The 72089-nt window shown below is 32.1% G+C and overlaps 5 protein-coding genes across 7 annotated transcripts; 4 read left to right on the top strand and 1 right to left on the bottom strand.

The window, feature by feature from the left end:
• The first annotated feature begins 16051 nt into the window (after positions 1–16051).
• LOC131626433 (histone-lysine N-methyltransferase ASHH2-like) lies at positions 16052–29013 on the top strand. Of its 2 annotated transcripts, none has more exons than XM_058897244.1 (18): positions 16052–16274; positions 16513–19266; positions 19465–19678; positions 20359–20525; positions 20757–20836; positions 21680–21811; positions 21901–22017; positions 22955–23047; positions 23163–23240; positions 23567–23623; positions 24402–25122; positions 25200–25255; positions 25543–25622; positions 25767–25849; positions 25961–26040; positions 27167–27246; positions 27579–27624; positions 27787–29013. In XM_058897244.1, exons 2-18 carry the CDS (start codon positions 16611–16613, stop codon positions 28858–28860), a joined length of 5814 nt encoding a protein of 1937 aa, XP_058753227.1. In that variant the 5' UTR covers positions 16052–16274; positions 16513–16610; the 3' UTR covers positions 28861–29013. The 2 variants fall into 2 exon arrangements, with proteins under 2 accessions (XP_058753227.1, XP_058753228.1); XM_058897245.1 differs by having other exon boundaries at positions 16053–16274; positions 19468–19678.
• Positions 29014–30508: 1495 nt separating this feature from the next.
• Positions 30509–32388, bottom strand: LOC131626434 (glutathione S-transferase TCHQD-like). Of its 2 annotated transcripts, none has more exons than XM_058897247.1 (3): positions 32177–32388; positions 31580–31871; positions 30509–31429 (listed from the first exon to the last, which is right to left on the bottom strand). In XM_058897247.1, exons 2-3 carry the CDS (start codon positions 31786–31788, stop codon positions 30835–30837), a joined length of 804 nt encoding a protein of 267 aa, XP_058753230.1. In that variant the 5' UTR covers positions 31789–31871; positions 32177–32388; the 3' UTR covers positions 30509–30834. The 2 variants fall into 2 exon arrangements, with proteins under 2 accessions (XP_058753230.1, XP_058753229.1); XM_058897246.1 differs by having other exon boundaries at positions 32173–32387.
• A 9561-nt stretch (positions 32389–41949) lies between these two features.
• Positions 41950–42333, top strand: LOC131626445 (uncharacterized mitochondrial protein AtMg00310-like). The gene has a single exon (XM_058897264.1). The coding sequence runs from the start codon at positions 41950–41952 to the stop codon at positions 42331–42333; it is 384 nt and encodes a 127-aa protein (XP_058753247.1).
• Positions 42334–51702: 9369 nt separating this feature from the next.
• LOC131626422 (protein kinase STUNTED-like) lies at positions 51703–55274 on the top strand. Its single transcript, XM_058897232.1, has 9 exons — positions 51703–52077; positions 52156–52253; positions 52326–52578; positions 52675–53376; positions 53465–53877; positions 53970–54049; positions 54131–54278; positions 54364–54513; positions 54629–55274. Exons 1-9 carry the CDS (start codon positions 51921–51923, stop codon positions 54872–54874), a joined length of 2247 nt encoding a protein of 748 aa, XP_058753215.1. The 5' UTR covers positions 51703–51920; the 3' UTR covers positions 54875–55274.
• Positions 55275–63551: 8277 nt separating this feature from the next.
• Positions 63552–64676, top strand: LOC131626421 (NAD(P)H-quinone oxidoreductase subunit M, chloroplastic-like). The gene is made up of 2 exons (XM_058897231.1): positions 63552–64164; positions 64259–64676. The coding sequence occupies exons 1-2, from the start codon at positions 63703–63705 to the stop codon at positions 64439–64441; spliced, it is 645 nt and encodes a 214-aa protein (XP_058753214.1). The 5' UTR covers positions 63552–63702; the 3' UTR covers positions 64442–64676.
• Positions 64677–72089: the final 7413 nt, after the last annotated feature.

Genomic DNA, 72089 nt, shown 5'->3' with positions numbered 1-72089 from the left:
CTCGTGGGATCCGGGCAGTCCAGAGGAAACCATCATGGCTACTCCCCTCTCGAGAATTCATACATCCCTTATTAGTATTATAGTATATGGACAACTATCTCTCAAGCACAGGTTTAGGATTGGCCTCAATGGAAAAATAAAAACGGAGCACCTAACAACGTATCTTCACAAACCAAGAACTACGAGATCATCCCTTTTATTCTTGGGTAACGGCGGGATCGTACCATTCTCTTGACTCAAAATAGGAGCGGGTTTGAAAAAGGATCTTAGAGTGGTCTCACAGAACCGTTGTTTTTGATCGTGAAGAAAAAACCAATAAATGCAATAAATTTAGAAAATATGAAAATGAAATATTTGGGAAATAAATGGGGAGATTTGTTAGGAAAGACATGTGACTTATTTTGGGATCAGAAAAGGGACGTGGCTTAATATGGGATCAGAAAAATGTATTCTTTTATTATATTATAGATATTTGATGATGAGATATTGAATTAAAAATTACACTATTTTGATTCTTTTGATAAGACACTATTGCTATTTTTGAAACATCAGTTTTTTTAGTTTTTAATTTTGATTATTTTAAATTTAAAAGTGCCTTCCTCAGAGCTTTACAATTTTTAACAACACCAATTTACCCTTTAACATCAATAACAACTTTCACTTTTCCTAATACACATGATAATTATTTATTGACCACTATTCAATATTCTTTCAAATAGTAATGTTAATGCTAACTTTCCTTTCAAAACTTTAATAAAACTCTATAGAATTAACTATTATCCACATTATGGGTTTCTCTCTATGTATTGTTACCGCCACCCTTTAACTATTATCCACATTATGAGTTTCTCTAATTGCATCATGCTATGTACTGCTTTCTCATTACATATTGTTTTGAACTAGTCAAATTGTTCAAATTGGCCCAATCCGCTCATAGGTATAAACAACCTAATAAGCATTGGCCCAATCTATAGAACCGGCAGGAGGCAATCTCCCCTTCTACTGGGCATGGCTAATCTCTAGATCTTTCATGACTAAGGATTATTCGAGCACGTCGGGCATTCGTCCTCAGCAATGGCTAGTTCCTTACGCTCAGCTAGTCAAGACCTAGTCGACTATTTCCTATATTTTGGGTCTTGGAATTATGCCCATGTCTACAAATATAGCACGACCCAATCTACACCGAAGAGAACATAATAAATAGCCCTCTACCTCTAAAAGGCAAGGTAATCCAAACTTTGCCCAAAAACTCCATACTTTCTATTGTACTTTTGTTCTCTTTCTTACTTTGGCATCGAAGTGCTTTGCAGGTACAACCGCCTTTTTTTTCTCTCATCCATCACCGAAGATCAAGCTGTTTGTTGTCGGCCATCCATTCTATACCAACCGAACACATATCATTTTCTATTACAATGGATTACTTGAAAATACAATGAAAAATGGACAATGGTGATTGAAGAGAAATCAACTACACTCCGTAGAGAGAACTTGATGCTAAGGATTCAATGAATAAATGAAAGTTTATAAAGTCACAACTCTATAATATTGGTCACCAATTCTATAATATTGAATTCTCTATATTTATCTTGCTATCTCTTTGCTTTTGTATTGTCATAATATATAATTGGTGCTATATATCTTCCTCTTCAACACATATGATGAGTTACCTGGAACACAAATTACCCGCAACATAATGCAAATAAACATTCATGTATACAAAATCAACAAAATTAATAGAACTCTTAGTATATTTATGATGCATAAGAACATTATTACTTTAAGAAAGTAATATCAAAGGCACTCTTAGTATTATGAATATTGAGTTACAATATTGAAATGCAACAGCAAGAGATTAAAGTGCAGCACTATAAGACTGTCAATTTTGCATTCAAATGTTCACAATTCTCTAAACATTTAAGACAAATTATTTCCCCAATCAAAACAAATAGAGAAATGTAAAATATATACTTGTTTTACTCAAGGCTGTTTATATTATATTTAACTTCTACTTGCAATAGAACACACCATCAGACACAATCCTAATTTCTCTCCTGTAATACCCACACATTAAATAAAAGTTAAAATGAATTAAGAAAAGTATTCGATGAGCTTCAAACAAAGAAATGCATTCATAAACCAAACACAATTCAAATTGTTAACACCTCAAAGTACTCACAAACTCAAAGGACGATCCAAGGAAGTCAAACATCAGCAGTACACCCAAGTTCAAAAATCCAACAATTTTCAACAGTATGCATAACAGATGAGCACTGCCATCAACCACACACTACAGTTGCAATAATCATTACCTTGAAGAAGCAATTTCTTCTTTGATCTGCCTGCCCTTCCTTTTTGGCTTGTTATCTATCTCTACTTTTGCAACCTGCAGATTATTAGATAATTTAGAATAAAATAGAGAACAAAATCATGAGTATTCGATTATCTAAGTGACAAGTTATGTACCTTCTTGACCTTCCCCTTAATCCCGCTGACTGTTCGAATAGTCGCACCTTCAAATTGAATATCTTGCATGGATAACTAACCATTTTGATTTTCATCACTATCCCGACAGCATGATTAAACTCAACGACAACTACACTTGCAGTAATCCTAAAGTTTTCCTGAAATCATATACAACCTTTCAGTCATTAAGCAAAACAAAAATAGGAAAAGAAAAGAAAACAACAAAACCATAGAAATACAAAAATGCAAGATATCATCTATCATCGATAAATAGTCGTGCTAAGTCGTAGAACATCATCGATCATCAGCTATTTCTCCAGTCAAACTCACGTTGATTTCAAGATATCTTGTAATCGTAGCAATAAAAAAAACACAATTATTCTTTTTCCACCCTGTTGTACCCTAAAATTTGCCGACACTTTTCAAAAATTTGAAACTATATCAAAAATTGGGTTTTATAAAAGTCTTGAGTTCATTTACAGTGATATCCTGAATTTTATAAATACTCAATTTAAAGTCTATTTTAAAATATAATGGTTTACTCTTAAATTATTTATATTTTAATAAATAGCAAAATGTTGGTCGATGCTTCATACACTTTCAATTAGCTTTTTTGTTTCGAACAAATAATGTAGCATAATTGGTAAGGAAGTAAGGTTTGCAGGTGCAGAGTCCTGGGTTCAAATCCCACTTCTAACATTTTCCCATTTATTTGCTTTTTACTTTAGTTTTAATTTTATTTCCTTTTATTCAAAAAAAATTTGCAAAAATTGCTTTTTTTTTACTATTTAAATTTAATTTTCGTATTAATTAAATATGCATTTTTAAAATAGTCGATTATTCATTTTTATGCACTTTTTATTCAAAAAAAAAAACAAAAATAGCATTAAAAATAAATAAGGTAATTTTTTATTTAACTTTTGCAACAAGACAGTTCTCTTGAACTTTTTAATTTGATTCTAGCAAAAATTAAAACAAAATATTCAAGATAATAATTTTGTTAAATAAGGTTTGATATGAAATTATTTTATTCCTGTTGTAGTTAACCTAATTTGACTTGTATAAATAGTGACACTTTCTTCAATTTTAGGGGAGACCAATACACACACGTACAGTAGGGGCAATTCTAACAACTAACCTTTTTCTCATCAACAATTTCTCACTTTTTTTTTCACTTACAAACACTCCCCTACACCAATTTCTATTAGTCAACCCACATCTTGTACATATTATTCGTTCACAAATTACACTTTGACTACCTAACCTTCCCTTTCACCACACATGTGAAACAAAACCAGACACCTTACTTTTCATATATACACGAACTTCACAAAAACTCACCATCACTAACCTTACTAACATTAACCATAAACCAAAATTTTCCCATTGAAAATCTTTTTATGTCTTAGTAAAACATTTTTTGCACAGAAATTAAACCTTTTTCAGCAATCAATTTTTTAATCCAAACACATGAAACATTCAGTCAAGAATCACAGAACCACCACCCTTCATTCATAACCAATTATTCACCAATAATCGTTACCTTCATAAAAATCGCAACGACTAACATCAATACAATCATTACGAAGTTTGTTTTGCAGGACAATAGCAGGGAGGAGAAGATGTGATGAACAACACTGTGCATCCACCGATTCAGCCATCATCAGCACCACACCGATCGATGACGAACCGCATGATATTTGAGTTTGTTGATGATTAACTATAAAATGGCTTTGTAGAATTTGATTGCAATTTCACTTGATTTCAATTTGTGATTAAAAGAAAAAAAAGGAGAAATAGATCCATGAAGGGAGAAATTGGAAACTGAAAGAAAAACGGTAAATATGAGAGAAATAATCTCTCCCATCCTATTATGCGTGGTCTATACGTGGCGGCTCACAATTGGTCGGTGGACCAAATCCACTAGAGAGTCGTCGCTACCCTCTTTCCAGGTTCTATCATCACGTTTTTTCTTCTTGTGTTAGTTTTTTTTAGTTAAGTTATTTTTTTTTATTTTTTATTTTTGGAAATCTTGGTATCCGGCCTTGCGACCGACTAATCCAAGAGGGACCAATCCCACCGTCCACTAGCGGGGGCCCCGTTTAAAGCCAGAACTTTGTTCTGTATGGACTGGCCCACACAAGAATTGATAGCACCTAGCAGGATTCGAACTCAGGACCTTGAGAGGAGCACACTCTCAAGACCCAAGCCTCCACCGCTAGGCCAACCCTTAGGGTTTTTTTAGTTAAGTTATTACTTCAATGTTTGCTAACTATTATTATCTATCTATAATATAAGAAAATTAATGGTTGTGGAAAAGTCAAAAATACCCTTAGTTGATTTTTTGACACCACATTAAAATTGTGGTTTTTTGGTCTTTGCACCATAAAGTTCATAATTTTATTATTAAAATAATACAACTCTTATATTTTGTCAAACTTATCAAATCTCTCTCCATTCTCTATTTTTTTTCTCTTTCATCACTTTCTCACGTCTTTCTTCCACAAAAAAATCTATTATTGATATTTTTTTTATATACGAAAAATGATATTTATGATCGAAATATTTTTTAGTTGAAAATGAGATACGGGAAAAATTTATTCAAAAAATATATTATTGATCTAAATATTTTTATATACGAAAATTTAATATTAATCCAAATATTTTTGTAAATGATACCTAAATAAAAATAATATTTGTATACAAAAATGAGATACGGGAAAAAATCTACTATTGATCTAAATATTTTTATATACGAAATTTACTATTTATCCAAATATTTTTGTAAATGATACCTAAAAAAAATGAAGTTTGTATATGAAAAAGAATCTTTTATTGATCTAAATATTTTTATATACGGAAAATGTTATTTATAATCCAAATATTTTTTATTCAAAAACAGAATAGGCCAAAAAATCTATTATTGATCTAAATAATTTTATATACGAAAATTTGATGTTGATCCAAATATTTTTGTAAATGACACCTAAACAAAAATAATATTTGTATGTAGAAAAAAATCTATTATTTACGAAAAATGGTATTTATGATCCAAATATTTTTATTCCAAAATGGTATGCGGAAAAATAATCTACTATTGATCTAAATATTTTTATATACGAAATTTACTATTGATCCAAATATTTTTGTAAATGATACCTAAACAAAAATGAGGTATGTATACAGAAAAAAATCTATTATTGATCTAAATATTTTTATATGCGAAAAATGGTATTTATGATTAAATATTTTTAATTCAAAAATGATATACGGGAAAAAATCTATTAATGATCTAAATATTTTTATATACGAAATAATCAATTATTTATCTAATTCTTTTTTTAACATTTTGATTTAAAATAAATGATGTATCCAAATTCGCGTAACCGAACAGAACCCGTGCGTATGCACGGGTTTGTTACTAGTTATAAAACAAAACAAATATAAAGAAAACATGGATTATTTGTATTGTTTTTTTGTTGGGTTAAATATACAAACCACCCCTGTTATATTAGCGAGATTTGTTTTAATCCCATATAAAATATATATTTTTTTAAAATCCCCTTCGTAATATCCAGATTCCGTCAATGAGGCCCCTGAACTCACTATTTCATTCAAGATTCTTTTTTTCCTACGTGGCATGTCTACGTGTCATTTAATTTAAATTTTTAAAATCCACGTGGACTTTTTTTAATTTTTAATTTTTTTACTTTTAATAAATAAATATTTTTAATAACTGTAACTAATTTTTTTTATGGCAAATTATTTATAAATTAAATATTAAAATATTTCATTTTAGCTTTAAGCCCATGTTGTTATGAGGAGCAGCCCAACATATTATGATTCATAACAATTGTGTAGGTTTATAAACACTTCTATTTGTTTGTAAAATTTCGATGTGGGACTACTTTATGAGTGACAAGCATGTTAACATGGCCATGGTGTGAAATCTCCACCAAAACAGTATCATGCATGCATCAGTTCCGGTGAAATCTCTACAAAGTGTGCTATCTAGTCTAGTTCTAACATTGATAGTTCCCTGAATTTGGAATTGTTGGATGCATTTTACTACTCCAAACTTGTTTGGATCACTTGCGGCAGTAGTTAAGTACCTCTTGGACAAACCAAACTTCAGCACTGTGTTTTTCGAGTCAAAGAAGAATGTAGACGTTAATGGAAACCGTTGTTAGTCTTGCATTATTTGATTATGAAAATCCCAACGCTAGGCTATGTTTTTCTATCAAAATGGTGACAGCGACATTATATTTCTTCGGTTTTTAATGAAACTGTCACGGCGGTGTGTGGTGGCAGATCAACGACGAGAGTTGAAGAAGGAACCGCAGAGGCAACTTTGTTACGTGGAAAACATTGATATCAAATGGGAGTTAAGGGTATAAACTAAAAATAACACAAAGGAGAAGGAGAGGAAGTAATTTTTCTCAACACTCTTTCATATATATTTTTTGATAATTAATAATCACTATTACATGTACAAGCATGCCTTTTATAGGCTTTTTATCCTTAACAACTAAGTTACTATTCTTATGCTTTAAGTAAAGCCATCACGTGCATTTGGCGGTTAGCATTTGGCGGTTTGTATTTTGGTCCAATAAAGTATATCCTTAATGGTGAAGAATGGAAACAACTAATACTTTGTCATCAAAATTCATATTTGTAATTGATATTTGTAGAGGAATATCACCACAAAATTCATTTGATCTCAATTGCAAAACTTTAACATCTTTTGCAATCCATTTTGGTATATTTCCAGAAAACTTATTTCCACAAATATTCATAATAACAAGTTTTTGCCAATTTTTCAATTGTGCTGGTATCTTTCCGTGCAACTTATTACATCATTCATACATAAATAAACATTTAGAATTTGAACTAGCAATAAAATCATCATAGTAACAACTACTCAGGCAAACTCAACCATATGTTCATTTGTCATATAACTTGAATCTGCATGTTATATAGCCGTGAAGCCATCAGATACTATGCAACTAACAGGAAGGGTGCCATGATGTGAGAGAGAAGAAACTAGTGGATAGAATAGGTAGGAAGATGCTTTTGAAACTCGATGAAGGAAATGAGCTACAAAAGCCATTAGCCAAAGCTATGTCAGTAGCACACTTATCACTAAAATATTTGATTTCGGCAGCATGTTTTAAGAAAACATAAAAATTTAGTCCCACATCAAAATCATATAGCAAAATAAAAGTGTTTATAAAGTTCATTTTCATACTGGATTACAAATGTTGAGTTGTTGTGCTGCTGTGTAATGTTACGTGGGCTTTAGGTCCAATATAATACTTTGATGCATTAAAATAATTATTAATAAAAAATAATTAATTTATAAATAGATTTTAAAAATAAATATTAATAAAAATAATTTTAAAAAAATTAATATAAACGTGAAAATATATAATATTTCATAATATAAAAAAATAAATAAAAAATTAATATAAACATGAAAAATATATAATATTTCATAATATAAAAAAATTAAAAAATTAACAAATTCCATGTGGCATTAAAGAATTTCATGTGAATTCTAAAAATTAAATCAAAAATAAAATTAAAATCCAGTTGGACTGCCAAGTCATTTAAAAATGGAATATAGGCTCAACAGGCTCTATAGCTAGAGAATCTGGAAATTGCAAGGGTTTTTTTTTAAAAAAAAAAACTTTACCAGGGGCTAAAAACAAATCTCGCTAATATTACAGGGGGCTTTGTATATTTAACCCTTTTTTGTTTTAGTTTTTTTAAGATTGACATTTGATAGTTTCATCTATATGATAGTTAGACAATATCATTTAGATTAATTCTATAAAAAGTGGACGTTCCGAAAAAAATTAGTGAATTAGTTATTTAGCTCAATTTTATTTGGCTATTTAATTTTAAATCATTATAAAAAATATAAAATTCAAAAATATGTCTTTTATTTATATTAATTAAGTTAGTAATTTATACATAATTTTAGGATTTCTCGATTAAATTGTCAATCATCTTTGTGAATGATTCATTTGTACATAAATTTGCATTATCTCTCCTACATCATTTTTATATGTCCGTACTAACATTTTGTATTCATGCGAGGTACTACCTTGAGCTTGTGGGCTATTGTGGACATTTGCAAGTTACTGATTCTTGTACATTTAATCGCTTTATTTTCTTCTTAATTTTTATTTTGGGTTTGTAATAATTTTCATCCCCGTTTTATTATTTGTACCCTCACTCCTGAAGCCCTATAATAGTCTAGGTTTAAATTCCCCGCATTCCTTATACTTATGTAACTCTCCCGAAGCCATGTACTAATAGCGTAGGAACTTTACATTCTGTGTAACACCCTTCTAAACCCCGCGGAAATTAATAAAATAATTCAGAGTAAAACATGAAAACAAGGGTGCCACAATTCCAATTAAAACAAATTCATCATATGTTCATTGTCATGCTTTCACTAAGGAACAATTCACCATAATACATAAAATCTCATGTTTACACAGCGGAAAATTCATCATACGGATAAGCATAACATCATCTATGCAATATCCCACATAATCTAATACAACAACATATAGAGTATCATCATAAAACTCTAATCTAACGTTCCCCCAGTGTTACAATATCAGAGCATGACACCGACGCTATACTAAACAAACTGACTCATGAGCTAATCCTCACCGAGCCAAAAGCCGCTACTCGCCAATCTGAAATCATCAAAGTAAGGGTGAGTCTCATCACAGTTAACAAATATTATTGCATCTTAAATAACAACACATCATAGTTATATTATTCACCCAATTCATCATATTCAGATTATCAGGAACATTCATCATTTACACACACGTCAACAAAACACATCTTTCAAACAGATAAGCATCCTCAACATTATTTCAACAAAAACACACAACCAACACGTCATCAATATTTATAACACTGGAATACTTCCAATCATGTTATAAACGTATGCATATGTATGAACTGACACTATGCATGTGGTACCAAAATTCGTGAATCATATTCACAGGACTTCTCTCCACGATACTGCCCTTTAATCGCTCACACCCCACATGGGCACACGATTAACCTCATCGCTCACACCCCCATGGGCACACGATGACTGCTTACTAATCTCCGCACAATGGGAATTAGCCACCAACGATCCACTCATCAACGGGATCCATCATCAAATGCATATGAATGAATGCAACATATATAACATACTTATACCCTCGTCTAGTCTAATGAGTAACATCATCAAATACTCATTTCATCATCATCATCAACATCATCATCATCATTAAAGTATGTCTATATACGTTAGCATCATTCAATCCAATCAATCATCATCATCATCATCATTAAAGAACACACAAGTGTCCACATCAATCATCATCAAAATAAGGACACACATGTATTCACATCATTTCAAAGCAAATCAATCAACATCATACAATTCTCAACAATTCATCACATCATAATGTTTCTCAAAACAACATCTTATATTGTTACATTTCATCATATATGTCAACAATATACCATCCAATTAAACAAATCGTCACATGATTAATATTTCCACATAGCATGTATTTTAACATATCTCATCACATATATGTACAATACATCAATCACCAAGAAATAAAATCATATTTAAAAATAATTGGATCCACACCTCAATTTATCATTTAAACACGTAGGTTATCTCATAAGATTCATCATGCTCGAAACGGCACTAAAAACGGACCTACGGTTCGAAAGTTACACATCATTTAACTTTCCCAAGAAAACAACTAACGCTACAGTACGCGGCGCGACCAAGACTACGCGGCGCGACCTGAACCACAAAAACACGTTCGCGGCGCCAACTTATGCACGCGGCGCGATGCGAGGAAAAAGTACGCCTTCGCGGCGCCAACACTAGGACGCGGCGCGAACTGGCGATTTCGCAGACTATCGGGTCTGCGTCAGATCCTGCGATCTGACTCAATCTGAGTCCAAAACTGACTCTAAACATCATATGCAGGCAGTTAATCATCAATTGCATCACTATTCATCATCACACATCAAAACAACACATAATCTATCAATAATTCATGCCATTTTCATCAATTCATAACCTCCCTAAACCTAACATATGATCCAATTGACTCAACAACATCCCCAATCAATATTATTATCTAAGAACACGATAATAGATGATAACCAGAGAGTCCCCCCTTACCTTAGCCAAGAGTGCTCAATCTTTGGTCTCTCCATCTTCAGCTCTCCTTCGGTTCTTCGTGTTCCCCAGAACCTCTGTTCTTTCACGTTCTTTCTTCTTTCTTTTCCCAAATTCCAAAATGTTTTATGAAAATAACATTTTAATTAGTAAAGGGCTTTACCAACATAGCACCCCCCTCTTTACTAACACCACACTTGGCCCAATAGCCCATCTCATAATTCTTTCCAAATAATTCCACCAAAATACCGAATAATTCCAAATAGTAATTTAATTTCCAATTAAATTAAATTTAGAAAATATGGGGTGTTACATTCTGCACTTTATTTTCTGTACATATTTAACTGCTAGCTTAATAGGAGTATGGCAAGATAATAACTAGACATAACTCACTAACTCTAAATAAAATAACTGAATACAACTCACCTTTCACACACACTCACCTTTAGAGTGACCCTCTCTTCCTTGCCTTACGATTACATGGTTAAGTCCCTCGAATGTGAGGATACCTTTAGAAAATGTTGTCTGCAATTCAAATCATCATAGTTCATTCGATATAAAGATCATAGTCCCTCGATGACCCTTCGACGTTGAATACAAAAATGATCTTGTCCGTCGATGACGCTACGATAAAATAATGATAGTCCCTTCGAATTGCTAAGGTATCCATACATGTTGCCTTCTATGACCATTCGATGGATAATACTCTCTCTAAGAAAAGCCTTACGTATGGGAAAGACCTTACAAATTAGGGGTAAGTAACTCTTAAATGCTTGATCACAACAATTCAAATCAAATAATGTTTTTTCACACCTCGTTTTTCAAAACATCTTTCAAGATAACACTTTGTATACATTCATACAATAATCATTACAAAGTCATAGGTTTCTTCAAACCTCATTTTTCAAAACATCTTTCAAGATAATACTTTGTATATATCCGTACAAGGATCATTACAAAGTTAATCTCTTTTACAAACTATTATTATATACACACACTATGCTTTCAAACAAGTCAAACAAAAACAAGTGAGCTAAGCAATTAAAAGCCCATGGATAACCATGGATACAAAGGGTACTAACACCCTTCCTTTGTATAACCTACCCCCGAACTCAAAATCTTTAAAAAGGTCTTTCCTGTTCTTTTTGCCTTTCCTAATTGGAAAAAATAAAAGTCAATAACGACTCTTGCTAACTACAACATGTTTTATGAAATAACAAAACAAAAAGTCAGTTCTCCCACTGTATTACACACCCCTTTGAAAGAACATCTTATTTTACATACGATCAAATCAGCTTTTCTCACATTGAATTGCTTGTACGTAGCATTTGTCTCCAACCATTGTTTGTCCATGACCACAAATGAAACGCAATAAAGTAAATCAAATGCCCATTCATTTTCTGCAATTAGTGACAATGATATAAGAGTGTTAAGAAATCAGTTTTCAAAACTATGCCATAATTCTGATCAATTCAACTTTTATACAGTTTATAATACTTACCTGAAAGCATTTGTAGAAAAACTGTTCTAATGAAAGTCCTGTGTTTAGCTCCAATCAAAGAAACTTGCCAGCGTTAGCAATATTGTGTTCATTTAAGATGAAATTGTCCTAATCAAATTCATTGTCAATTCAAATAGGCATAAAAAAACTTTGGAGCAAAATGCATTGTGACAAATAGGCTCATCCTTGTGACGTATGTGCTACATTAATGCTAAGGAAATAACCAAAATTCAGAATGCATTGTGACGCCAAAAACTAGAATTCTTACTTTGGAGCAAAATGCATTGTGACACCAAAAATTATAATTCACCTTCAATATGAAACAAACACACAAGATTTGTATGAAAACCACAAATGCCAAGGAAATAGTTGAGGTCTAACATTTGCATAATCATCAAAGTAACATTTATGCCAGCAACAACAAAGGGATGATGAGCCAAAATATAACCTAGAATCAGTGGAAGGATCTCTTCACTGCCATCCCATTTCTTTCCATTGATCAGAAACCAAACCTTGGAGCTCGTGACTGGAGAATGAAGCAGGCCAAAGAGTTCTCAAAGCATCATGTCATTGAAAGAATTTCTAAATGAGTGACTCAAAATAAAGGTTAAAAAATACGCGACATATGTTAAAAAAATCAATACTGGTTTAACTCGTGTCTTGATGCTGCTTCAATTTCAATTCCAGCGGTAAAATCTTTGATTGGTAAAACCTCATGTAGTCGAACAACATTTGGATGCTTGATTAACTTCATCGTAGTTGCTTCCTTCTTGATCTACAAAATACATTACAAACATGTGAAATACATTACACATCATAATTCAATTCCTAACTAATCAAAAACCAGAATTCACCTTGAATATGAAACAAACACACAAAATCACTAACTATATGAAACAAGCACACCAAAAACCAGAATTCACCTTCAATATGAACCAAACACACAAGATTTGTATGAAAATCATCAATGCTAAGGAAATAATTAAAGTTCATAAGTTCAAAATCATCATAAATTACTCACAGACATCAAATATCAGTCACCTTCTTTTTCAATATTTTCATACACATGGCCATTGCATATCATTCAATCATCAGCAAAATCAATTTAGTGAAGAAATTTATTTGATGTGCTTCCACCAATGTATGCAAAATATTTATGGACAATTTACATCCAAACCTATCAACATTGAAAGCCCTCCCATATTTATGGGTTGTTAACCTTGTTGTACCATCACAAAAGCTGAATCTCAAGCTACAATGAACAACACATCATTACTCTATTCATTGTAGAACAAATACATCATTACAAGTTGAATCGAAAGCGAAAATAAGAGGAGGAAATAGGGAAGATGAATGGTCTTCAAAGTGAGAGGAAAATATTAGTTGCAAAACAAAGATAAAAATTTTACAAACGCAAAAAAAAAAAATCCAAAGTGAGAGGAAAATGTTAGTTGTAGAACAAAAATAATATTAATTACATACACTCACCGTGAATATAAAACCTTAACCCTCATAGGATCTATTTTCTTAGTCATCGTATCATCCTATACAAAATCCCAAACACGCCAACCTGCAAAAGTTTCAAAACTGAAAATAACAAAAGAAATATGGATTGGAGAAGAGGAGTACACTTCAAATCTCCTGAACTGCAACTCCGACGAGAGGGAAACCGCAAATCTCTCACCCTCCGCCCGACCACGAACCAACAACAATGCTGGCCACCCCGCTCCGAAGTCTCACCATCCCTTAACATCGCCTCACCCCACGTCGAAGAGAGAGGAAGAAGGTATAAAAAATGAGAGAATAAAAAGATAGAGATAAGGTGGAGAAAGATAGCGATTGTGTTAGGGTTTGTTAGGAAAAGAGAGTGACGAGAGAAAATGGGAGAGAGAAAGATTGATATAAGTGTGAGAAAACTTTTAGGAAAAACCAATGAATATTAAGAAACACCCAATAGAAAATATTGAAAGGGGAGTGCCACTTGGAGAAATGAATAAATGTGATTGGTGGGAATAAAATTTTGAATTAGCAAATTACAATAAATGACTTTTCTAAGGATGATTATTTTTCATTAAAGGTAAATTAGGGTGTTTGGTGGTATGTTTTATCATTAGTTAGGTAATTGATTGGACAACATTTAACATAGAAATGTGAACGCGGCAACATGACAAGGATGGACTTTCCAATACATTGAATCTTATTATATTATAAATTTTTGTCCAAGTCTCAATTTCAATAAAATATAAAATATTTATTTTAAAAGTCGGATATTTTACTTTAAAAAAGTTAAAATGTTGTATTATTATTTAATATTAAGTTAATATTTTAAATTTTTTTATTATTAGAATATAAGATAGCACAATCTCATTTAAATAAAATTAAATAATTTTTTATTAATTAAATTGACAATAATAATTATTTTATATTATTTATTTACGTTTGGTTGATAAAATAAATATAAAGATAAGAAAGTGGTAGAAAAAATGACAAAGAATAAAAAATAAAATTAAAATATTGAGAGAAAAAATGTGTATTAGTAAATTAACATAATTTTCTCTAAAAAGAAGATAAGATAATAAATAAAATAAAAAGTTTATTGTAATCAAACTGAAAATAGAAAATAGTTTTTTTCACAACAATAAATTAAAAGTTTAAATTAATAAAAACAAAATTATTAGCATTTGAATATGATAATGAACAAATCGAAGAAGAAAAGTGAAAACCTCATAATAAAACACATTCCTCTTAAATTAAGGAAAAAACAAAAGAGATAATAAATAATTATAAACATTATATTATATCTCAATTTAAGAATAATTAATTGTATCAAATTTAATTAGCATTTTTCTATTTAGTAACTCTATTATTTTAAAATTTATCTATAATATAAATACATATATTTTTCAAAATTTATTTTATATATATATATATATATATATATATATTAAAATTATTAATATATAAATATTAATAACTTGTTATAAGTATACAAAATATTGTCAAATTGAATTAAATTATAGATTCGACGTTTCTAATTATTTAATTCAATTAACATATATTAATTGAATTATCTTACCTAATTAAAATTTATTATATTATATATTTATTATCTTTGGAAACTCAATTCTATGCAATGTATATCGAATAGTATTGGTTAGTTTCTTTTTCGGTGTTATGTTGCTCGATTTTGTATGTTGTTCGATTTTGTTATTTTTACGTGGTTAGAAATAGATTGGTGTAATAACGTCTTGTACTTTAAAAGAATTTTTGTTTGTTTGTAATATATCTTTTACTTTTTTTTTAATTTTTTTATTATTAATTAAATAATATTTCAAATTTATTAAGTTAAATTTTTTGTAATTATTAAAAAGTTTTCTAAAATTTCATGTCTTTCAATTTTGTCGCTATTTAATCAATCTTTGACTTTACATTTTTATTTTCTATTTTATGAAAGTACTAAAAAATAATAATATTATTTTCCTTTTTTCTAAAGTTTCTTTTCTTCTTACTTTTTTTTTTCTATCTTTGTTTCAATAACCATCTAATAAAAAGTGCAAAAAAGTGAAAAATAAATATTCTTAAATTAATATTATGAAAGACTAAATTATGTTTTCTTCTAGAAGCTAAAATAACATTTCATTCAAAACAATGTTATTTGACTTATATGGCAACTATTTAATCAAAGTAATTGATTTAATATTATTTTATTTTTTTTTTATGAATTTTTCATACTTATCCAATTAAACTCTCTTTATAAAAAAAATAAATCAAACTCTAATAATTAAAATTGAAATACAATATAATAAAATAAAAATAAGAATAAATCGCAGAAAGATACACCGGTCTGATACAAATTGTATTCCCTTAATCTGAAACCCTATTTTTCTATTTTCCTGTTTTTGTTTTTCAATAATTTTGTTTTCGTTGAAGTCACCACACCAACCATCCCTCTCTCAAGTAACCCTTTGCGCGCGACGGAGACTCAACTCTCTCCTCGACCAGAGGGAAAACAATATTTTTTTTATTCTATTTTTATTTTTCACAATTTCATTCTTCATTATCCTCAATCTCCTCAATCCTCACCAGGTATATCTTCAAAAATTTCAATCTTCAATTTTCTTACTTCAATTTCAATTTTTATTTATTTTCCCCAAATTATTAGTATTGTTGTCGTCATCGTCGGCATTATTAAATTCTGAAACTAGGGTTTTATTTTTATTTGATTTTTATTTCGATTTCGTCTCTTTCCCTGCTTGCAGAGGTTCTCAGAATGATGATGTTACTTTCTAGGGTTTTCATTATGTGCTATGATTTTTATTTTCAGGTAGTGTTAATTCTTCAAGCTCATGCATTGTGCTACCTCAGGTGGTGATTGTTGTTTTTTGTTAATCAGAGAGTGAAGTAGATTTGTTTGTGATTGGAATGGGCTCATGTGGTGAACCTGCAGTTGTTGGTGATCCTGTTGGTTTGTCTGTAATTGAGCAGCAGCCTTTGAACTCGGGGTTTCCGGAGTCGTGTTCGGAAGATCCTTGTAATGTTTTAGACCTTGATGGTATGGCGGATGGTTTTGTCGGAGAGGGGCATGTGGGTTGTTCTGGAAGCTTTGTTGATGTTACTACTGAGGGGTCTGGAGATGGTTTGAGGAATGAATGTGAGATTGATGATTTGTTACAGTTGGAGATGGGTGCTGAAGATGGTTGTCGGAATAGTTTGGGGGTTTGTTCCGAGGATATTGACGTTTCCGAATTTATAAGTGATGGACTGCTGCACTCGGAGGGAAATTTTCAAGAGGAAGGTAAGGTTGACCTGCCAAATGATTTGCAGAAGGATTGTGGTGAACAGGGTGAGCAGAAGGATGAGAAGAGCGTTGTTTTACCATTGCCAGGAGATGTTTCGGAAGTTGTGGAGGATAAAAACGACAGTGCTGATTTGATAGCAAGGGCTGTTAACTGTGTGCTTGGTGCTGGGCATTCTGACGTTTCCCTTGAGTCGGATTTCATGAGAGATTGGCTAGTTGATTGCATCCAAAAAGATGAGCCAGAGGGGCTTATGAGAAATGCAGAGAGCTTGCCGAAGGTTGAAGAAAATTGTGATTATGATGGTTTAGATGGGATGGAAGCCAATTCTTGCTGGCAGATATCTTCTTCGTTGGATGTGGAAGTGCCGTCAGGTGCTTTATTTGTAGACACAAAACTAGAAAGCACAAGTGATAAGCTGCACGATCAAAAAAATGGCGTGGATTGTGACAGTGCTTGCGAAGAAAAGATAAGAGCCACTGTTGATAAAGAAATCACTGATGATTCACGTGTACAATCATTGCCGTCACCAGATTTTCATAGGACCTCGAGGACTTCACCTGTAGATGATTCACTATGTCAGCCTACCTCGCTGGATCCAGGGAATGAATTGAAGAATGACGTATTGCAAATAGAAGATAATTTCTGTATATTGAAGGATAGTTCTGCAGATGGAACTGGTAACTCTACCATTAGAAAATCATTTTGTCCAGAATCAGGCCAGTCCTCTTCTGTTTTAATCACCAGTAGCTCTCCAAAGGATGTGCCAGAGCTTCTATCCAAGGGTAACGATGTTTCCATTAAGGATACTTGTGCTGAAGACAATCCTGGACAGACAAATAATGATGGACAAGAAGCTGTTGAAGTTGATTATATTACTGAAAGCATATTGTTACCTTCTCAAAGTAACAGTCAAACAACCAAATTTGGTCGTAATACACAAACCAGAAAGGCTTCTAGAAAATCCACAAACAAAGCCAGTGTAACACATCCAAGCGGGGGCATGGAGTTAAATTTAGAGGCTGCTAGGAAGAAAAGAAGTTGTTTATCCAAACCAGCTAGGTCTTCTGCCTGGGGATTGCTGGGGAATGTTGAACAGTTTTTTCAGTATGAAAATGAGCTTGATGTTAGTGAAGCTATGTGCCAGAATGTTGGAAAGGCTAGAAACAACTGTCAAGGTGGGAAAACAACTAAGAATGGTACAAGTTCTAGCTCATTAAATTCAGTTCCAAAGGATAATGTTTCAACTTCAACTACTCGTTTTCGTCTGAAGATCAAGTATGGAAAAGAAAATGATTTAACGGGTTCTGCTTCCTACAAGGGGCCTGATTCAGGTTCTCAGAAAGTAACCAGCAAATCTGCTGATAAACTTTCCGTAGTGTTGGCTTTAAACAGTTTAGAGCCATTCAGAAAAGACCCAGACAAGGATTGTGTGGTTCTAAATGGACACACTGTAAATAGCCAGTTAGAAAATGCTAAAATAACAGAAAAATCAGAAGGGGATGTAGAGGAACCATGTCACGCAGTTCCTCCAGAGAGAGTGGTTGAGGCATTAGTTAAGCCAATTAATAATTCAGCCATAGATCCCGGAACATCACCTGATTCAGAAGTTATTGATTCAATTCCTGAAGTCCAGGCTGGAGAAAGACATGAAGATGTACATCTTTATGTGTTAGGTTCTTCTAATGAGTTAAATTCTAATTTGGATGTTACCTTCCGGAAGAGAGGGAAGAAGAAAGACAACCTTATTGGTTCAGGCAATTGTATCACTGAGGATGGATCGCATGGTCAACCAGGTAATAATGGAGCTATGCATTCAAAAAATCATAGGCATAAGAACTGTAGTGATGTGGTTAGCTCTCTAGAATTGTCTACTTCCACTGAGCTAAGCAAATCTATAAAGAGTAAAGAATTGGCTGCAAAATCATTGCCCCTCTCGGGAGAGACTGTACTCGGAGGTTCTGCCAAGGGTTTGAAAGTTCAAAGTCACGTGACAGTCAAGACAGTTGGCAAAACATCTGGTGATCAAGAAGTTTCTGAATTCAAGGGTTCTGAGGATTTGCCATCTTCTACAAGACCTTTGGGTCGTAAACTACCTAAAAGTCTTGAACCTACTAGTAAATTTAGCAAGGCCAAAACCAACGCTTCTGACTCGACAAGCAGGAAAAAGACTACTACTAGACGCAAGGAGAAACAGAAAGAGCCAGTTAAAAAAAGTGAAGTCAAGGGAAAGGGCCTCTCTCTCAAAGTTACACGTGAAGTGGAAGATTGCCCTCATCCAGGTAATTTTATATGTCAGACAGCCTGCAATAATGTGATATTATTCTTGCATTTGGAATCATCTTTGATATTCCTTTTTAAAAAAAACGTTCGATGATGTTCCTTGATTCCTTTTTGACCGTCTAATTGTTGCTTTCTAGTGTTGTTATTTCTTAAACTCACATGTTGCTTGCAAATAAATGTTTTTCGTGTCATGTCAGCAGATGTAGATGGGAATCATAAGTTGGACGCCGTTGTAAAAATCAATCCCAGTGACAACAGAGTATCAGTCAATGCAGACATCATGCCTGGTTCGGGTTTGGGAGAACAACCTCAGTCACCGCGTAATGCATGGGTGAGTTGTGATGATTGCCATAAGTGGCGGCGGATTCCAGCTCTGCTTGCAGACCGGATTGATGAAACTAACTGCACCTGGTATACAATGTTCCTTTCATATTAGTTATTCATTACCCATTACCAATTTTTTGTAATTCTTGAATAGAAGCTGAAGAGAAAGAATTTGATATAAACATATATTTTTTATGATACAATTAGTTTAAAAACAAATGTTTTTCATGTAACTCTTGCTTCTAACTAATTGACTATGGAACATCAATTGATGTATGGGTTATTGGTTTTATATTGGGCCTAGCTCATCCTTATGAAATCGGCTTGTAAGGTGAGTGAGACAACTCTTTATAAGCTCATTTTATACCTTATTGGTATTTAATGCGGGACTCGGGGGTTTTCCTAATACACCCCTTCACGCTCCTATTGGGGTTTTTGCTTAGATATAAATAATGGGTGGCTTGATCGATTGATTCCAATACCATATTAGGTTTTATATTAGGCCTAACTCATCTTTGCAAAACCAACTTGTAAGGTGGGATGCCACTTTTAATAAACGCATTTTAGTCCTTATCTCTATCCAATGTGGGTCTTGGGATTAATCGCAATATGGGTTACAATTACAATTCTTAATTATATAGGTCTTGTTTGGTATTTGCAGTTAACTTGTTTTTACATAGAGTTACATTTGGTAAATACTTTTTACATAATATTCCCAATTTTTAATTTATTAACTTGTTCTTGTCATGGGTGATTTTCTTTTGAAGGACTTGCAAGGACAGTGGTGATAAAGCGTTTGCTGATTGTGCTATTCCTCAAGAAAAATCAAATGCAGAGATTAATGCAGAATTAGGATTATCATATGCATCTGGTGAAGAAGACGTACGAGACGACTCCAAAAATTATAAGGAATTGGAATCTCGACTACCAATGGGTGTGTGGTATTAGCTAGAAAGTGTTGTTGTTGTTGTTGTTGTTGTTGTTGTTGTTGTTGTTGTTGTTGTTGTTGTTGTTATTATTATTATTATTATTATGATCATCATCATCATCATCATCATCATTATTTTTAACAGAATTAACATTGAAACTAAACTATTCTAGCCTCTTAGAAATGTCATTTAATCTTCCTTGCTGTCTGATACACACTTTGCTTTTTGCATTGCAGTTTCCCAAGGGTCGTCTTTCACCCACATTTCCACCAACGAGTTTCTGCACCGCAATCCGAAAACTCATACTCTTGACGAGGTCCTAGATTGTTCTAACTTTTTGTTTGTTACATGTAATTATCATATTACGTTATTGACCGAGTTCAAAATAGGTTTTAGTATACATATGATCATGCCGATGTACTCTCTCCGGACTCGAATATTAGTAATAGAAGTCATTTTTGATCTCAGATCTACTCAAATTCCTTACTTCATCATATTTAATATTATATCGTTCCAAATATCCTTTAGCTAATGCTCGTAGTTTCAAGAATTCACTTATGTTTTTGATTATACCAATACAATTAAGAGAAGTTAGATTGTTAATTAACTTTCTTAATTAGTATGTAATCAGTTAATTTGCTTATATACGAGTATATAAGTAGATTGCACTTAAATGTCAAAACTGGTCAAGTTGCTTTGCTTCTGAGATGAGCAGATGTTCTTTATTTTTTATTTATATGTGCATTCTTTTTATATTCTTCTCTTCCTTTCTTTCTAATTTCTCTCCTTTTAAAAATAGTTTTAAGTTTCCTCTCTTTTAATAATACAAAGAGCATACACTTTAATATTCCTGAATTCTTTTGGACTCTCGTGTACAATAGGATAATGGATGTGCATTGCAGAGAATGGTATGGATTATTGGCCCTCCATTATATATGAGGAGGAGTTGTATGCTTTGAATAAGTAATTTAATTACTACATATATGGGGCTTTCTTATTTTGCTCTCACATTAGTTGCCGATAGCTTTAATTTTACATTTTGTTTAAGATTTATACATACAGTCATGCAGGATATCTCATTAGTTTCATTTAAGCTTTCTGAATTTGCAAATTTGCATCAATTTTATATCGATTATTGAGTGTACCTCTGAACTTGTAGGTAATGGTTTGCCATTGCGAGCCACCTCCAGAAGGCAAGTTGGGATGTGGGGATGAATGTCTAAACCGGATACTTAACATTGAATGTGTGGAAGGAACTTGCCCATGTGGGGACCGTTGTTCTAATCAGCAGGTTTCTATACTAAACATTTTCCCTCTAAAATATACTTGTATCAGGCCTTGCCAAAGAGCATGATTGTGATTTTAAATGTTCAATTTCAGTTCCAAAAGCGCAAGTATTCCAGACTGAAGTGGTTTAAATGTGGGAAAAAAGGTTATGGACTGAAGGCACTTGAGCGGGTACCGAAAGGCCACTTTATTATTGAATACGTTGGAGAGGTGACTTTGACAATATTATTCTTCCTTTCTGTTATCTCTATACTGATGTAATAATTTTACATAATATTTTATTTTAATGTACCAAATATTGACTTTTAAGGCGGAACCTCATAATCTTATAACTCGTTGGTCATTTGTGGGTTGGTTATATATTTTAGCTGAAAATTTAGGGGAAGGAAGAATTAACATTATCTTTAACAAAGTCATAGGTAAAACTCAAGTTATAACTGTATTGCTTCACTTCCTCATTTCTTTTTTTCCTCCTTCGATACTGTTGTTAATACTCATCCTCCTGAATATTTCTTTTTGGCGCTGGAAAAAATGTGACTTCATGTTGTTGATCAACTGAATCATATTAGGAATTAGTTGGGAGTGTACTAGTTTGGTTTGGGTTGATACTACCGACATTCTTCACTGGGATTAAGAATGGATATTATTGTCTATTTTTTTTTTTTTTTGAGCTATTGAATTTGTTCTTTAAGTAGTGGTGAAGAGCCATTACAAATTTTGGTTGAATAGTGTGGCCAGAGAATATTGTATTGATCCCTACTGCACTCACAGATGTGAAAGGCTTTTGGGCTTGGATTATATACAAATAACACATTTGTATTGAATTTAGTATTAGCAATAAATTAGCTAAGATGGGTTTGATCTACTTAAAATCAGTATAACCTAATCTGATAGCCTGTGTATCGAGGCTAGGGCCAAAGAATAGCTTATGTTTAACTTTGAGTATTTTTCTTGTAAGGAAAGACCGGGAGGGGGTATTCTTTGCTGAATGATTCATGTTTATTTATTTATGATACATTATTATGCCTAATAGAGTTAGCGTTTGTCTTGCTCTTCTACGCAGGGATATCATGCAATAAGTTTATTTATACATGCATTGATGATGCATACCCTTGTATTCATAATATCTGATTCATGTTTCAAACAGGTCCTTGATAATCATGCATATGAGGAGCGTCAAAGAGAGTATGCTTTGAAGGGTCATAGACATTTCTATTTTATGACCTTGAACGGCAGTGAGGTATCACTTTATCCTACATCTGCATACTTAACTTGAAACAACTTCATTTGTTTTTTATCTAAGAAATCTTTAATTTGTTACTTCTATTTTTTAATTCACATCTCTTTATTTACAGGTGATAGATGCAAGTGCAAAAGGAAATTTGGGGCGTTTCATTAATCATAGTTGTGATCCTAACTGTCAGACAGAAAAAGTGAGTATTATTTTCTCTAACTTCTTTGTTGTTTTCTAGGATGAAAAAAATGTCGTATTTGAGAAGCTTAATTCTCTTTGCAGTTTCATTGGAAACTATATTCATGCTATATTAGCGTACAAGTGTATATGAAATTTTAAGACATGCATCGCTGTACTGTGATTACTGTCATCATCTTGGGTTCTTTCCTATCCATAATGGGCAATATCTATTTTTTTTCTTCAGAATATATCCTTAATGTATTTTTGTACAGTGACTGGACCATGAAATTCATAATTCTCTTGTTTACGCATCAATTGACATCGATTTACATCTTTTTTCAACAGTGGGTGGTTAATGGGGAAATCTGTATTGGATTGTTTGCATTGCGGCATATCAAGCAGGTGTGCTTTCAACCTCTGATATTACTTTCATGAATAGTTCTTGGTTAATTCCATTAAATTTTGTAGCTCTGTATTTTTGAATTTTTTTTGCTGTTGTTTTTAAGTTGTTGAGTCTTTGTATTAGTTATGTCAACTTATTTTCCTGTATGCTTGTCTGTTTTGCATCATGATTATTAATCACGCAGGACAATTTGAAAATGTTTACTTTCAGACTAGGAGTCCGAAAACAATTAAATTTTACACCTCTCCTCTACCTGTGAAATAATATGAATGTTTGGTCAGTTGAGCCAAACTTATTCCACAGAAATGCTTAATTGAATTGAGAAAGTCTTTGATCAATGCTTGTTGCACTTTCTCTTTTATGCCTGTAGTTTTATAAAGTCAAGTTGTTTGAACATTCCATTCTTACCAGAAATTTCATGTATATTTTATTTCTTACTTGTCCTGGCCAATGCTATTTAGTACCCTGATTATGCTTTCTCCTTTTTTACTTTTATTTTTTAATTTGCGAGAGTGAGAGAGAGAGAGATAAGTGTCTGCTTCATGCGTAGATTAACCATATTTGTAGATATATGTAAATTTGTTTCCAATCCATAATCATTTGTGAACATTATTAGGTATAAAACAATTCATGCAGTTAATAAAATAGATCTACAAGGGGTTTCTTAGCTTATGAATTTGGAATATGAAACTTAGCTGTTAATTCCTTTCTTTGGCTGTAAGCATGTACGAGAATTATTCTGTGTCAAGCTGATGTTTTTTTGTCGACCTTCCCCAGGATGAAGAATTGACGTTTGATTACAACTATGTAAGGGTTTCTGGTGCTGCTGCTAAAAAATGTTATTGTGGCTCACCTAAATGTCGAGGTTATATAGGTGGTGGTGATTCACTTAAAGATGAGCTTATAGTTCAAGGTGATTCAGATGATGAGTTTCCTGAACCATTGATGCTCACTGAAAATGGTGAAGTTGAGGACTGCACACGTATGCCCAAGTACTATGATAATGTCGATACAGAATCTTCTAGGCGTTCATTTACAGACATGGATGTATTGGACAAGTCTGCAACTGCTATAGATGCAGATGGTTCTCCAGAGAAAGATAGTTCTATGAACCATGCCTCTGCTGTTTCCCTGTTGCACAGTTCGGTTGAAGTGGAAGACTCAAAAGGCAGTTTACCATCTTCTGATCGAATAGAAGAAATTTCCCAACAAATGGAGGATACAACAAGCAAACCCATGCCAGCTGTCAGCAAAGTATTGTCGAATTCTACTGATAGTAGAGAATCAAAGTCTGAAATGGTTGAAGGCGGAAATGGTTTTTCACAAACACATCTGCCTGTGAAAACTCCTCAAAGAAGTGCTTCTGGTAAAAAGGCTAAAGTCATTGCTAATGCTGCAAATGCCCTTACAGCTGAGGTGGCAGCCAATCGATTGCCAGTGTCATCTATCAAACACAAAAAAGTAGTCGAAGGTTCTTCCAATGCACGGTTTGAAGCAGGTTTGTCATCCTTAATTAGTATGGCAACATGGTTATTTAAGCAGGTTATAATGGATAAACCTTTTCCTTAACTGCAGTTCAGGGGAAACTTAATGAGTTGCTGGATGGAAATGGGGGAATAAGCAAAAGAAAAGTAAGTACTTTATGCATGCAGGTTCTGGTGTGCTTTCTTGCAGTTTCATATCTATGTTCTGTAACAAAGCAAGAAACTTCTACCTTACTGCTGTAGTATTTTAATTTTACGTTGGTAGTATAATCAATTATGAGAAATAGTTTGTGTCTTTTGTCATATTCCCTTCAATTTTGTTTCTTGATGCCTTATTAGTGGAGGTATTATTGGACTTGTTACCTTGCCAGTTTTATGGTTTCTCAGTTTGCATCATTAATCATTTGACTCACCCCACCGCTTTCTTGTCACAGGATGCCACCAAAGGCTACTTGAAACTATTGCTTCTCACCGTGGCTTCAGGTGATAGAATTAATGGTGAAGCAATTCAGAGGTCATCTCTTCTCCTTTATCCTCATAATTAGTTTACTCTTCCTTCATTAAGCATATTTATAGTTAAACACACTTATTATAGACTTGTTCAATGTTTAAGGACATATACATGATCGCTAAAAGAAAATAAATCTATTTGTTGCAGCAATCGAGATCTTTCCATGATCCTTGACGCTCTTCTGAAAACAAAATCTAGAGCCGTGCTGAATGATGTAATTAGTAAAAATGGTAATCTATATTTGTTTAGCATTTAATGAAGACTTTTTCCCATATATCAGGAATATGAGACCCATCACACCTTTGGCTGTTTTGTAAATTAACTAAAGTATTGGCTTTCAGGTTTACAGATGTTGCATAAGATCTTGAAGCAGTACAGGCAAGACTTTAAAAAAATTCCAATACTCCGAAAGCTTCTTAAGGTACTTAGATTGGAATCTACTCATATTTTTGTTCCTAAGGGAGAGTGAGGATTATTTTAAATATTTATTGCTTGATTCAAGTTTTGGGAAGTTAGAGGAGGGGAGGGGAGCAATATCTCTCCTGGTCCAAGAGAAGAACCTGCTTAAAATTTTGACTCAAGTGTCCTTTTAGTGTTACTTTTAATATTTGAAAGTTGAAAAAAGTAAATTTACACTTTCCCTCCATTAAAATCTCTCCTTTCACCTCGTTGAACCTAACGTAACACAAATCCCTCCGCTACGCTCTCCTTCCCTCCTCTCTCCTCCCCCTATTGAACCAAACAAACCCCAGTATTACATGTACATCCCATAAACAACCCCTAGGATTACGTGTACATCCTTCCATTTCAAATAATTGCGCTGCACATTGTTGAATCAAAAGTTGTCTATGGTATAACTCTATAGTAAAGTCTGTGTTGTGAATTTGAACTTTTGTCATGTTTTCTATCCTTACATAAGATTTCATAATAGACATTATTTGTATGGGGTCACTTTGGTTCTAAGGTGAGATACAGGGACAATAATACTATACTTTTGTTTCATTAATTTTTTAGAGATAAGTGCTCCATGCAGTGTAGTTTATCTTCTAATTTTATAAACCCTTGTGATGTGTAGTTTTACATCTAATTGGGTGTGTGCCTTTCCTAATGCCTACTAAATTGGGGAGGTTTGCGGAGTGGTTGGAAACAATATTTATGTTGACATTGTCGTTGTCTTTCTGAATATAATTTGTGTTATATTCACTCTTTATGAATTTGTACGATGCTGTTTGAAATGGTCATTTAAAGCTAGCGTGCAATTTGTAACTGTGGTTCAATGCCCATATTTTGATATTTGTGTGATGTTTATGCCATTTTTTTCTATCATTTTAGATGTTAGCTAATCTCCTTAGTCATTCATTTTTAATGTTAAAATATGGTAAATATTCTTTTTGGGGATATATTTGATTTGACCATCATCCTATACTCTTCACTATGTTGATAGCTGGCTGGTAGATCCTAATATTTTTTTTGCTTTCTTCTTTTTTACCTCTAAATGGAGGATTAAGAGATTATAGAGCATGCGCCTAAACAATTTTCTTTTACAGGTCTTAGAGTACCTGGCAGCAGGCAAGGTTTTGACACCGGAACATATCAAGAGTGGCCCTCCTTGTCGTGGAATGGAGAGGTCAGGGAATTTCAAATTTACCCTTCTCAAATTTATTAAAGCTATTCAAAAAATTGCTGAATCAGTTAACAGTTTTAAATTTGACTTTTTCTTCATTGCCTATTTTGTTTGGGCTATATTATGATTGGCACAAACTACAAATACATGTTTTTTAAGTGCTTAGAAGCATGACACGTGTTACTTTAGTGTTTCCTTTTCCATGTTATGAGACAATTTCTAATGATTTCTCCCTGCCAATTCATTACACTATTATCTTTGGTGTAACTCAATTGAAACTATTCTATTTCTCTCTAAGTTTCTATTCTTTTACTAACAATTGGTTTCATGTTCAGTTTTAGGGAATCAATGCTGTCTCTGACAGAGCACGATGACAAACAGGTATCGCCATGACCCACCTATTGTAAATTGATATATTGATTTCAGCTTAGTCGAGTCATGTGTATAATTCCCAAAATATGCTGTTTTTTTATTATTGTTTTTTAGTCAAAATGTATTAATGGGTAGGGGTTTGAATATTTTCACTCTTGTTTGCACATCTAGGTTCATCAAATTGCTCGAAGCTTCCGAGACAGATGGATTCCAAGACATAGCAGAAAACGTGGCTATATGGACAGGGATGATAATAGGGAATCTCACAGAGATTTCAACTGTAACAGATTTTCAGTATCTCATAATCATAGGCAAGAACAGCGAGTAAGACCTAAGGAAGCAATTGATTGTGGTCAGCAGTCAAAGCCTGTGACAACTTCAACTTCAGTAGATGCTGGTGCCCAGGAGAGTTGTTCTACACTGTCTTTGGATGGAGTTGAGATCAAGGGGGAGAAGAAACGCAAGCGCAAGAGCCGATGGGATCAACCGGCCGAACCAAATTCATATTCTGATGCTGTTATTGGCTCTACCAATGAAAGCCTCAATGAAGAAATTCCACCAGGGTTTTCATGTCCAATACGGTCATTAAACAGTGCACTAAACTCTGGTGGTCCTGTTTTGCCAAATGCAAGTCATCCTGGATGGCCCTCTAGTTTGGTTACTGGTCAGCCAAAACAGAAATTTAATTCTCGTTTGCCTGTCTCATATGGAATGCCATGGTATGTTGCCCAGCAATATGGAACTCCTCATGCTGAAATCAAAGGGGGTTGGGTCACTGCTCCTGGTGTGCCTTTCAACCCATTTCCTCCATTACCCCCACATCCTCGGGATATCAAAGACTGTCAGCCTTCTAATACTGATGGCATGGAAGTTGATCAACCTGCTGAAGTTAAGCAACGGGAAACCGATGGTCTGGTTAATTGTTGCTCAGAATCAGATGATACGACTCCCAGCACAACTGGTGCTAAGTTTGAAGACACAAACCTTGAATGCAATAATGATAAACACGACCCCAAGCGATTGAAGGGTGACTCCAATGGTTTGGGAAAGAATGATTTTAGACAGCAAAAATGGAACAATTCAAAAATACATCGAACATGGTTCAAGAGGAATGCAGGAAAATGTAATGGGAACAACTCTAGTGGTGATGTGTGCAGTGTAGATGTAGGAGATGTATTAAAAGAATCAAAAGTTAATAGTTATTCGAAGGATGCAAACTGTAGAGATGAGACAGGTGGGAAATAATATTTATTAGTATTCACAACAGCAAAAACATTACTATTCACAGGAAAAAAAGAAATTGTTTTTTGTTTTCTTTTTTCATCTATATACATTAATGTATGATCAATTCATTTGTTTCTGGATCTATTATTCAATGAAAATTCATTTGTTCCTGGATCCATTATTCAATGAAAATTTCATTCAATTACAGCATTCCTCCTTCACTTTATAGGATGCATTGTATATTTCAAATGAGAATTTTGGTCCATGATGAGCTAATTTTGTGATAAGGCTGATGACTATTGACATGGATTATTCTATTTATAATATATCAATGGTTGTTAGAAACATGTCTGTCTGTGGAGGAAAGCAAACTTGTTTGAACCATACTACTCCCCACATTCTGGACGGTACTTAGAGGCTCCTGCTCTTTTGGATACCGATCTCCCCGAGCCTTCAAGAGGTAGGTGTTTCTATAGACTTGCATAATTCTCTCAAAAAATAGAAAACCTGTGACTCTCCCTTCGCTCATTGACGCTCTTGCTATCAAATACTTCTGTCTGATTTATTATTTGAATTCAAATCATTTATCTCTCTTGTATCAATTTGTATGTATGCAAAAGTTATTCCAAAAGATTCAAAAGTATTGCTGTGAATGTAATTAGGAGGAAGTGTTTCAGCTTCATTATGTTACATTGTTGAAATCTTTTTGGGTTTTGCTTTCTCAACTCTTGTGTTTGGCTGAATTTGATCTGTCCGATTTTAAATGCCAACCCAGGCTAATTGGCGAGGATGTGAATTACAACCTAGAAAGGTGATAGCATTTTTTGAGCTTTGAAGCCCTTTTTCAATTAATATTTTTCCTTTCTTGATTTTTTATTTATCATTTATTGGACACTTGTTAGTAAGACCTGTTTTTGGGGTCTGCTCATTAAATCTGACAAAGTTGATCTTTCCATTGTTTTAAGCAGAGAGAACTCCAGTTATTTGAAGTGGTGTATTATACCCAGTTTTAACCATTTGATAAATCCATCACGTACTTCATTAATGAATTCAACTATTAAAATTATGAGTTTTTCAGTACACTGTACACCATTTTCAAGGGTCACCCTTTATGTACATACATGATACAACACTGGGTTGCATTAGTTGGAAAAGAGTATGAAAAGACCTTGTTTTCAGCTTCCAAAGAAATTTGATAATTGATGCCTTGTTTGCAGATTATTTATGTTTATGTATATACATACAGACTGATTCTGGGATCAGCTTGATATGGAGTAAAACAAACTGATATAAAGACAACGATAGCTTTGCAAATGTCTCAATTATAGATAAGTGTTCATTGATTTGTTATTGCAACCTTCTGTAGTCAATACTATGTCACACAAACTAGGCATTCTATGTCACACACATCCTGTCATTTGATAGACTGACGAGAGAAATAGACAAAAATTTCATGCTACATAGTCATGTGAAATAATATCATCAGTCTTAAGTCATGTGAAATAATATCATCAGTCTTACTTTCTTGATCCATTTGATTTTTACCTTTTAATAGTGTTACACAAACCAAAACTAGCGTCACACATAAAAAGCAGCAATCCTTACAGGAAAGGCATTGTTCTAATATCAATATACATACACATTGCATAGAAATTGCTAATTGATTAAATACACACAAATTTGCCTCTTCTTTTCTTTTGACAATAAAGTAGAATGCAACACTGGATTGTTTTAGTACTGAGTCCAATGAATTTTTGGAGACAAACCACTAACATAACACACTTTGATTTCCCTCTTATCTCATTCTAGAGTAAATGCAAGCACCAAAGGGTAAGGGAGAAAGAAAAATGGACCCCCCCTTCTATTTCAAGAAAAATAAAAAGATAGCTAATGGTTTCTTAGAAACCTGCCTTATCTACAACACAGAAAAAGTACTTTGATGTATTTACTTATTCAACCATTTTTTAACAACCTTGAGTTTATATATGCACCTCACTAGTACCTCTTAAGCAAACTTCTAATACGAACAAAGCACCAAGTTTTGAACAATGTTTTGTGCTTTCTCCAACCATCAAAATGCTTACCAATGACCTTTTTATAACTAGGTCTCTGCTGAACCAAAATCCAATACTCAGCAATGTTTGGCCTCCCAGTTATGTACTCATTCTCTAAATCCAAGAGTTTCAAACGAGCCAAAATCGGAATGAGCATCACATCGGCCATCGTAAACTCTTCACCTGCCAAATAAGGCGTTTCACTCAGTTGTCTTTCGGCTTCATCAAGCAGTCTAACCAAATGCTCCTTGCTCCTTCTCAAAACATCAGGGTCTTTTAATTTTTCGTCGGTTTGATAGGCTTCTCTCAACTTCCTATGATATGCACCTGCTAATTCAGGAGACTCCGACATACGAGCTATCACCACACGCCTTATGAACTTGGAAACATAAACTAGGTGTTTGTCCGGTATATGCGAAAGAGTAAAATATTTAGGATTCCATTCTTGTATCTTCTGCATCCATTCAATCACTTCCTTCCTATTACTACTGATATCCTCAGACCCTGCAGAGACCACAGCAATTCTTTCTATGTACCTGAAAATCCACAGCCCTATAAGTCGTCCGTTTCTAACAGAAACATTTAAAACATGTACTCAAACTCAACATTTGATTCTTAAAGGCTGCTTAAATTGGCTTACAATGCGGCGACGACAAAATAATGAAGAAGGTTTGAAGGGAACATACTGAATTATATCAATAGTCTTGTAAATGATGTGAGACCCGTTTTGGAAAACAGGGAGGCTTCCGCTGGGATTCATCTGGAAGAGCGTCGAATCCAAGTTCTTGCCAGTTACAGGATTGGCATGGAAAGATGTATAATCAATTCCCTTTTCTTCTAATGCAAGTCTCACCTTCTGGCTATCCAAATCAAATGGATGATGATATAACTGCATTTTATGATCACCACCTAGAAAGTTTCTGGTAGATATTTCTTCCAAGAGTTATTTATATCGTCAACGGCACCACCAGAAATCGTCTGCAAAACAATAAACAATATCTAAGTTATCATTAATACTACAAAATCAAAGTCATTACTAAGTAACATTTAAATATAAATGTGACCTAACATTAAAAGTACACTAAGTTCAGAAATAATAATATGGAAAATATGAGAACATGCAATAATAAACTACTTATCAAACCTAGAAAATGGATGATTCATATATTTGATAAATGGAAAGGTACTATGAACCCAATTAAAATAATTTCAATTTCAAAAAAACAAACAGTTAATAATAATTAAAAAAGGGTTTGATAAAGGAGGAAGAGAGAGATACCAACAGAAGCATAGAAGTTGAAAAGGAGATGAAAAGAAGGAAGCTTTTTAGGGATTGAAAGTGGAGTTGTGGAGAGTGAGGAAGGAGAAAAGGGGCAAAAGAAGGTTGTTTTGATTTGACTAGTTTGCAGAAAACTGTGAAACAAATGGCGAGAGAGAGAGAGACAGCGAATAAAAGAGGAAATAACCTACGCTACACAGCACATAAGTAAAGATAATGAGAACGTGTGCTCGACATAACTGTTTCTCGACCCACGTAATTAATTTTTGGTTTAAACGAAATATTCATATGGTAATTTTATTTCTTCTACAAAATGGCAAGAGAGAACAAGTCGAGAATTTTTGTTATCAAAATAATTAAATTTCTCAAGTTTAATCTATAGTAACCAACATTAGGTTGAAATTTGAGTAATTTCGAATCAATTTTGATGAACAAGATTCAATTAATCCGATCGAAATCTTTTGTTCTTCACTTTTCATTTGAGTGATTCAACCAACCTTAGTTGTAAGATGATTCTTGCTTCACAATGACAATGAAAGAAGGAAGAAAGAAGAGATGAATTTGGAAGATAAAGAATTTATGGTTTGAACAAAGAGGTTAAAGGTAGTGTAAAAAAGTTTTACACTGTCAGCCAATAGAAACAAATCGTTTTGCCATGTCATATAAACTTTTTAAAAATTAAAGTATGATTTATCCTGATTCATGGTTGTGATTGGTTGACAGTGTAAAACTTATTTACACTGTCAGTGCATCACCCATTTTCTCTTGAACAAAAAGAGAAGAATATTTTCTATAGAGTTTCTCTCTGTTACCAATAATAAGGGTTACTCCCTCTATTTATAGTTTTGAAATTGTTTTCTTCCTAAGTCAAAACTCAAACTACAAAAGCCCAAAATACCTATTTTGGTATAGGTCAAAATTCCATGTCAAGCAACTTGCTTCGACACTTTGACATCTAATACAACTCGATACGCATTAGACTCTTTTGACACACTCTTGTTTCTATTGAGCAACATGCTACTTCAACACAAGGGATTACAATCTCAACACACCACCTAATTCATTGTGTCTGACCTATCTACATTCATCAAAGATCTTAACTTCTTGAACACTTCGATCTGCACTCTTTTTGACATGATGTCTACAAACTAATTCTCAGTTCTGCAGTGTTTCAAGTTCATCTTCCCTTTTGCTACCTGGTCTCGAAGATAATGGAACTTCATTTCAATGTGCTTGCTTCAACCATGTGCTATCAAATTCTTCGCCAGATTGATAACTGATATGTTGTCGATCTTTAAGGTAATTGCTTCATGATCTTTCCATGTAATCTCTTCTACCAGATTCATCACCGATGTTGCTTGACATGCATAAAGAGAAGCAACTATGTACTCTGCTTCACATGATAATAGTGCTATTACTGGTTCTTTTCAAGAAGTAAAGATTGTCAAGAAAATTGAAGGTTTGCACGAAAAAAGCTTGAAGTTTTCTGAGTTTTTTTTTTGCTGAAGAAGGAAGAGAAAATGGGAGAAAAGAAAAGAAATGGAGAAGAGAGCTATTTATAGATTTAGAAAAAACTTTCCGTTTTCTTTTTCTTCAAGAAAATCAGAAACGTTTTGACAAGTGTACCACGAAGAATGAGAAAAAGGAGGTTGAGATTGTGTGTGGCACACAATCTCATAGGAAATTGGAATCATGATGATTTTCTCTGAATTCACACGTCTCTTAAATACGTTTTAATAAGTAGCCATGATGGTGGTGACGTCAGTGCACAACTTTAAATAGTGTTATAACTTCAAAAACACCACGTGTCTCAAAATAAATAAAAAATGAAATTTTTGGGGGGCAATTTGTTAACCAACAAATTTCATTATGCTAATTCGACAAAAGGAAGTGGTCGAAATTTATGCACAAGCGTAAATCAAGATGTTATACTCTTCGACCAGAGGCAAGTTTAAGACGAAATGTCAATGTTCGACTTACTAAGGCTTTGGTATGATACTTAGTAAAATTTCCAAAAGTTTAGAGATGACTAATTCGATAGATCGAAGGACTCGACTGAGGTAATTTCAAAATCAGACCAAGTAACTGTTTTTTGATCTTATATAAAATCTCCTGAGATACGTGGAGATCGATCAGAGGCAAACACAACATGCAAGAATGACGTGTTGAATGGAAGTTAGTCGAACGTTGAAGACAATTATTTTTACAAGTGCGATAAATAGGGATTCTAGTGTTAGAATTCGAGGGTGGCAAAATCATTGTAAACTTCAATACATACTCAAAGTATCCATACATAAGCGAGAAATGAGTCTCTAAAGGAAATGTATAAAACTGCCAACCAATTTTACTTATGCAAATAAAGTTTTTCCATTCTTTCTAAGTTTGTTCGTTTGTTTCTGTTCAAATTGTAAAATCGACTCAGTCGAATTGTTGTTTCCTTTAAACTTTTAATTGTACTTTTACTTAACCCTTTTTCAACACAATTGATATTAATTTCACAACAAATTTAATGTACGATTTTCCTAGAAAAATAAATAATCTGCCCCAAAATTTACTAGTTTGATCCGCCAAACAATAAATTTAAAACTAAATAATTGTTTATCAAAATCACCGGTGAACAATAACATTGATTCGATGATACTAAGTGTTGACTTGACATACTTATATATATATATATATATATATATATATATATATATATATATATATATATATATATATATATATATATATATATATATATATATATATATAAAAGAAATGCTAACTAGTGCCCTCAGGGCAATGGTTAAACATTCCAAAATAATAAATTTATTTCGGTAATCTGCGTATTTAATGTCTTGAAAATTAAAATATTAAATTTTTTATAAATTTTTTTAGACGCTTAACCATTATCCTGAGGACACTAGTTAGCAAGACCATATATATATATATATATATATATATATATATATATATATATATATATATATATATATATATATATATATATATATATTAAATAAAGTTATGCTAATTGTTTACGGTTTCTTTCTACACTACACCCAATGCATTTTACACTGTATAGATACATTTATTTTAGTGCCGCACAATTGTCAAAGTAAGAAAAAAATTACATCATATAGATATATTTATTTTAGTGCTGCACAGTTGTGAAAAGTAAGAAAAAAGCTATTAAGAAATTGATGAGTATATACTTCTTCGGTCCTAAAATATAAGAGAAAAAAATGTATTTTTTTATTCTAAAATTTAAAAGAAAAAAATATTTTTTATTTTTATTAGGTAAAATTAAATGCAAATTACATTTAATTTACATTCTTTTTCATCATTTTTATAACCAACAACGAATTAGAATTTTTTTTACATCTTCCAAAACATTTTATTTCAAGAAAACCATAAATTAAATAAGTTTATTTTTAGTATAAATTAAATAAACTATGCTTACATAATTTTTCAAGATGTATAATGTAAGTATACATAATTTATGCTTAAATAAACTATGCTTACACATAACGTTTCAAGATGTATTATGTAAGTATACAATCTAGTGTCAAAATGTATAATGTAAGCATAATTTTTCAAAAATCTCAAAAACACATAATTTTTCAAAAACATAAAAAATCTCAATGAGTATTTTAGTAAAAGCACAGAATTGGGAGGGTGTAAAGTGAAACTGCATAAGTAGTAGGATAAAATTAAAAAAAAAACCTATATTACTATTGGACTGACGTTATTTTTGATTGGGCTTTTATCATTGGGTTTTGTTAAGTTCATACCTATGAAAATTTTACTTTCTACCCACAATAAATACCCTCACCTCTACAATTTATATGATATTTATTTGTTGATATTTATATGTTAAACTTAATATACTTACAATTTTATTCGTTATTTAGAGGATACAAATTAACTCAATTCAGCCCTTAAATTTAAATTTTTAATTAAGTAGATTAAGTATGAGAAATTTCAGAGAATTTTCAAAATATAATACTCTATCACATCATTGCATTTTAATATATAATATATTATTTAAAAGAGAAAGGTTATTTTGACACTAGATTGTATACTTACATTATACATTTAGACAATATGTATTATGGATTCCTTTCCTCTTTAGAATATAAACCTATGTTACAGTATTGGAGTAGATTTAGTATTACCACAACTAGGGGTGGCAAAGTATGCAGCCCGCCCCAATCCGCCCCGCCCTTTCATATGCCTGCAAAAAAAAAGAGCGGGGCGGGTAAGCCCGCAAATTGAAATGGGCATAAAACCTAGCTCGCCCCGCCCGCCTATTTATTTATTTTTTCATTTTTTATTAGTTTTTTTACATTTTAATTAGATTTTTCATATAGTTTTTAAAACAATTTTTTATAAAGCATTTTTTAACAAATTTTACTAAAAAATATTACATATATTCACAAATAAATGTATAAAATAAAATCATCAAGAATTAGAATCAGTAGAATTAACTTTAAAAATAGCGGATTTTGACGGAGCGACGGGTTTTGGCGGGCGCTTTGGCGGGGCGGACTACGGCGGGCGGCGGGTTTTGGCGGGGTGAGCTACGGCGGGCGGCGGGTTTTGGCGGGGTGAGCTATGGCGGACGGCGAGCCTAAAATGTCAACCCAACCCACCATTTTTTGGTTGGTCCGCGGACCGGCCCGGCGGGCCACGACCCGTTTTGCCACCCTAACCACAACACTATTGTTTCGGTAAACAAGAGCAAAACAAGACGACAACTATTACAAAACTGTTTACTAAAAAATATGGTAATCGAAATCATGTAAATAGGAATACTAGGAAGTAAAAAGAATAGTCTTGAATGATACACTTTCAAAATTACAAATATACACATATGATTTAATTGAGAACTTATTTAAGTTTTGACTAAACATGAAAGAAGAAATTAATATGATATAATTGTTAACTCCAAAATAAAATCATGCACGGATAATGGCCCGCGGGCCGGCCTAGCGGGGTGCGCATGACATTTTGCGGGCCCAAGATCCAAATCCAGTCCGTCATTATTTGGCGTACGCGCAGACCGGTCCGACGAGTCACGACCACCCCTATCTTTTACTAGATTTTTAGAGGATCTATCCGTTTGTACCGGACTTTTGGGGAAACTCACGAGCTTTTACTTAAATTTTCAAAATTTACAAGATATACACTACCGAACCTTTTAAATACACCAAAGGATTTTTCAAACCACTATGAATTTTTATCGAATTTTTCAAATAGACAATGAAATTTTTAAAAATATCTATGAGTTTTTACCCTTTTTCAAAAAAATCAACGAGTTCCTATCGGATTTTTCAAAAAAATTGAGTTGTTATCGGATTTTTTAAAAAAATCTATGAGTTCTTATCGATTGTTTTTCAATTTTTTTTTATAAAAATATGATATAGTACGAGGTTTTTTGAAAAATACGGATGTTAATTTTCAATTTTTTTATCTATTAGAAATGAAATATCAAATTTTTTTCAAAAGAATTTGGAAATTTTCAAAACATATCAGATTTATTAAAAAATCCAAAAATAATAAATTTATTATACCCTCTAATTTTTCATTTAAATTTTCTGTTAAATTTTAACAAAATATTGTTATCATTATAAAAATATAGAAGTGTCAGATGAAATTACAGAAGGTATATAAAAATATGGAAGTGTCAGGTGAAATTACAGAAGGTGGCAGCATAAAATCTAGGATTTTTATGCTCAAGCACAAGATGGATTCGTTGGAAGTTCACTAGAGTTTACACAACAATATTGTTTATAAATATAAACTTCAGAGACTTGTAAGAAAAAGTTAAATTTTTAAATTTAATAAATATTTAAAGTATTTAATTTAATAATAAATTAAATATATTAATTACTCAAAAAATTTAAAAATTAAATTTTCTTACATATACGTTTGAAGGGAATACTTACATACTTCTGCGATGTAAGTTTGCATGATTTTATAAATATTAAAATGTTAGTTTAGTAACATACAACTAGTAACTAATCTAATTTTTTTCCTCTAAAACCCTTCAAAAATTTAAATAGACCTAAAATATATAAATCTATGAGAAAAACTAGTAACTAATCTAACTATTTCTACAGTATAAATATAACACATAACAGACTAAAATTAGTGCTCTAAATTAGGCACATTAATTTGTATACTAGTTGGAGCTCTACCTAGTTCACACGTCAGGTGTTATGTTATTGAAAACAAAAGGTGAATATATCACGTTGGGTGCATGTAACATCTGACGCTCCAACTTCCAACCATTCGGTGCAGTTTGTTTGTTGTACTTGAGTTGAAGAACTTGCCTTCAAATTCAATTTTAGAGGAACCGTTATGTTTGGTGCTGTTCCAATTTTTCAACTTCACTATACTCTAAATAAATACTACTAGTACTTTGTGTTGGTCCTACAACTATAATGGCAGTAACTGAAAAGGAAGTGGGAACAGTATAAGAAACAATGCAAATGTTTTTTTTAATTAGATTTGTGCTACAAAATTAGTAGAAAACAATATTGTGTCATTATCATGGAAAGTCAAGACACCAACTGACGGGCTAGCAATTGCGGTTTGTTATCACCTGTTTTAATTTCCTTTTGGTTAATATGTCGTTTTGGTTTTCTATATGTATCATTGCATGTAACCAACTTCCTTCGTGACCAACATTCAACTACTGTTTGTTTGTTTCATAAGTTAACCAATCATTTCCTAATCCTAAGCATTCAGTTTTAAGCAATATATGAATCTAAAAATAAATAATCTTTTTTCTTGATAAATAGGGATAGATTGATTTGTTCATGTTTAAAAGATAGAGAGAACCTTTCATTTTGTGTTCATGTTTAAATGAATAGGTTGATTTGTTTAGCAAGCAATGGTATCTAGTATAACAATCTCTATGTGTTGCTTGTAATTGCCGATTTAGGTACCAATTACATCCTATTAGTTAGGCACTCGTCAATACTGTAATGTGGAAGACTGTATGAAAAGGTACCATGTCTTGATTTGAGTGAAAATTATAAGTAAAATAGACCCTTGTTTTTGGAGATATGTTCTTCAAGTTTTTTTATTTCATTGAATATCCTTTTGGGAAAAAGATCAGTTTTCAAGATAAATGATAGAAAATTAAACAACTAGTCGATTCATTTTTCTTTAAGTAATAAAGTCAGAAAAAATTATACAAATGTATTTGTATGGAGCATGAGGGACTGTTTTCCAGCAGACTCTCCCTAGAGATGTTTTAGACTAGTGACCTATCATTCTTTGGTATTGCAATTAGTTGTGGAGTCTGAAATCTTTTCGATTTAATAATCATGACTCACCCATCTTCGATTACCTGAAGTGGTCCTCAATAGTTGGTCTAGCTCTCTGTCTTCTGGATAGAAAATTTGTGTCCTTAAAGAAAAACTTAAAGCTCTTAAAAGGGACTTGAAAGCTTGGAACCATCATGTGTTTGGTAATATTAATTCCCACATTGAGTCTCTTAGGGAGTTGGCGAGTACTATTGATTTGAGAGTTGAGCAGAGTGTTATCTTTGTGGAGGAGTTGGAGTCGAGGAGTAAGGCTTCCTTAAATCTTTGGTCTCTCCTCCGGATCAAAGATTCACAACTTTTTCAGAGGTCTAGAGCTAAGTAGCTCAAAGAGGGTGATGCCAACACGAATTTTTTTCCATACATGTGTTAAGAGTAGGGATGATTGGGTTGAAGAGGTCTTTGAGATCCATTAGATTGTAGTTTATCATTTTCCTACTCACTTTAGAGAACCCTACAATGAACGTCTCCGGTTAGATGAGGTTTCCTTCAATTCTCTCTCTCAAAAGAGGATAATGCAAGTCTTACTACGCCTTTCCTTTTAATTGAGATCGATCGAGCAGTTGCTTTTCGTGATGGGAATAAGAGCCCTAACCCTGATGGTTTTAATTTTTCATTCTTTAAGAGGTTTAGCCCTTATTGAGAGAGGATATAGGAATGATGATTGATCAGTTCCATCAGTTTGCTACACATTCCCATATTCAGTTAGGAGACTTTAGACCCATTTCTTTGGTTGGGTCTCTAGGTTCTATGGTGTTATGGATAAGATTATTGATCCGCTGTCGCGCACGAATCAAAAACGAGTATTTTTAAAAACGGCAGTTTAGCGGCAACGACAACTCGAATATCGTTCTCACAAGGATTCTTGTTGATTATCAACCAATGGTAAGTCGATTTAGGGAGGTTTGGTTTAGGATCTATTTAATAATAATATATTGAAAAAGTGATTAAAATAAATGATTATGTAAATAAGCTAAAACGACAATTCTACTGATTCAGTTACCGACTTATCACTGGTTTAATAAACTTCAATCCCCTAAGCGGATTCTATTCCCCTACCGATTACAACACCAACTAACAAGCGAAATTGACATTATAAGGTTTCATTCCTATTTTCCGAATAAAGCAAACAGATTAAACACAATCACGAATTAAGCAAACATGATTCTAACATACACACTTTAACGATTAAGCAACGATAAAGTATGACAAAAGTCAAGGAACATAAATCAATCGGTATGAATAAATAATATTCTATATAACTCGAATTAAGCAAACAAGACATATAGATTAATATCGAAAGGGAAAAGAAATTGAATTAAAGATTAAAAACCTCAAAGTATTGGAAACCGTAACCAACAGAAAAATATTTTGTGAAAAGTAAAAAGTGACAGAATTAACAGTACGGCCAGACCTAGGTACTAGAGAGAACCAAACGGTTTACAGCCCAACTGGGTCAAATACATAACCCAGGCCCAATACAAATGACCCAAAACAAAAATAACTAATGCTGCAGCTTCAAACGAATTTCTGGAAAATATGCGCTCCGAATCTGACTTTGACTCCAACAAAATAGTTGTAGCTCTTTCTCTTAGCTTTCCAGCGATTATTAGAACGCGTCAATTGGATTCTCATAGCTCCAGTTATGATCATTTTAGTACAGACTGCTAATGCTAAAAATTAAGTGCGAAAATCAAATAATAATAAAAATAAACTGAAATACAAAAACATGATAAAATAGAAAAATAAACAAACCAAACCATAGAAATTTCTAAGTACAAACATAAAGGAACGTGCATCAAAATTCATTGATCAATCATCTTATCTAACTATACTTCCTTCTTTAAAGGTAGACTCTTAGTGGACGGGGTAGTAGTTGTGAATGATCTTGTGGATCTTGTTAAGAAAATTAAGAATTCTTGTCTCATCTTTAAAGTTGATTTTGAGAAAGCTTATTACTCTATTATCTAGTCTTTCCTTAACTATATGTTCTCTAGATTTGGGTTTAATGATAAGTGCAGGAGTTGGTTTAGGGCTTGTGTGTTTTCTGAAAAATCTTACGGTCTTGATTAATGGTTTCATGACCTAAGAGATTAGTATCCAAAGGGGGTTTAAGCAATGAAATCCCCTAGCCCCCTTCCTTTTTATCTTGGTAGCTAAATGCCTGAGTGGTCCGATTTCTAAGGCTGTAGAGATACACCTTTTATCAGGTGTTAGAATCGTATCCTCGAACTTGATGGTCTCCCATCTTCAGTATGCAGACGACACGATTATCCTGGTGGATGCTACTATAGATGATATTTGGACCATCAAGGCTATTCTCTATGGAACTATATGTAAGTCTCCATGGTTGGGAGATTGGCCCTCGTTAACTATGTTCTTAATGTCATTCCTATATGTTTTCTTATCTTTTATGAAGATGTTTGTTAAGGCTTGACAAAACAAAGTGAAGATTCATATGAGCTTTCTTTGGAGAGGATTGAAAAGGGAGTATAAGATCGCTTGGGTGAAATGGGTGGATTTTTGCAAGCCTAAAAAGTTAGGAGGCATTGACATTCATGACCTTCGGTTGGTTAACTTGGCCCTTTTGGGTAAGTGGAAGTGGCACATGCCTTCCGGGGATTATGGCATTTGGTGTGATATTCTCACAGCAAGAAATGGAGTTTCCTCTATGACTTCAATCATGGGTGGAATAGCCGATTGCCTCATATCGGCCTCACCTTGGTGGAGAGGGGTTTCCATTTTAGGATCTAAAGCCGTTGACACTTCTGACTGGTTCAAGGATGGGTTATTCTTTAAAATTGGTTCTAGTCTCCTTACCTCTTTCTGGAAGGACATTTAGGTTGCGAATACTCCCATTCGCCTTAGATTTCCTATACTTTTTATGATTTTTGACCAAGCCTAAATATGTAGGGAAGGTTGATAGATGGGAGGGGGAGTTGGATCTAGGACCTCAAATGGATGAGACCTTTTCTCTTTGAATATGATTTGGATCTTTTTATCGATCTACAGTCTGTGATTAGGGGCTTTACTCTTTTTTTTGGTATTATGCTTATATTGAGAGATTCACATATGTGCTTAATGAGTTTATAGTGTATCAAATTGAACTAATGATTTCCCCAAAGTATAAACTAACTGTATTGTAAAATCGTTCAATTCCATAAGACATGTTATCGAATGATTTTTAATCACACACAATATTTTACCATCAAAGTCTTCAAACTTAATCCACACTAACACAATGTTACATTTCCAATTCTAACAAAACCTACAACTTATGCAATAAATCGCTACTAATAGATACACTTATCAACATGAAATTCTAAAAAACAAATAGAAACAACCTAATCATACAATCAACTACGAACTTAAATGAGAGAGAGAGAGAGAGAAGTGAGTACACTAGGATTTATAATGGTTTGGCATGTTCATCCTCGCTTTGTGCTTAATCCAATCTACAATGGTTTCTCATTGAAAGTTTGTTAGTCTTCCAATATGATTTACAACAATATTATAAGAGTCGTACAATCATTTAGGCCAACAAGTAAATACTGAAAAATAAATTTCTCCTTTTTTGGATCTTGACTTGTACACAGCTCCATGAACTGAACTCTATGCAAAATCTTTACTCGAGATCGTTTCTTGAATCTTCCAGCCCCAACAACATGCTCCTAAGTCTTTGTCTACGATAATTTCCATACAATTCTGTCGGTATCTTGAGCGTTGGTATTGAGAAGAACTCCTACCATGTCTATAGACTTCCACACAGTAATACCAAGGTCAACTTGGAGAGAAGAACCTCTTTCTTTTTCACTGGAATTGTCAAAACCAGCCACAACATTACACAATATTGCAAGCCTTTGAAAATCTTACACAAATCTTCAAAGAAACGTTAAAACCAAAACTAATTTTCTTAATCAATCATGAATGTTCAAAGATGAGATTTAGATCCATGCAAAAATGGAAAAAGAATGAGATAGAAGATGAAAGAAATTGTTCGCAAGTGTTCAAGAAAGATTCAAAACTATTTTGAAAATGAATGAAAAATTGGTTTATGGTTTTTAAAATCATCAATGAAAGAATGTGCTTTTTAACATTAACAACATTATCAAAGGTTTTAGAGAGAAAAATATCTATAGGTGTTGGAGATGAAGCACTCAAAATAGTGAAAAAATAACTTTGATTCGAGTCAAGAGCATTTGGTGATTTGAGTCAAGTAGAAAAAGTAATGTGGGACAATACATGCACTTAAAGAGAGACCCATTCAAATGTGATTTGAGTATAGAGTGAATCATGATTTGACTCACATAGCCTATAATTCAAGTCATGGTTTGTCATGATTCGACTCAAACTTGGTAGAGACTGAAGAAGGATTTGTGATTTGACTAATGTACAAACTGTTATTCGACTGACAGAGTGCATGATTCGAATCAATGGTAAGTTGTGATTCGACTCACAAGCTTACACAGAGCCATGATTCTTCTCTGCCTTGTTTGAGATTCTACTTTTTTTAGGACTTGAATCAATCCTAATTATGATTTTTGTTCCAAATACTCGACTAATTAACTTGAAGCATAATGTTCATACTCAAACACAAACAATTTGAATTATGCATGCTAAAACACATATCCAAAACTCGATCCTTAAAGATGCGCAATTGAAAAAAAGTCTCAAATATAAAACTAAATTCAAAGTTAAGCTTAAGAAACAAACAACAAAACCACATAGAAGTCTCCCCCTTAATGTATCAGAGACATGCAACTTCAGTGTCCCCCTTTTCACATCAAGAATCATGAGTTTTCTCACTCTTCTCACCCCCTCTTGTATATGGAGTCACATGTTCAACAAATTCTACAAGGTTATAATCAATTGTCTCATTTGGCCATCTCACATTCTCTACACAATGCCCCCTATCTCCCAAACTGATTCATGGGTGTTAGGTTCTACAACATTTCTATTCTCATCTAGCTTCCTAATAATCGTCATTCCCAAAGAAAAGATAAATAAAAGGAGAAGGTTCAATACCTGAGCATGTAATTTGACGATGATGATAAGGCTGAACTTGAAGAAAAACTCCTTAGGGAAATGCAGAATGTGAGTGAAGAAGGAAGTAGAAGAATATTGAGTTCCGTCTATTTATAAGGCAAGATAACTATGTCGAGTAGGCCATTATTACCAAGAAGTAGATTTACGCCTACTAGTGGGCAATAAAGTATCCACGACCCATATTTCATACATGAAATTAATCAACATTTTATATCATTCATATCTTCCCAAGGCAACATCATCATTACAAAGCATTAAATGTTTCATGTGCCCCTGCCTGCGGGACTCGCCCTCATATTCTTGCCTAAGGGACTCGCCTATCATAGTCACGTCCAGAAAGGGTTTTTCGTCTCCATTGTCTAAAATCACTACATCTTTCCTAAGTCTCATGTTTGACAGACTATGGACGGGGATTATTAGGTTAAGCCCTGTAAGAGAACAATCTATGATTAAGTTTGCTCCCAAAATATCATAAGAGACTGCAAGAAGGGTAAGGGTTGCCTCACGTAGTGAGCACATGAACCACTTGGCCCAGGGCATGGGTCGCTTGTCTCACTAGCGCGTGGATCCATCTGATGATACATGAAGATATGTCATGTCATGTTGTAATAGTAAAAATTGTCATTATCACAACTTCAGTGAGAAATTTTTTTTCTCCCATAAAAGAGGAAAGACCAAATCTTCCTATCTCCATGTTCCATCCAAGCAATTGAGATTGAAATTGATTCTTCACTCACAACTTGGCTCATAAATCGTGGTTAAAAATATTCCAACCCCTACAATTATGGAGGACTTCACTTTTCACATATTCGATACCCTAAAGCCTTTAGATTCTATCCTACGCAAGTAGAGGTGGAAAACGGACATGCCCGACCCGTTTAGATCCGCCTTACAAAAGTCCGAAAAAAATTGGGACGAAGCAGAGCAGACATAGTTGAGAGTGCGGTCTAAAATCTTGGGTCGTCTTGCAAAAAAGTGAGGGAGAAGTGTATCTGCTGACACTACACTTTTTAAGTCTAAAAATACATAAAAAAATATTACTGTCTATGTCAGTAAAAAATGGGGTGGATTAGGACTGACACGTTAATGTGTGCAGGCATAATCCATTGTTCCACCCCACACAAAATCTTTTTGTCCATATAAGTTGACATGTTTTTGATACAAGATCTTTGTTCTAAAAAATACAAAAAAATCAAATTAATCTCAATATTTAAAGACTTGTTCCAAAATAAACATCAAAATAAAAATAAAAAGCCCTTCAACTTGACTTACTATTTAAATCTATAAGTAGTAAGATAATACTTTAAATAAGTAGAGTATACACAATAATGAAAAAATATGAGAATTTGTCCGTGATGAAACTAAGCACGGGGATATTTGCGGTGATATTTATTAGTGAATGATTTTGAGTTGAAGAATAGTGGTGGATTGATTGATGACTCATTTGAATGTGATTGATATTTATATATGGTAGAGACCCACACGATGTGATTTTCATACTCATACTCCACTTTTATTACAAAAAATGCCCATCACGTGCATTAAAGCTTCCTAACTAAGATTAACCCTCGAGGAATTCAGTTAATTTGACCCATTAATCTTGTTCATGTCTTAATTATTTAAGTAAAAAAATCAACATTCTTTTTAATATTCTTTATTCCAAATGGTATAAATTCTCCTTCTTATATATGAGGATAAGAAAGTACTAACATATATGTATAAGTATAAATCCATTAGTAATATCTTGATATTAATATTTATGCACAAGTGGTAGAAATTATTTTTATACATGCCTTTCGTCCTTGATCCTTCCCTTCCCTTTTGGTACACTTTAAAAATAATAATTTAATTTTTTAGTTATAAAAAGTATTTATGACTTATTCTAAAAGAATATTTTTTACTAAACTTACTCAAAAATAAAAATATAGCTATTATTATTTAGAGTCTGTTTGGTAAAAATAGCAGTTGACTGATAAGTTAGCTGATAACTTATAGCTTATGACTGATGACTGATAACTTATAGCTTATAGCGGATGGTTGAGACTGATAGCTTATAAGCTCATTGAAGTGTTTGGTAAAATTAGCGGTTCAATTAACTTATAAATGTAAAATAACATAAAAGATATTTAATATATAATTATTTTATTTTAAATTAAAATAAATTATAAGGGTTAAAAATGGATTTTGATTAAAATAATAAGGATAAAAAAGGAAGAAAAAATAATAAGCTATAAGACATAAGCTAAAACGCTATTTGAAATAGCGTCTGAAAAATAAGCTATAAGCTAGTAAAATAAGCTATAAGCTCGTGATGAAAAGACCGTTACCAAACGAGTTTAAATTATCATATGAGCTTATAAGACATAAGACATAAGGTATAAGCTCGAAAATATGGCTTACCAAACAGAACCTAAATAAAAAAGAAAAAAATAAAAATGATTGGAGCCATCATATAATTAATAAAAGTTATAGATAGATAGGTTCAATTTATCCAAAAAAAAAAACATTTAAAAACACAAATAGAAATTGAATTCTATCGAGTATTATAATAAAAAAAATTTGAATTTTTTTCTAAGTGTGAGGTATTTTAATTGTAAAAAATTTATAATATATACATTATTCTTCAATTTGACTAAAAGAAATAATATATTTATTTCATTGTCTTAGGGTTCGTTTTGGGAGTAGATGGAGGGGAGGAAATATTTATAAATATATGTGTTTGGTTCATTTCTTATAAGAGGAAGGGAGATGAACAAAATTTGTCCTAGATTCACTTTTTGCCCCCTCCAAATTAGAGGGATTTGGAGGAGAGAAAATTTATTAATCATAATTTTATTATTTTTCCTATTTTATCCTCAATTATTTTTTTAATTCTAAGACTGTCCTTATTGAATTATTAAAGACTATTTTTCTCTTTGTTATTTCACGTTTCATTTTTCTTCTATTGTGCGGTTGTTTTTTTTTTTTTTGCCTTGTTGTTCTCAAGTGATTATTTTCCTTTTTTATTTTGTTGAATTTACCTTTTTGATATTAAATTTTTTTTATAATAATATCATACTTATATCAGTTCTTATTTATAATATATAATAGTAGTAAAGTTTTTTTTTATTATACTATTAATAATAATAACAATATGCAAATATAATATATTTATGTTATAAATAAATATTTTAAGCATCATATTATTTGTCCAATTTTGTTAACATTCTAATATTATTTTATCTATTTTTAATTATACAAATTGTTTTATTAAGTTATATGAATCATCAAGATTAGATAATGATTTGATCTGCGTTTGAAGATATATAGTTCAACTAATGTGTGCTGTTGTTTACTGTTATAGTATGGTTTATGAGTGAATAGGTATTTATTTTTTTATTTGGTAAAATTTATAAAAATATAAAAATATATTTTATTTATGTTATAAATAAAGATTTTAAGTATAATATTATTTGTCCAATTTTGTTAACATTCTAATATTATTTTATCTATTTTTAATTATAGAAATTGTTTTATTGGGTTAGATGAATTATTAAGATTAGATAATGATTTGATTTGCGTTGAAAATATATAGTTCAACTAATGTGCGCTGTCGTTTACTATTATAGTATGGTTTATGAGTGAACAGGTTTTTATTTTTTTATTTGGTGAATTTTATAGCAATATGCAAATATAGTATATTTATGTTATAAATAAAGATTTTAAGTATAATATTATTTGTCCAGTTCTGTTACCATTCTAATATTATTTTATCTATTTTTGATTATAGAATTTGTCTTATTGGGTTAGATGAATCATCAAAATCAGATAATGATTTGATTTGCGTTGAAGATATATAGTTCAACTAATGTGCGCTGTTGTTTACTGTTATAGTATCGTTTATGAGTGAATAAGTTTTTATTTGGTAAAATTTATAAAAATATAAAAATATATTATATTTATGTTATAAATAAATATTTTAAGTATAATATTATTTGTCCAATTTTGTTAACATTCTAATATTATTTTATCTATTTTTAATTATAGAAATTGTTTTATTGGGTTAGATGAATTATTAAGATCAGATAATGATTTGATTTGCGTTGAAAATATATAGTTCAACTAATGTGTGCCGTCGTTTACTATTATAGTATGGTTTATGAGTGAACAAGTTTTTATTTTTTTATTTGGTGAATTATATAACAATATGCAAATATAGTATATTTATGTTATAAATAAAGATTTTAAGTATAATATTATTTGTCCAATTTTGTTAACATTCTAATATTATTTTATCTATTTTTAATTATAGAATTTTTTTTATTGGGTTAGATGAATCATTAAAATCAGATAATGATTTGATTTGCGTTGAAGATATATAGTTCAACTAATGTGCGCTGTTGTTTACTGTTATAGTTTGGTTTATGAGTGAACATGTTTTTATTTTTTTATTTGGTGAAATTTACTCAATACTATTGTTATTTAGAATTATTTTTACTAAGTACAAATAACAATATTTTTAAGACTAAAAAGGTAAATTAATTTTAAAATCTCTCCTCTCCCCTTGTGAATAAAACATACATGTTATTAAAAATCTCTCTCATCTCCTTCTTTGAACCAAATATACATTTAGTTAAATTTCCCCACCTCTCCCCCCCTTCCATTCCCCTCCCATCTATTAAATTTCGTCCCCTCTCATTTTTCTGTTGAGCCAAACAAGCCCTTAAAGAAATAGTATATTTATCATTTCATTGTAGGATAAAACTTGGATATAATTTGTTAGATGTGGTTTTTACTATTCTTCAATGAAAATATGGTAAGTGTACTTAAATATTAAATATTGTTTAGTGAGTGAAAATAAGAAAAAATTGCATATGTATAGAAGAAAATTATATACTTGTCATATTTTCATTGAAAAATAGTAAAAACCACACATAAAGAATCGTATCTAAACTTTCTTAAGTTATATCAGGATTATCATTTTAATAACTAACATAAAATTTTGTTGAATCTCTATGACATAGATCAATTACGTAAAAATATTTAGCCTTAAATGTAGTTTTAGCCCCCCAAATTTCTCAATTATTGATTTTTGTCCCTATGTTTCAATTGCTTGATTTTAGTCTCTTAAATTTTTTAATTGCTTAATTTTGGCACCCTAAATTTCAATTGCTTGATTTTGCCCCCTCAAATTTATCCCCTTTTGCATTTGATAGTCCTCTAATGACATGTAGACTAAAAATTTTTTTTTGTTACTTTTTATTTTTTTTTTAAATTTTCTTCTTTACAATTCTATTTTTCTTCTCTTTTTAATAGTTAAACTTTTAATGTAATATTTTGAAAATCTTAAATATTTCATTCAACTTAGAATATACATACAAACATGCAATATCCATTATAAAAAATTGAAATTCTATATGATGACTAATATGATTGCTAGACTTTGGGACTTTATGCTCAACTACGAAGGAGTTATTGACTAAAAAGTGTGTTATTTTAATTAGATATTGGTCTATTTTATTTTGTTAAAATAATTTACCATTACACATAAACTGAATGAAATATTTAAGATTTTTTAAATAATACATTTAAACTTTAATTACTAAAAAGTCCCCCATAACAAAGCTTCCACCCATAAACTTTCAAAAGTTTAATTATATCTCTTTCAACTTCAATCAGTGCCTAACAAAGTCATATCCTCTAGTTCTTATTCAAGAAATATATCCAAGCTTTGTGATGAACCTACTATAACTGACTTCGACATTTTTAAAACTTTAAAAATTAATGTGCATCCATCTAGGACCCATAAGATAATGGAAATTATATGGCATCATCCTCCTTTGAACTAAAGTTAACTTTACAAAGTCATCCAAATCACTTGAAAGAAAATGCGAGCTTCTTTTTGCAACAAATAGGATCCACAAAATTATCATGTATGTATGCAAGTCAACATTAAAAATCTCCAACTAATTAAGAATACAATTCCACAAAGCACAAAAAAAAAAATTCACAATCTAAGAAAAACATAGATATAGTTTTATATTTACCATAAACTCTTGAACAGAACAAAGAAATTGAATTAATAATGCATCTCCTAGTAAAGTGGTCCTTCTAAGGATTTCTTTTGGACTAGAAAGAGAGACTTTAAAGGCACAACTTAATTAAAAGACTCCACCAACATTTTTCTAGCATAGTTATATTAAACTCTTCATTATGAATCACAGATGAAAATATTACTCATTATATAATTTAAAGCATAAAACAATTAACAATAACAAAATAAATATATTACATAATGCTATATTTTTCAAATATACACATTTCTAAATTCGAAACTCATTCAAAATTCTATAAATAACTTGCCACTTATTTGATCCGAAAACCTCAATCATATTTTCGGGTCACATGTAAGGTTGTATCTTCAACACAAATGATTTTGCCGTCGTTTTATCTCCTAACTTTTAGAGCCTAATATTCACATGTTAGTTTTTATTTTTTGTCTGCAAATCAAATTCAATTGTTCTTATACATGACTAATAAAATGAATAAAAGTGATTAACATGACATAACTTAATACTATTAGGAGATCAATATAATTTTTATGATGTTAATAGGTCAAAATAAACCCTAAAATTAAGTTGAATGTGAAAAAAAATAATTAGACCTACTATATACGGATGTATTCAAAGCATCACTAGATGGGATTCATCAACATAAAAAAGTACAATATGTAAATAGATGGATGTTAACACAACACAATGAAAACGATGCAAATTAAAGCATGATACTATTAAAATGAGAATGACACATCAAGTTTTCTTCTTACACAAATATAATAGTTGCAAATAGTAATTATTTTATGTACACACCAAACATTCCATCATCAAAAATTTCCTATACATATCATAAAACCTAAGCAATTCCCCACCCACCCATAATTTGTATACAGTTGACCACCCGTAACACATTTTGAATCTATTGAAATGCTAAGTTGTACCTATCATATTTTTAATTTTATTAAAAAAATTGATTAAAAAAATCATAATAATATGTCTAATTTGAAAATATAGATAAATAAAAAAGTGGGGTCCAGTAGTCAAAATTGAAAAAAAAGCATGAAACGTTGTTAGAATGTTGTTAAAAAAGTCACATGTTTAATGATGTTTTTAACCGAAAAGTTAGTGTATAAGCGTGTCACTCTTCTTTCTTCCACCTATTCTACTTCTTGTGCCGTTCTCTTCTGTCGGGTTCTACCTTCAAGCTCTAATTTTCCAACACCAAACCAAACCTTATTTTCCGACACTAACCTCTGTCTCTCTGTGTCGTATAAGACTAACAAACAACCTCGTATAGTCCAAAACATCATCGTACTCTTACTTTGATCGTGATCACCTGACCAAAAATATGCAAAAAATATCTCATGACGGCGGCTCCGGTCGCCGGACGGTTGTTGTCGGAGTCAAAATGGATTCTCCGAGTAAAGAGCTTCTCACTTGGGCCTTAGTTAAGGTTGCTCAACCTGGTGATCTCGTTGTTGCTCTGCATGTTCTTGGCACCCATGGTGAGAAATGATTTCAAGTTTTGATTTTTTACTTTTTGTGATGAATTGAAGATTGATTTGTGAAATGGGTTTGTGTAGAAATTATGAATGGAGATGGGAAATCGTCGTTGCTTTCTCTTGTTAAAGCGTTTGACTCTGTTCTTAATGTTTATGAAGGATTCTGTAATTTGAAGCAGGTTCGGTTCAATTTCTTCTCATCTATTCTCATGTAAGTTCGAGATTTTGATTTTCGTTTTTTGATTTTGTAGGTGGATCTTAAGCTGAAAATTTGCCGTGGTTCATCGGTGAAGAAGATTTTGGTGCGAGAAGCGAATGTTTATTGTGCAACTCATGTTATTGTTGGGAGTGTTCATGGCTTCCATAGAATAAGAACATCTAGCTCTGTGGCTAAGTACTGTGCTGGAAAGATAGCTCATGATTGTTGTGTTCTTGCTGTTAATAATGGGAAAGTTGTGTTCAAGCGTGGTAGATTGGAAGAATCAAGTGTTGTTGATGTACAAGGTTTTGGACCTTTTTTTCTTGATTTGGTTTTGTGTGGATTTTGTTTATGATTCATGAATTTTGTTTGATTTTCAGTGATTGGTTTTGTTTTGATAGGGTTTGATTGTCATCGTGAAGATGGTTTGCTTGGTTCGATTCGTTCGACACTTGGTAGTGATAAGAAAGTATCGAATGATGATGCTGTTAAGGGAACCAAACGGGTTTCGGATCATAGTTTAGGTAAGATTTTACTTGATTCTACGGAGAAAGTAAGAGATCGAAGTTGTTTGATTTGCGGGGCGATGGAAGAGACTTCTTGCCATCAATGTGGAGAAGAGCCTTCGAAAGCATCTGAAGGCTCTTCTTCTCGTGATGGTGAGAAAGAGAATTCTTTGGCAATAGTACCCGTAGTGACAACTGATGCAGGACAACAACCGGAATTGAAACCCGGTTGGCCGCTACTTCACCGGAAGATTTTATCAGAAAGACGATTACCTGTTACACCGTTCAAGCGCAACCAGGTCTCTGTCGTCCAGTGGGCAATGAGCTTGCCGAATAGAGACGTATCAAATGGCGGCGTTGATCATGGTAAACAACTTAGAATTTGTGATCAAGGTTGGGATCAATCGACGGCATTAAATAGTGAAAGCCGCGCTCTTGTTCCGGTAGATTCGGAAATAGGGAAAACATATTCATTGCCTGAAAGCACTTTAAAAATCATTCCTAAAGAATTGGAGGGCCTACCTGAGAAATACTCATCGACTTGTAGGTTGTTCGAGTACCAAGAACTTGTATCCGCGACATCAAATTTTTCGCCTGGTTTGTTTTCTAGAAATACTTTGATTGCGTTTTCAATTTTAACAAAAACGTTTTATTTTTAACAAGATTATTACAAATACGATTTCAGAAAACTTGATCGGTAAAGGAGGAAGTAGTTTGGTTTATCGAGGCTGCCTTCGCGATGGCAAGGAACTTGCTGTCAAGATCCTAAAGCCTTCTTATGATGTTTTGAAAGAGTTTCTTTTGGAAATCGAAATCATTACTACATTGCATCAAAAAAACATTATTACACTCCTCGGATTCTGCTTCGAGAACGGAAAGCTTCTTCTCGTCTATGATTTCTTATCAAGAGGAAGCCTTGAAGAGAACATTCACGGTACTAAGAAAAATCCTCGCGAGTTCGGTTGGGCACAGAGATATAAGGTTGCTGCAGGTGTTGCCGAGGCTTTAGTTTATCTGCATTGTAAAGATGATCATCCTGTGATCCATCGGGATGTTAAATCCTCTAATGTATTACTATCGGAAGATTTCGAACCTCGGGTATTTATGTTTTGATCGATAAACTTTTAATATTTTGGATTGTTTGTTGTACTAATCAATGCTCACATCATTCCGCTTTGATTTTTTTTCAGTTATCTGATTTTGGATTGGCTACGTGGGCGTCAACCTCGTCATCGTATATAACGTGCACGGATGTTGCCGGAACCTTCGGGTTAGTACTTTCGAACACATCAAAATCTTTCAATCCGCTTTTAGCACGATCCTGAGTTATGTGCTGCACTCGTTTATACAGTTATATGGCTCCTGAATACTTCATGTACGGCAAAGTAAGCGATAAGATCGATGTCTATGCATTCGGAGTCGTGCTTCTTGAGCTTCTTTCAGGGAGAAAGCCCATAAGTGTCGATTATCCAAAAGGTCAACAGAGTCTCGTTATGTGGGTACGTATCCGTGATTGTACACTTTTATTTCCTAATCATCATGTATACATCACGGGAAAAATAATCGAAAAAAACGTTTTTGCAGGCTACTCCACTTCTAAGTGATGGAAAGGTGTCACAATTGTTAGATCCTAGTTTGGGTGATAAGTATGATCATGAGGAGATGGAAAGAATGGTTTTAGCAGCCACTCTTTGCATCAAACGTGCTCCAAAAGCTAGGCCTCAAATGAGCATTGTAAGTGGTCCACTATCATATTTTCGGGCCATTCGAGCACTAAGAAAAGTATTCTCATTCTCTCCACTAGTCCTTTGTCTGTTTCAAAGCTCATGTATTCTATACTTGACAACAGGTATCAAAGCTCCTTAGAGGCGACGATGATGCGGTCAAGTGGGCAAAATTAGAAGTCAATGTCTTGGAAGCGCGCGAAAAGCTCGAAGACGAAGAATTTCCACCTAGTAATCTACTAAAGTCGCATATTAATCTTGCACTACTTGATGTGGAAGATGACTCACTCTCCATGTCTAGTGTTGAGCAAAGTGTGTCATTAGAGGAATACTTGAGAGGAAGATGGAGTAGAGCATCAAGTTTTGATTGAGTACAAAAATGTTGTGTTCTTCTATACTTTTCAATGCAATAACTTGTAGATAAAGTTTTTCATTTGCATCTTCAATAAGCTTTGCCACATCATTCATAGTTTTTTGTTTTATTTTATTAGAGGGGGTTTAGGATGAGAGGTTGTAATTGTGTGTACCCTCCTCCTTACCTTAAATAATGAGAAAACTAGCCTCATTAATTAGTTGGGCTAGTTCTCCTTTTTCCTTTATACTTCAAATGTTGTCTATTTTTTTGGCCATTGAGTGCCTTTTTTGTTTTTTTTTGTATAGGATGAATAAGTTGTATTTTAGAGCATTAAGATGATTGCTCTTATTTCTAATCATAATAGCAGTATAGAAATTTTGTTACTTGGATTCTTTCATCTATCTGTAATTTGACTTAGTGCAGGTATTTTTTATTGTTAAAATCATAGTGCTATGTATTACTTTAACATATTTTTCCAATTCAAAGATGCACTTAAACACCATCTACCTTATAAGTATAGTTATGTCTTTATATGTATTTTGTTTCTTTATGGTGTCCTCTGCTACGTTTTTATGTCTTTAAATTAGTTTTTTTTTTTTTTTACAAAAACATATTTATATTATATTTTGTGAAATATAAAATCACTTTTTAAATAAATTTTTTAACATTTAAAATAAATGATTATTTATAAATAGTAACAATTTATTTAGATTAATATCAATAACGTGTTTAAATTAATACATAAATATAAATAAATTTTGTCGTCAGAAATTGAACCCTAAACCATTAGTTTAAATTTATTTAACTCAAATATGCATCTTAAATGTTTATTATTAGAGTGAATACCCATTTTAGTCCCTCACAAATATTACATGAGTCAAATTAGTCCTTCACAATAAAATAGACCCAATTTAATCTCTTATAAAATTTAACCGGGTCATATTAGTCCTTCACTTAATATTTTTTTCAAACCGCTTTTTTCCTAGTTTTAAACCGTCACTGGACTGTCACGTTGGATTTTATTTATTTTTCATTTTTAAATACTAAATTATTTTTTATTTTTAATTTTATTTTTAAATTATAAATTAGTAATATAAAAAAGCCAAAATTGTTTCTTATAAGGAGTTGAACTCAGGCTCATGTGGTTAATCTTAAACAATTCTAAATTTAAAATAAAAAATACAAAATTTGTATCAATATGGTCTCGAACTTAAGTCTCTTCAGATTAAATGACAATCAATTTAATACAATAGAAATTGATTTGTCTATTTGTATATGATAGTCACTTTACTAACAATAGAAATTGATTTGTCTAGTTGTTATTGATAGTCACTTTACTAACCGTAGAAATTGATTTGTCTAGTTGTAAATGATAATCACTTTATTAACAATAGAAATTGATTTATCTAGTTGTAAATGATAGTCACTTTACTAACAATAGAAATTGATTTGTCTTGTTGTAAATAGTAATCACTTTACTAACAATAGAAATTGATTTTTCTAGTTGTAAATGGTAGTGACTTTATTAACGATAAAAATTGATTTGTCTAGTTGTAAAATGAAAATCATTTAACTTGGAGGGACTTGGATTTGAGACTTCATAGGTAAAAATTTATGTATAGAATTTGTTAATATTAGTAGAAATCATGGAAATTACTTGTTTAAAAATTACTTTATAAGAGATAATTTTGGTTTTTTTGATATTATTCATTGATAACTGTTTAAAAATGAAATTAAAAATAAAAATTAATTTAGTATTTAAAAAATAAAAAATTCAAAAAAAATCCAACGTGTCAGTCCAGTCACGCATTAAAAGTATGAAAAGAACCGGTTTAGAAGTAGGAAAAAACCGATTTGAGAAAAATATTAGCAGAAGAACTAATATGATCCGGTTAAATTTCGTAAAGGATTAAGTTGGGTCAATATTTTTGTGAGGGACTAATTTGACTCGTGTAATATTTGTGAGGGACCAAAATGGGTCTTCACTCTTATTATTATTATTATTATTATTAAAAGTTTACATTTAACATAATATTATTTAAACAAATATGTAAGTTTTTTTAAAAAGATTGTAATGAAATATTTTAAAAAGTCAAAATAAATATTTAAAAGTGATTTTAAAAGTAAAAAAAGTAAGTGATGCTATTTTAGTTTATATGTAATAGGTAAACTATTATTTTTAAAAGGATTGATTCAAAGAAAAAAGAATTGATTCAAATTATGCCATTTTGAGAAGGCGTCTAAAAGTTTCCTATACAAATTATATACGTATTCTCTAAGAAAAAGTGATATGGTTTTATAGTTTTTTATATTCAAACTTTTAATTCTGTATTAAGAATTTAGCCTTATAATACTAAAATATAAAGTGATATGGTTTTATAGTTTTTTATATTCAAACTTTTAATTCTGTATTAAGAATTTAGCCTTATAATACTAAAATATAAATATTACTATAAAATAATCACTGTTATTGGAGTCTTGCTTAATAACTAATTAATTAATACCATAAGAGAAATTTATTTTTAGATTAATTGAATAATTCAAGTATTGTTCCAATCAGGAATCGAATTCGGTATCCTTCGAACTTCGCTCTTAGCAGGACTTTGTTTATCACCCGAGTCCAATTGCATGGTTTATTTGCAAATATTTATGGATATCCTATATACTATTATTTTAATAAAAAAATTGAGAAAAAATTATAGTTAACTAAAAAAAACTATTCTCTTTTTAAAAATATATAAAAGTAGTTTCAAATTTAGCACAAAATAATAATAATAACAATAAATCACATTATTTCTACTTTTATGACATAATTATATTATATTCAACAAAATAATAATAATAATAATAATAATAATAATAATTTTAAATTCAACAAAATAATATTTAAGTAATTTTGATCATTATTAACTGATACAAATACTCACAAGTATGTGTATCATCAAATCCTTATCCGATTTGTGAACTAACAAATAATAAAATAACAGTTAATTATCATTTAACTCGTGCCTTTAACGAAATTTACCTACGGATACTCGCATATACAATTTTTTATGTCATCACTAGGATACCTTTGAGAGACTAAAATAAGACCCAGATCACCTTCAATCATTAATGGGTTCCTTGGTCGGTGTCTTTCGCAAACAAGTCCAAGTGAATGGTTATATCACTCTCAAAATGGTGTTCGGATTAAATGAGAGCGCAAAAATGATAAAGGTCAGGTACCTCATCATATACGCCTCATCCTTCTATAGCATCTTCATCGAGCGTCTTGCTTTTAACCTTCTAGAGGCAACCTTATCGACGCTTTACTTGAGCATAAAGTATCCATTAAAGAAAAAGCATATTGGCGTGATCCAAGGAGATTAATAAACTGCTCGTAGATGTTACCAAGATAGTTTAAGGATCAAAAGAGAAACGATGGAAATATGCATCACACTGCAGCCAGACATCATTGGGGGTGGACTTCGTGGATTTAGATCCCAGTGAGGAACTTGAAGGAGAAAGACTTATGTTTATATAAGACCTAAATGAGTTCCAAATAGGGCTGTTGGAATTCCATGCCACCAAGTTGGGCACCTTCGTGAGTGAATATGAAGAAGAGGATATGGTCACTTTTCTCAAGAAATATATCGATTTATTTGACTTGAGCCCTTATGATATGGAAAAGATTAACACCATAGTTGCATGTCCTTTCCTTTCCATCAAATCCAAAATAGAGTTAGTAGTGTTGAGAAAACACAAAGTAGGCGAGGAAAAGAGCAACATTTGATGAAAAAGTTGGGAAATTGAAAGAAGTCAGTTTCATGATTGAAATTAAATACCTAACTTGGTTGGAAATTATGGTATTAGTTGGATAGGCACCTTAGAAATTGAGGATGTGCGTGGATTTCACTAATTTAAACCTGGTGTTCCTAAGGACCCCTACCCATTGCCAAACATTGACAAGTTGATTGACAAATCATTGGAGTACAAAAAGTTAAGCTTCATGGATGCATAATCTAGATATAACCAAATCAAGATAGAACCCGTGGAAGCCCGGAAGACGACATTCATGTCCAATAACTACGACTATTTTATAAGATTGTTTCTTTCAGATTAAAGAATGCAAATTGTACTTATCAAAGGCTGACTGTCGCCGTTTTTCTAATCATATAGAATTTAATATGAAGGTCTACATAGAGGACATGGTTTTAATGACCTCTGAGGAAGGTAGAGTCATAAGTTTGATCTAGAGGATATTTTGAAGTCGGCCAAGAAGTATAACATGCACCTGAACCCGTCCAAATGCTAATTTTGGGTTCAAACGGCTAAATTTTTGGGCTTCATGTTCACTAAAAGAGGAATAGAGGAAAATCTTGATAAATGTCATACCATTATCGACATGAGGAGTCCCACCATAGTTAAGGAAGTCCAACAGTTGATAAGACACATGGTCGCCCTCTCTAAATTCTTTTCCTGTATAGGGGATAAGGCTTTTCATTTTTCCGCCACCATGAGAAAGAAGGATAATTTTGAATGGGCAGAAGAGTGTGAGGAAGCATTCATAAGGTTGAAAACCTTTCTAGAGACTCCACCTGATTTTAATACTCCCAGTAGAGATCACTCCATTATTCGTTTATTCGTTAGTATCAGATAAGGCAACAATGACCAATGTGTTCCAAGAGAAGGATAAAAGTGAACATTTGATATATTTCGTCAACAAAATGCACCATGGTAGTAGGAAAACTTTACAAGTTGGGAATGACTTCCCCTGTGCAAAGATGTTTGAGCCATAATGAGACCTCCCTTATTCTCATGGAAGTTCATGAAAGGGTATGTAGAAGTCACATTGGAGGAAAAACCCTCTCCCACAAATTGTTACTACTAGCTGACCAAGATGAAAGACATTCTAAAATTCATTAGGAAATGTGAGAAGTGTCTCAAACATTCTAACTTTTATCAGCCCCCAATGTAAATCCTCTATTAGGTTACATCCACATGGCCTTTCCATCAATAGGTCATAGACATATTAGGCCTTTTACCCTTGGTGTCAGGTCAACTAAAATTCTTACTTTTTGGAGTAGACTAATTTACGAAGTGGATTGAGGCAAATGCAATATCTAGAATCACGACGGAAAGAGTCCTACGTTTCTACTGGAAGTGGATCATTTTTGCATTTTAATTTTCTAAGAAGTATCATATCAAATAATAGTACATATTTCTCCATCTTAATTATGGTGGAGTTTTGCCACCAACTTGGAATACAAGCAGAGTTTGTCACGATAGTCCGCCCGTAAGCCAGCCGACAGGCCGAATTCGCTAACAAATAAACCTTTTCAGGGAATAAAGAAAAAGTTGGACGATGTTTAGGAATTATAGACACAAGAACTACACGAGATATATTCATTCTTGTTTATTTTATTTAATGCGAAAATACCCTTTTTAATCCCTTAACTTTAACCCGGGATCCAATTTCGTCGCTTAATTTTTAAAATGTTCAAATTAATCTTTTAACTATTAAAATAGAACCACGTTAGTCCTTTCGTCTGAGTCCGTTGGTCAAAGTATGAAAAAAAATGTCTAAGTGGCATTGTAATGTGCTGATGTGGATTTAACATGAATAAAGTAACATTATTCATTGCACATCTCATGAAAAATATGCATAGAACACTAGAACTCAAACCATTTCAAAGCTAAAAACCAACACACCTATTACAAACAACTTCAAAATTAAGACATAAACACACTCCAAAACTAAACTCAAACTACTCAAACTTTGAGCCAAGATAGATCCGTTAAGCCACAACAGCCACACTAGCAAAATCACTATAAAAATTATGCACAAACAAATGTTTTTAAAAAGCCATAACAAGAAACATAGCAAGGATACTGCGTACTGATGTCTTTTGAAATGTTTTATAAACAATTTCTGTTAAACCCCAAACCAGTTTCTACTACAGTGGCAGATTGTCATTGAAACCGTAAACAAAACTGTAACAAAGTCTCCATTGAAACCGTAAACAAAATTACCATTGAAACTGTTGTCGTCGTTAATAAACATGTCGTCAAAATCGTAAACAAAGTCGTTGTTAAAACCGTAAACAAAGATGTTGTCACCGTGAACAACGTCGTTGCGTTGCGCCATTGAAGTTGTGTTTGAACAAGAAGATGAAGAGTTTAATTTGTTGTATTTATGGCTTGTTGTTATAACAAAAGAAGATGAAAAGTTTAATTTGTATCGTCCTATTGCGTTAAAGAGTGAAGGAAGAATTTGGAAAATTTTAGACGAAATTGAAGGAGAAATAGTTTGCAGGAGAATATTCTTGTTGCTACAACATTTAATTTCTAGAATTGGATGACCAATTTGAGATGGGATTGGATAGAACCCTAACTCCTTAATTTATTTCTCAGGAAATTGCAGAACACAAATGTAGAAGAGAGTGGAAAATAAGGAAGACAAAGGTCATTTGCCAACTGAGCTGCCACGTCTACCAACTTAAATGTCGTTTGAAGAAAATAGAGTAAAAGGACCTACGTGCTCCATTTTTAAGACTTAAGGGAGTGGTTTGAACTTTTTAAAAGTTAAGGGATCATAATGAACCCCGAGGCAAAGTTATGGAAAAAATATGTCATTCAAGATTGTTTATGGCGCAAATGTACACCCATATGCATTCTTATTTTCCTATACAATGACAAGTGTATATCCACCTTATGACAAATTTTATATATATTAGTATCATTTAATCAATACAATTCTTCTTTCTTCAATTTAAAATATTTTTTTTACATAATTTTTTTGTTATTTGATAGCAAAAAAAGCTTATAAAATAGGCTTAAATGCACTTTTGGTCCCCCTATTTTGATGTTTTTAAACTTTCAGTCCCTCTATTTCAAAACCCAGCTTTTTGGTCCCTCAACTTTATTTCACTTGAGATTTTGTTGGTCCCCTCCAATTTTACAGACGTGGCAATGATGACTAGGAAATAAAATTAATTTTCAATGACATGGCATTGATACTTGGATAATTTATTAATTAATATTTATATCTTTAATGAAGGTTGTTTTGTTAATATTTATATCTTTAATGAAGCTTTTTTTTTTTTGTTAATATTTATATCTTTAATGAAGTTTTTTTTTTAAAATTAGTTAACTAAAATTTATAAAAGGCAACTTTGAGCCTCGAGCCCATTTTATTCCAGAATTAGCCTATTTTCCAAATTAACAAAGGAACTTGTATCAATGAGTTATATAAACACTAATATTATTTATTACAAAATCAATGTGGGACTTAATGTGAAACATAACTAACACCAGCACCATTGTTTCTTTTTCATCTAATTGGATTATCTTAAAATTAACCCATTCATCAATAAGAAATCTAACATCCTGGACCTTGATAATACTCTTCTGCTTGTCTTAAAATAAAAATAAATGCAGGATAACAAACAGCTTTATAGCATGAAGAACCAACCACAACATTACTCATGATGCCATTAAAATCTTCTTTGACAGTCTCAAAACTAGTTTGCTCATCTACAGCCAATTTAATAAAGACAACTAATTCTAGGTTAGCTCACTGAATCAAACAAGTGCACCCATCACATTAAGTTCAATGCTAAATTTACACATCTCTTCAAACAATTTCATTGACTTATCTATATATCCTTCACTCCCATATATTCTTAACATAGTCGTGTAACTCTAACTATCAGGCTTGCATTGCTCAGACTATTTCATATCATTGAACAAAGTTTCAGCTTCTTCAACTAATCCAACATTTGCACACATATTCAACAATTTATTATACAAAATAAAATCCACAGGCCAACCGTTTTTCTTCATTCGTTTCCACAATTCAAGAGCATCTTTAGACCACTTGGAATTTTCATACCTAATATCATCATAATCCCCAGCCTCCCTCAAACAAATTTATAACCTCTTCATCCTTACCTAACCTAGTATGAACATTTAAAATTATTGAGAAAGTTACCTCATCCACCATCAATCCTGTCTTGTACATCCTCTAAAATAAATGCTCAGCTTTGTCAAAAAGGTTGCACTTCTTAGCACAAGTTATGATAATCCCAAAGTTCTGTTATAATCCCATAGTGATAGAAAATAAACAAAGGCTGGAGGTGTTAGTTTTGTTTCTCAATAAGTCCCACATTGATTTTTTATCATATAAGATTAGTGTTTATATAATTCATTGATACAAGCATGTTTGTCAGCTTGAATACTAGGCTAATGCTGAAACTAAATGGGCTCGATGCCCAAGGCTTTATTTTCTAAATTTTAGTTAACGAATTTCTAAATTAAAACAATTAAAGATATTACTTATTTATATATTATTTAAAAAATATTAATTAATAACATATCCAAGTCATCAATGACACGTCATTAAAAATTAATTTTATTTCCTAGTCATCACTGCCACATCTGCAAAATTGGAGGGGGACCAATAAAATTCCAAGTGAAGTAGAGTTGAGGGACTAAAAAGCTGGATCTTGAAATAGGGGGACTAAAAGTTTAAAAACATCAAAATAGAGGGACTAAAAGTGCATTTAAGCCTATAAAATATGTAATAATGTAATGTTTGAATTTGAGGAAAATATATACAATATATTTTAAAACTCATGATAAAGAATAAGTATGGGTAAAATTGGAAATTCTTCTTCTATTTCTCTGTATTTCTTCTGTGACCACAAACATTTCCTTCGAGTTAGTATGTAAGAAATCTTATCCAAACCATACCAGAAGGAGTGAAGCTAAGAAATATGCAAACTAATATTAAGACCCTCTTGTAAGTATTTGTAAGCCATTAAAAGCAAAAAGAAAAGAAAAAAAAACATCACAAAATTAACCATGGCCACAAGTTGTTCCTCCATGGTTTCCACCAAATTATCCATACTAGGTTGGACAGGAGGAGGAAGAAGAAGAGAACCAAAAACCAGAACACCGTTTTTCATATCATGTCAACAACAATCCGATGTTAAAGACTCCGAAGACGTGAAGGTAATAGAAGAGAAAGAAATACCACAAAACCAACAAATAAACCCAAAAGGCACACAACCAAGGCCAGTTGAGCGTCAGGTGAATGTCAAAGACAAAGGTATGAGCAGGGAATATGGAGGACAGTGGTTGAGCTGCGCGACGCGACACGTTCGAATCTATGCTGCTTATATTGATCCGGAAACCAGTGCTTTTGATCAAACGCAGATGGATAAGCTTACACTTATTCTTGACCCTACTGATGAGTTTGTGTGGAAACCTGAGAGCTGTAACTTGGTTTATTCTTACTTTCAGGAGCTCGTCGATCACTACGAGGTAGTTTCCTTAAACACAGTCAAATTTAGAATAGATTTTTTTTGTGTCTTAGAATATTGTCACAATGATGAATGTTTTTTATGATTGAAAATAGGGTGCTCCATTGAATGAATACACACTTCGACTGATTGGTTCAGACATAGAGCATTATATAAGAAAGTTGTTGTATGATGGAGTGATCAAGTATAATATGAATGCAAGGGTTTTGAATTTCAGCATGGGGAAGCCAAGAATCATGTTCAATAACAATGATGTCCAACCTGAAGATTCAGCTTGAGAAATCATTTGTCAAGAAAAGTGAGCAAATCATTGATGTTTTTGTGTATGATGAATTGGTTATATATATTTTTACAATTATTAGTTCTTTAATATGTAAATTACTACTTCTATAAGATTGAGTATGAAAAATGATAGTAGAAAGACTGAACATTTGATTTATACACTTATACTTTGCTAGTATTAGAACATAAAAGTGAATGATGAAAAAACTCAACATTTCTCATTTGATTGCATAGGTCTCATTTCATTAAAGTAAAGGAGTACATTGTTTATAGACATTGGAAAAAGAGATGGGTTGTGTAACAATAGAGTAACAGCTCTTTAACACAACTAAAGTAGTGCTACAAAATGTTCATATTGCAATCAAGATAAGATCATAATATAATGCAAGTTGAAAGAATAAAAAATAGGAAAATAGACTAATTGAAAAACTAACTTTTAAAATATGATAATTGATCCCCAATATCCCCCTCAAGCTTAAGAGTGTATTTTCAACCATCCCATAATAATAACCACTGCGCATTCCGAAAGTCAGTGTCACAGTCTCCTCTCCGGCTCGTTACAAGTATTCCACTCTAGCCTCTCTGCATGAATCCCATTCCGCCTCACTCGCATGCAAGTCTTCAGAAAGGGGCGGTCCTGACCTATTAGGAAAGGGGAAAGCAACGAGAATCTTTCTACCTTCACGGGTGAACCTGGAAATAAAGAAACTAGCATTTCCCTTCACTCATGCGGGCGCAGAGTCACGAGCTCTTCATGGATAGAAGAGAAAGATCTGGGTAAACCTCATCATTATTTCACTAAGTTGGATCGGTTAGATGGGTCTAATTACCCTATAATGTTCTATCAAAAATAATATTTCTATATTCAGTTTGTTAATCTCATAATCTTTTTAAATAATTTCTCTTATATTTTTTTTTATGTTTTCTTCTATTTCTATTTGATTGTCCCAAGTTTTAAAAATAATGAAGGTTCGAGAGGTTTAGTAAAAAAAATATAATAACCGATTGAATAAGAGATTCAAAGAGATGAAAAAAAGATCATTTTGGACTTGTTGGAAACTCTGGGTTTAGGAAAATGGAAAAGTGGAAATTGTGTCTAGTTGTTGGAAACGATGGTCTTTGGAAAATGAACTTGCATATGATATTCCTCCAATTGAAGCATGATATTCCTCCAATAGAAGCATCACACCAATTATGTTGATTTTTTTCTACTACATCTACCTCTACCTATTTGGTGAAGTAGTCTACACGGCTAGTAGATATTTGAGTTGGCCTAGAGCCAAAGGTAAAAGTCCTAAGATATATATTTCCCGTCGGTAGAGAAAGGGTGAAATAACTAAGTGTAATATCTCGGTGAGGGCGTGAATGAAGTTCGATAGTCTTTGGCATTTGTCACATTAATTTACAAATTCAGCCTTATCTCTTATCATGTTCGGCCAGTGATACATGACCCTCGGAAGCTTGCTTGTCAAGTTTGTCCCTCTTATGTGGCTTCCACATACGCCTTACTTCATTTAGAAACAGGTTCAACTCGTTTTCTGCCAGACATCTCAACATAGGCACGGCTCAACCCATTTCTTATAGCTTCTCAGAGATCATGACGTATCAAGTGTGTTGATCTATGTGCTTGCAGGTATCAAGTTTTCAGCAACATGTTGACTTGATTTTGATGTCGACAACGCTCTTAAGAGGAGTTTTCATCAATCTTGTTGTTCAAGGATATGTTTGCTTAAGTGATGGTGTTTGACAAGTTGTTTATCAAGTGATGAGACTTGGTATGTTATTTAAGTGATGGTTCTTGATGTGTTTTCTCAAGTGATCATGTTTGACAAATTATTTATCAAGTGATGGTGATTGATATGTTACTCAAGTGATGGTGCTTTATATGTTATATCAAGTGATGGTGTCTAATATGTTACTCAAGTAATGGTGCTTGATGTGTTTGCTCAAGTGATGATGCTTAACAAGTTGTTTATCAAATGATGGTGATTGGTACGTTACTCAAGTGATGGTGCTTGATGTGTTTGCTCAATTGATGGTGGTTGGTATGTTACTCAAGTGATGGCGCTTGATGTGTTTTCTCAAGTGATGGTGCTTGACAGGTTGTTTATCAAGTGATGATGCTTTAATTGTTTAACCTCTCAATTCTTAAATGATGGTAATCGACATGGAGATATCTCAATCCCCATAAGAAGACTCAAGGATCTTGTGTGATGCTAAAGTAAAAGATAATGATGTCAAGTCTTAAAACTTCAAAGTGTGAAAGAGAGGAAGCGTGAAAGCTCGCTTGACCGTGTATATTTAAATGATCAGTGTCTTGTAAAGACATACGGGAATTTTTAAAAACATTATGGCAAAATCACACACACACGCACACTTAAAACTATTGAGAAGCCTCTAATGTTTTATTAAAATCACCAAAAAATTTGGGGCTTAGTCAGTTGATTATGGGACTGTCTGTTTGATTAAGAGAATTTTTACACCTGTCTATTATGTACATTGAGGTGGCTAATCGAGTAGGTGAATTAAAAAGTCTATGGATTGTTACCAAATTTATCCCACGCCTATGTGAGTGCACTTAGTATTTTGCATGATGTCAAAACTTAGGAAAATCGTTAGCAATTATGTACATTGATCGGTATCTCTGAGTCGGTATGCACACCTTTGCATTAGGAATCTTAGAATACATGTAGAACATGTTTGAAATAAATACCATGCATCAAAAACCAGTTACAAGGATTTAAAAATCAGTTATAGGATTCAAAAATCAATTTTTCAGGTCGACACGTGTGCTGCAATTTTAAAGCCTGTCGCTTCTGTTTGAGTGTGTCGACACATAACCTGTTACAGGTCGACTCATAGAATTACATTTGTCGGCGCATGACTACATGTGTCGACACATATAACAAATTTTCTGAAAATTTGCATATTTTTCTCATTTCTAAGCATTCATTTTGCCTCCAACTTACACCACTATAAATACATCATACATGCATCATTTTCAATTTGAAGAAACTATAAACACATACTAAGATTGCTCATCATCTTCAACCTCTCATCTATGCATACACACAAACAAAGTATACATAATCATTCATTGATTGGGTGCCATCTAGACTTGGTTGATAACGTTCAATTTAGGTTGGTTGTAACCTAAGGTTTTGTTGAGAATCATATGGGGTTTCATCAGAGAAAAACCGAGTGTTTGTCCTCCAATATCATTGTGGATTTGGGGGTTATGTTATTATGAAAACTGAGTTAGGGTTTTTGCTGAAGCGGTAAAGCGGCAAGCAACAAAGGTTTTGGAAATATTTATCCGGGAAATTATCGTCTCCACATGGATTTGTCCTATCGAATTATCGTTCGACAAGTCTCGCGTTCTTGAGTTTGGGTTTGAATGGGTCAAAGTAAAAGCAGAAAAGTAAATATGAATATAAAAAGAGTTCATTCTTCAGAGAGGAAAGAACTCTCGGGATTGAATATCTCATACCCGTTAAATACTTAAACTCATCACTCAAGAACTTTCGTTTATTTGTGTACCGTTTGATAGTTTTCTATTCATTTTGTAGGTATTGATGCGTATTTGGAGCAGCATCAATAAAGTGTCGAAGACACAGCTTCAAATGCCCAATTTTGAGCAACTCATCAACGATTAAGACTCAAAATCAAAGAATAATAAATCATCAACTTGGTTGATATTTATTCATTGATAGATAGAAATTTGAGTAAGCTTTCCAATGCTTATAATCGGGATTAAATCGGAGTTACGGTTCTCAAGTTATGGCAATTTTACTAAAGCTGAATTTTTGTTGACAGTCTTGACCGTGCGATGCGTCTTCCCAGCACGTGGCGCGCGCTCTGCGAATTTCAAAGTGTATAAATAGGGGAAAAATTAGGTTATGGTTTTGGGGTATTTGTTCCCAACACCATCAACCTTCATTTTTTGGTATAGAGAGACTTAGAAACATCAAATGGGGTTGCATCTTGATGATCAGAGCTCGAATTTCTCATCGACTGGGTTGACAAACCAAGAAATTTTTGGTTCCTCTTCTTATCTTCTCTTTGTATAATCTATTTTCTTGGGTATGTTTGTCTATTTACTTTGAACATATGTATATGTATATGTATTGATGATGATGTTGTATAATATAGTTGCTTTATAAATCATTATTGATGTCTTCCTTAATCTTTTTGCATTTATGTTTGGATTTGGGTTGTTATAGACATTTATCTCACAAATTTTGATTAGGGATGGATATCTATTAGTTTCTATATTCTAGAAATAGATTTAGAGCTAATAATCTTTATGGGTGTCGAAGCTTAATGCTTACATGTTAGTTGTGTCGGTTGAGAGATCGTCGGTACAAATGATATGAATGTCTACTGAGTTGTTGAGGTTGGATGAGAGATCGTCGCCGAGATGATATAGTAGTTCTCTTTACTTTAGGTTAGAAATAACTTAGGGTGGGAGAGATGTTTGATGATTTTGGCGAGTATTGTATGTTGAGTGTAACTGATCGATAAGTTTAAGTTTTTGATAAGTAGATTATATGCATGCTTGATAAATTTCTTCTCTCTAAAGAGTGAATTGTTTTTGTGTTAATATTTACTTTTCCGTTTTTATCTTTATGGACACGATAAATTCTCGGATAAATACTTCCAAAACTTTTGTTGCTTTCCACTTTACCGCTTCAACACAAGAGTGGTGCAAACTCTACATATTTAGCATGAATGTCTACTATAACTAGTGGGATACCCGTGCGTTCGCACGGGTACTGGTGTTGTGCGCGCATTTATTTTTTAGAATAAAATAAAAAAATTTATTTAACTGAAAAATATAAAGTTTTATTATTAATGACTAAAAATAATTATATCTTAAGAAATAAATTTGAATGACAAATAAATATAAAAGATTTAAATAAAATTAGATACCAATTTTTTAGTAAAAAAATTCAATTAATAGAAACATGATTTAAAAAAAATAATCTGATTTGATAAAACAAAAAAATTAATTAAACACACCATAAAATATTGTCTAATATATTTATTGTAATTATTTCTATATATATAAATATTTTTGTTTTGTAAATATTTAAAATAAATAAATAAATTTATACTTCATCCGTCCCACAATGAGTGATCCAAATGGAATAAAATGAGGTCCCAAAATGAATGAACCATTTCAATTTCAAATACACTTTTCTAATTTTACCCTCTAATTAATAAACAGTTCACAATTTCCAATACATAATAAGGATCCACTCCATTTCTTAAACTCCATTTCTTTTCCATTACTATAGTTTGTGTGTATATTACACGTATTTCTAAGACATGTGACACATATTTACTATTTATTTAACTTTATGCACACAAAACTATAGTAATGGACCCTCAATTTCTTTTTAGGAAATGGAGTGGATCCTTACCCAGTAAAAATGATATTCTCTCTTACTTTTTTACACTTTTCTTAATCTGTGTGAAATGGTGTGTTGGGTCACTCATTATCGGACGGAGAGAGTAGTAAACATGTTCCTGTTAATATTTAATATTTAAATAATAATTTAATATCAGCACCATATGCGCGTATCATATCAGTACTCGTACGTTCGCACGGATACTCGAGTGGTACAAACACTTTTGCTTTCAAAAAGATAAAAATATAAATAAGAAAAGCAAAAGTGTTTTGCCAAAAAAGTTTATTATTTTTAAAATAAAGACAAAGGTAAGAGTAAGTGTTATGATGTATAGCAAAAAAATTGTATCATGCTAGTGTTGCTGCAGTGCTTAGGAAATCATAGTTAGGATAAGACAAATGTCAAATCATAGCACAACAATTATTAAACTCTTAGATTTAAAAAAATCAACAATCATAGAATAATTTAATCTTAACATTTTCATTCATCAATTTATAAACTAACTTTCCTGCGAGCAAAATCTAATCAAATCAATATAATTGTAAATAAAATCCTTATGTGAAGATTGTCTTGATCATTTAATAATTTTTTATTAATTCTATATAAAATTTAATTTATTTTTAATATTTAAATTAAATAAAAACAATATCATAGATATTAAACTTATATATATATATATATATATATATATATATATATATATATATATATATATATATATATATATATAATTACTTCATGCTACTTATTTTTTGTGTGATAGAAAATTGATTAAAAATAATAATTACACCATGCTACTAATTTTTGTGTGATATAGATCATATCAAGTTCATTAATTATCTAATTTTTGCCCTCTCCGGGATAATTAATTTCTCCTTTATCTTTAATTTTCCTGAATTATTCTGATTTGGTTGACATTTAAATATCAACATAATTTAATTATGTTTTTTTTTTGTAAATTATTTAATGTGTAACTTTAGTGCAACTTTAATAACACAAATTCAAATTTTAAATTTTTATACAAATTACTATTACACGTGCAAATTTAATATTTAGGCTCTGTTTGGTAAAACTAGCTGATAGCTGATAGCTGGTAGGTTTTAGCTGATAGCTGGTAGCTTTTAGCTGGTAGCTGATAGTTGATAAGCTAATGTGAGTGTTTGGTAACTTAGCTGTTTCATTAGCTGATAGATACAAAATGTCATTAATGGCATTTTAATTAATGAGGGTAATAATATATTTTAGTTAAAATAATAAGGGTATTAATGGAAGAAAAACTCACAAGCTAAAAGCTACAAGCTCAAAAGCTACTTCAAATAGCTTTTGAAAAAAAAAGCTAAAAGCTAGTAAAAAAGCTACAAGCTAAAAGCTAAAATAGAGTTACCAAACAGAGCTTTTTTATTAATACGAGCTGAAAAGCTAAAAGCTAAAAGCTAAAAGCTAAAAGCTCTTTTTATTGTCTTACTAAGGTATTGTTTGGCCTAACTTTTTATCTACTTTTCTTCTCCTTATAAAGAGATGGAGGGCCAAACACATTTTTTATAAAGCTTTTATTAAAAAAAGTAGCTTTTTTTAAAGACAAAAAATTGAATAAAAGGAGCTTGTAAAAAAGGAGTTGAAACCAACTTTTTCGAAGCTTAAAACATGTGATCGCGGTTCCAATCCCATTGAAAACACTTTTTTTTTTAAAAATGGCACTAGTACAATAGACCGTAAGTTTTTCAATTTTTTCTATGGTTCATAACATCTAGAGTTATATTTTATTTATTCTTTTTTTTCTTCTCCTGTTTACATCATCATTTTTGTAGATACTAATATTGTCCAACATTTTATTCATTTTGTATATTATATCTTGTTTTATTGTATAATGATTTTCAATAATAATATTATTAATTTCTTATACTATTATATGTTAATACAACAATTAATCAATACGCATTAATTATATATATATATATATATATATATATATATATATATATATATATATATATATATATATATATATTTTACGAAACAACTTTTAAAGTTTAAAAAATCATAACCAAACAACTTTAACTTTATTTTAAAAGCTCTTATTTTTAACTTTAACTTTAAAGTAACTTTTAAGACTTAAAAAAGTTGGGTCAAACGAGCTCTTAGTATCATCTTTTTAGTGGATCTCTTAGATTACCTTATCTCTTCAATTTTATTAGAATGTCATCTAAAATTATATTTTTCATTTTTCATT

Source organism: Vicia villosa, unplaced genomic scaffold (assembly GCF_029867415.1).
Source record: "Vicia villosa cultivar HV-30 ecotype Madison, WI unplaced genomic scaffold, Vvil1.0 ctg.000287F_1_1, whole genome shotgun sequence".
Classification (NCBI taxonomy): domain Eukaryota; kingdom Viridiplantae; phylum Streptophyta; class Magnoliopsida; order Fabales; family Fabaceae; genus Vicia; species Vicia villosa.
This window is presented reverse-complemented; position numbering and strand designations above follow the sequence as displayed.

What these genes read in the sequence shown, in the direction of transcription:
- LOC131626445 (XM_058897264.1), top strand. Translation starts at nt 41,950, where the DNA reads ATGAGCTTTCTTTGGAGAGGATTGAAAAGGGAGTATAAGATCGCTTGG.
- LOC131626433 (XM_058897244.1), top strand. Translation starts at nt 16,611, where the DNA reads ATGGGCTCATGTGGTGAACCTGCAGTTGTTGGTGATCCTGTTGGTTTG. An exon ending in AATGGTGAAGCAATTCAGAG is followed by an intron (nt 25,623 to 25,766) that starts GTCATCTCTTCT and finishes TATTTGTTGCAG; the next exon opens with CAATCGAGATCTTTCCATGA. An exon ending in TGATGTAATTAGTAAAAATG is followed by an intron (nt 25,850 to 25,960) that starts GTAATCTATATT and finishes ATTGGCTTTCAG; the next exon opens with GTTTACAGATGTTGCATAAG.
- LOC131626434 (XM_058897247.1), bottom strand. Translation starts at nt 31,788, where the DNA reads ATGCAGTTATATCATCATCCATTTGATTTGGATAGCCAGAAGGTGAGA. An exon ending in AAGACTATTGATATAATTCA is followed by an intron (nt 31,430 to 31,579) that starts GTATGTTCCCTT and finishes GTGGATTTTCAG; the next exon opens with GTACATAGAAAGAATTGCTG.
- LOC131626422 (XM_058897232.1), top strand. Translation starts at nt 51,921, where the DNA reads ATGCAAAAAATATCTCATGACGGCGGCTCCGGTCGCCGGACGGTTGTT. An exon ending in AAGTGTTGTTGATGTACAAG is followed by an intron (nt 52,579 to 52,674) that starts GTTTTGGACCTT and finishes TTGTTTTGATAG; the next exon opens with GGTTTGATTGTCATCGTGAA. An exon ending in GATGTTGCCGGAACCTTCGG is followed by an intron (nt 54,050 to 54,130) that starts GTTAGTACTTTC and finishes TCGTTTATACAG; the next exon opens with TTATATGGCTCCTGAATACT.
- LOC131626421 (XM_058897231.1), top strand. Translation starts at nt 63,703, where the DNA reads ATGGCCACAAGTTGTTCCTCCATGGTTTCCACCAAATTATCCATACTA. An exon ending in AGCTCGTCGATCACTACGAG is followed by an intron (nt 64,165 to 64,258) that starts GTAGTTTCCTTA and finishes GATTGAAAATAG; the next exon opens with GGTGCTCCATTGAATGAATA.